This window comes from Microcebus murinus, chromosome 11 (assembly GCF_040939455.1).
Source record: "Microcebus murinus isolate Inina chromosome 11, M.murinus_Inina_mat1.0, whole genome shotgun sequence".
Classification (NCBI taxonomy): domain Eukaryota; kingdom Metazoa; phylum Chordata; class Mammalia; order Primates; family Cheirogaleidae; genus Microcebus; species Microcebus murinus.
Genome location: NC_134114.1, coordinates 51,012,527 through 51,084,615, shown reverse-complemented (window position 1 = coordinate 51,084,615; position 72,089 = coordinate 51,012,527). Strand labels below are relative to the sequence as shown.

At 43.8% G+C, this 72,089-nt stretch overlaps 2 long non-coding RNA genes across 2 annotated transcripts; one reads left to right on the top strand and one right to left on the bottom strand.

Moving 5' to 3' along the window:
- Nucleotides 1-24,064: 24,064 nt before the first annotated feature.
- Nucleotides 24,065-26,737, top strand: LOC142873795 (uncharacterized). Its single transcript, XR_012921770.1, has 3 exons — nt 24,065-24,310; nt 24,349-24,367; nt 26,687-26,737. It is a non-coding gene; the product is annotated as an uncharacterized LOC142873795 (long non-coding RNA).
- Nucleotides 26,738-47,386: 20,649 nt separating this feature from the next.
- LOC105881533 (uncharacterized) lies at nt 47,387-64,530 on the bottom strand. Its single transcript, XR_001158788.2, has 4 exons — nt 64,420-64,530; nt 54,966-55,075; nt 54,680-54,738; nt 47,387-53,806 (listed from the first exon to the last, which is right to left on the bottom strand). It is a non-coding gene; the product is annotated as an uncharacterized LOC105881533 (long non-coding RNA).
- Nucleotides 64,531-72,089: the final 7,559 nt, after the last annotated feature.

Here is a 72,089-nt window from a genome sequence, read left to right as displayed (position 1 = left end):
TACCTCAAACGATCCTCCCACCTTAGCCTCTCCGAGTGCTAGGATTACAGGTGTGAGCCACTGCTCCCAGCCTGTTAATTTATTTCTTTGTACTTTAAAAAACTTTTCTATGCACTCAAATGTTTATAGCAGCACAATTCACAATTGCAAAGTTGTGAAAACAACCCAAGTGCCCATCAGTTCATGAGTGGATTAATAAAATGTGGTATGTGTATACCATGGAGTACTATTCAGCTTTAAGAAACAATGGTGATATAGCACCTCTTGTATTTTCCTGGATAGAGCTGGAACCCATTCTACTAAGTGAAGTGTTTCAAGAATGGAAAAACAAGCACCACATGTACTCACCAGCAAATTGGTATTAACGGATCAACACCTAAGTGGACATATAGGAAAAACATTTATTGGGTGTTGGGCAGGTGGGAGGGGGGAGGAGGGGATGGGTGTATACAAACACAATGAGTGAGATGTGCAACATTTAGGGGATGGTCATGTTTGAAGCTCTGACTCGAGAGGGGAGGGGGAGCATGGGCAATATATATAACCTTAACATTTGTACCCCCATAATATGCTGAAATAAAAAAAATTCAAAAAAAACCTCTTCTAATTATTTTCAGTGAAAGCCATGTATTCATTTTACAATCAGAAAATAAATATATTTAAATTAAAAACCAAGGTCATAAAAAGACAGTGTTTCTTATTCCAGTGCTGCTGTAAACCCCTTGTAAAAGGGCTACCTCATCTCTCGCGCAGTCGCCTCTTGCAGCCCAGACAGGGGACCCGCAGATGGGGCCCACATGAAGCCCACAGGTGTCCTCTGGGTCCCACCCTCCCTTCCTTTGCGTTGTCCTCATTTCCCCCAGCGAACCAGCATCTCATCAGGGTGGCGATAACTGGTCTCCGGGTGAAGATTCTGACTCACCAAATTAAATTGCAATGAAATGCTTTTTAATATGTAATCTAGGATGATAAGTAAATAGTTATTTTCCCCCTGTGAGGGACATTACCTGCCATTCTAAAAATTAATCTTATTTAAGAGATGCTTAAAATAGGGAGCAATAGCATGGCGCTTCAGACCAAGCAGTTAACGAGTAATTTAATCTGTGTGAATTATGAATCTCAATTCCTCCAATGCTATTTTCCCTTAGAGCTATTAGTTACTCTCTTTTTTTTTCTCAGTTGCTACAGAGATTTACATTCTGGCTTTACAGAGTTCTCTCTGTAAAATGGAGAAAATGCTTTTGGCCACTTGGACTTAATATATACAACCAAAAACATTCTTCAGGTACAGTGCATGATGAGGCTGAGGATAGCATGGTGTGTGTGTGTGGGGGGTCTCCACAAAGTTTGGTAGGTGGGTGGGAAGGGCCTGCACAAAAGATGATCCCTACTCTTTTTGGAAGAAAAATGATGGCGTGCCAGGCACCATACCATTGTGAACCGCACCCATTCCCACTTCATTTTTAAACTTCACATGCTCACAGGAAGATAATTGGACATAGAATTGTGGCATGAGGTGAGAGATGCAGTGGGGAAAGCCACTTATCATGGATTTTATTCAAACCTTTCATGTATGTCTTTGAGGTTCTTCAGAAATATTAAATTGAAATCTACTTTTAAATGTCAGTGATCTTTATTCTACTCTGCAGTATGGTCTGTTCCCAAGGGTGATCTGTGGGGGGAACAGACTGTATATCCTTTGTTTGGCTCCAAGTCTTGTCCTGTGTTTGCACCTGTAACTGCCTCTGCATTGCCCCGCCCAAGCCCCAGGAACTTATGACATAAAGCAGGGGAAGCTCTTCCTGGAGTTGGCATAATTCAGCGGCTTATGCTGAATTATGGGCTATGCATATCATGGGACCAGCCTTGTAGCTTAAACAACTCCATCAGACGTCAGCAAAGTGTATTGATTCTGCTTAAGACAAACAACAAATTTGGATGCTTTGTCTTTCTTTCTGCAGGGAGCCTGACTTTTCAGCCACCTTCGATAACTCAAAATTTATACCCTCTCTCTTCAAAAATGGTCTGTGCTCCTAGCCCTCCTAACATAGCACCTACCAATTATACCATAGTGGCCTGTCAACAGGCCCAAGGGCCATGTCTGTCTTGTTCATTGTTGTGAGCCAGAGCCAGGTGCAGAGTTTGGCACAAAAAGTGCTCAATAAATGTTTGTTGAATAAATGAATGATGTCACATCTCCTAAGCAAGTCCCAGCAAACAAAGCTCATACTCTGCTCTCCTCAACTCTCCCTCCAGGTTGCCAGCAGCTCTGTGCTATGTTTATATATGATCTACTTGGAGGAGGAGGCCAGAGCCTGCCGCACTGAGCCATCCGCTCCTCATCACCCTGGGCTTGGTCTCCACATTTGCAAAAAGCACAGATCTTGTCACTTTTGCCCAGGCCTTGGAAACTTTGCATTGTAATTCCTAATGAAATGAAAACAAAAGTGAGGGTTTGGTAATGTGTAAGCAATATGCTAACCACATGCTAGTGACTCAACATTTACTAGACATGTACCCCAGGTGCTAGACATGTACCCCAGCACTGCCATCTAAGCTTCCTCTCATGGTTGTTCCTTTCCAGTGCCACTAAATGAGGATGGTGGTGCTGTCTTGGCTGGTAGAGAGCCCAAGAACCTTCACATCCTCCTCTTTGTTACTTCGCCCCATTTACTGCTGGGCTCCGCTATTATCACGTGTTGCTGAATTTTTGTTGCATCCTGGACATTGATGTCTCTCCTTTCATTCTTTTTACAGCCACAATTTTACTTTGAATACAATTTAAATGTGATGGCCACTCCAGTGGCCCTCATGGCAGCATAGTGGTGTATATGAATTACTAATTCCAACAACATCCTTTATTCCTATGAGTGTCCCTCAGGCACTTGGTCATGACTTGGGGTAGCTCACATATTATTAAATTAATACTTTGCCAGCCAAACACTTTTGGGTTGGATACTCTGTGTTTATAATTAATAACCAGTAGTGGCCTTTATTTAGTGCTAAGAAACACTTTCACTAATTATAAACAAGGCAATAAACTAATAGTATCAATAATACCCACTACGATACAGCACTTACTATTCTTACTATTTGCCAGAAACCATTCCAAGTATTGTACATATTAACTCATTTCTTTCTCATAACAATAGTATGTATAGATATTATTGTGATCATCTATGATGATGCCACTGCACTCTACCCAGGGTACTTATTCTCTCGTTAACCATCTCTGTCTCTTCCACCTTCTCAAACTTACCAATGAACATTAGTGATCACTAATATTTATGGAGCACTCTCTGTGTGTCAAGCAACGTGGCAAATACTTTACATGCAATATCTCATTTAATTCATGTCTCTGAAGATATGCAACTATAACTGTCCCTCATTTTGCAGAAGACGAAACTGAGCCTGGCAAGGTGAAGTCAGTTCCCCAAAGTCTCCTGGCTGCTAAATCGGCTGAGCCAGGATTCCAGCCCAGCCAGGTTGTGCAGCCCAATCCCTACGCCACACTCCCCTCCTCCCTCTGGGGGCTTTCTGAACCACACCTCAGCCCTGGCTGCGGCCCCTGCAGCTCCATGACAACCTGCTCTGAGCAACTTGCTCCTGTTCGTCTGATTTTTTTGTGGCCTGTTGGGGTCTTTTCCCCTTTGGATTCCCAGCCCCCATCCGTGTTTACCACACCTGGTCTGTGAGCTACTGGCAGGCGGGCCAACTATTTTATTTTTATTTCTTATTCCTCACTGGACAGCATAGACAGAGTATGCCCACCCCATGCTCTTGACTGACTTGGTCACTTGACCTGGCCACTTGCCATAGTCAAAGAGGGCCAGCTCTTTGGGGGTACACCTTCACTAGAGCACCGTGGCGCTTTCATTTGCCTTGTTAGTTTCCCTCCCTTAGCCCAAGGTCAGCCTTGCTGCCTGCACAGCTCCACCCACAGGGACCCTGCGTGGGGGGGCGGGGCTGGTCAAGGGCACTGGCCAGCACCCCACAGCCAAAGACTTTACTGACAGCGCCTAGTGTTCTACTCTCTAAGCTGCAGTCAAGACTGGAGCATTTAAACAAGACTTCTCTGGCAACAGCAGGATTTCCAGATCCTCTAAAACCAAGTTTCCCTTTAAGGAAATCATACGGCAGATACCCTAGGCCAGACGTATGGCTGAGTCTCAAGTACTTGCATGTGAATGAGTTTGATTTATTAATACTTCCACCGATGCTGCCATTGCTGTGCATGAAGCCGCACACATCTGCATGCGTGTATGTGTTTATATGCACAGCCAGCCTTCCATATCCATGGATTCCACCAACTGCAGATTGAAAATATTTGGGGAAAAAAAGTTACATGTGCACTGAATACGTACAGACTTTATTTTCTTGTCATTATTCCCTAAACATTACAATATAAGAACTATTTACATAGCATTTATATTGTATTAGGTATTACAAATAATCTAGAGATGGTTTAAAGTATACAGGAGGATGTGCGTAGGTTATATGCATTTTATATCAGGGACTTGAGCATCTGTGGATTTTGGGAACCACAAGAGGTCCTGGAGCAAATCCCCCATGGACACCGGGGCCTGACTGTGTAAGTCAAACTGCTTTTACACTGAACTTTTATTGCAGCTAAACTAATAAACTTGCCAAGTCTCATAGCCTTGTGTTTTCATTCTGGGACACACCCCATCATCTCCTTGTAAATCAGCCTTTCAATTGATCGATGGTTTAGATTCTCCTATATTGCTTGTTTAGGGATATGTTTCTGCTATATTTATAAAATACCTTCAGTCATCCTGGGCTATTCTTACTGAAAAACCATAAAAATAAAGCCACAGCACGCCCTCACGATGTCTATCTGATAAAGACGTTGCTGCTGCAGATTAAGTGAGGTGCATTAGCTGACATTCGGGCGCCTTGTCATCACACTGAGGACCCCGCCTGTCTGAGCATTCAGAAAGGAATCATTACCCCAGCACTGCCAACTTGGCTTATAAAAATAAATATTTCCCCAATAATATGGCAGGTTTATGAGCTGCATTTAATACTGCAATGAAAAAGTCTACCACTGTGTGTGTGTGTGAGTGTGTGTGTGTGTGTGTGTGTGTGTGTGTGTGTATGAGTGAGAGAGAGAGAAGGGAAAAGAGTTAAGGTTGCCATGGGAGCCCTTGGTGCTTCTGAACCTATATGATTATGAACAATAATTAGATGTAATGCTTTATGGTGGTAAGGCACCTCGTGGGCTCCTGATAATTGTAATGTGTTTGGCAATTAACTCACACTCCCTGAGACTCAGGTTGGTGTAATTAACCCCACGAGGAGAAGCAGCGCCAGAGAAGGGGAGTCACGTGGGGAGAGCCACCCTGCTTTGCAGAGGCACAGACAAAGGGAGGCCCTCCCAGCCCTTGCCCTGTGCCACCTGCTGGGACGGCCGGCAGGGTATGTGGGAGTGCTGAGAGTGCTGGGAGCGCGTGTCTGTGCAGGAGAGGTCGGGGGAGGGGGGGCAGAGACCTGGCATGGCCCTGGCACTGGGCCCCCCATGTTTCATTTCACTGGGCGTGGACACGCAGCCCCTGCAGAGCTGTGACGGTTAGTGAGGAAAGGGAAGTTGGAAATATGCTACTTAGCCGTCATCGGCTAAACCTTCATGAAATCAATACTTCTGTCCTTCTTCCCAAAGCTGCTGCAATCTGGGGTTGGTCCTTAGTCTGCTAGCTTTTCTAATTATTGTCCCATGACACGAACAACGAGCATGCTCTTAGGTACCTATAGAAAGCTGGGAAGGAGATGATATATTTAATGAAAAGTATAATTGAAATTATCTTTATATCTAGACAATAATATATATGCTATTGTATTATAATATAATGTTTTATATTTATTTATGTATGTATTTATATGTTATTTTATATGTTATATACGATGTATGTATAAAATTATAAGTAAACCCCTGAAATGAGTTGCTTGCATGCTTGGGCTCCCTCATGTCAATCAAAACCTAGATCTCCATTTTCTCCAAAGGAAAACAAAGAAAAATTCTTGAAGAAAATCTCAGAACATCCCTTTTTGTTTCAACTTCAATGCTCACAGACTAATTCAAACATTTCATTTTCTCGGTGGTAAACCAGTGTGGTCTCTATGCTGACTTTACCCCATTCCTCATACCTCTGCCCAAACGCCCCACCCAGCAGTGACAGGGCTTGGTAATGGATCACAGCATCAACTCGAACCCTGAGGGTGACAGACAGGTGGAGCTGGCCCTGAGGACCCCCTTCGTCAATGCTGTGCTGAGCGGGAAGACGGCATGACTGTGCTCCCACCGGGCAGCCATCCCATTAGTCCCTGGTGCCATTAGCGGGTACAGCTGCCCCAGCACCGAGACAGGGACGGAGCAGCAGGCTAGACGAGCCATGTCTTTGCTTTACTTCAAGGAAGAATCTGTGCAGCACAAGGCTGCTAGGATATTTTGAAAGTCTGTTTTGTGCCCGAAAAGCTAGTTTGCTATTAGTTCCACTACATTTGTGAGATTGTCACTTTACGTTTATTTGGAAGGCAGGTTAGAGTCCCATTTGGTGATTTTCTCTATGCGACAAAGAGACTCTCCAAAATTTCTATTGAAAAAACGAAAACAAATGCTGCCACGAATAAAATCTCTTGAGTCCTAGGAAATAGAAATGCTCGTGCCCTGGTCACATAGGTGTCTTAACGGACACTGCAGACTCAGGATGAGGAAGAGGAAGGGGTGCGAGATAAAAAATTACCCACTGGGTACAATGTACACCATTTCGGTGATGGGTACATTAAAAGCCTAGACTTCTCTACTATGGAATTTATCCATGTAACAATAATCCACTTATAACCCTAAATCCACTTAAATAAAAAAAAAAAATGAAAAAAACCAAACAAACAGAAATGCTCCGCACCATGCAAAGAAGGAACAGTCCCGCATTGTTTGCAAATAGCCCTGACAGGGACACAGGGGTGTAAGAGGGAGCTGGAGGGCCACATAGAAACTGGGTGTCGAACTAAGGCCCAGGGCAGAGGGGAGCTGGGTCTCTCACATCCAACCCCACAGCCCTCTGTACTGCTTGCAACCCTTACAAGCCTCCATTTGTTGGTGACAAGAGCAAATATTGGTTATGTATGATCCCCACTGCATTGGAGCAGCCTGGGGGGTCCACTGCTTGCTGAGCTAGTGGTGAGAGAGGAGATGGAGCTGTAGGAGCAGGGCCTGACCTAAACGCCCAGATCAGACAAGAAAAAAGAGAGCGGTCCTCCAGAAAGTGCTGAGTGGTACACAGGAGTGAGGGGAGGCTACGTGGGGAGGCACTGGAGAGAGATGTAGGGCACGTAGCTGAATGCTGAAGATTGGGACAAACAAGACCCTAATGAGAAGAGATCCTAATCTTATCCCTCCCTTTGAACCCCCCTCTCTCCACACACATCTTTCTTTCATGAAATTCTTTGTGCTGTGCAATATAGCATCCTTTCTGGCCAACTATAAATCATCAGTAAAGACTTCATTTCTCACTAATCCCTGTGAAGTGAGTTTTCTTTGTAAGGGACGTAAGAGAATCCTAAATCCTGCTTTGGGGGTGGCATGAGGGAAACTAGCCACATGCATCCTCTTTTGATTCCTGTAGTCATAAAAGGTGGCGAGTGTAATTGATGAGGTGGGGAAAGAGGATGGAAGGTTGGAGCCCTGACCCCACATTCCTTTGCACCCGCTTAGCAGCCCTGGGTGGGTCCTTCACATTCTCCAGTGCCCCCCCACCTCTCCTATCCCAAGGGAAGCAACCCAGGTGGCCATTGTTGGGGAAGTTCTCAGGCTTTGGGGGGACACCCCAGATCCACCAGGTGAGCTTAGACTGCCACACACCCAGGTGACGTTGGTCTCACCTGCTGCGGCTGATCTCCACGCTGCAGATAGCAGCTGTGCCTGTCCCTTCCAAGTTTACACACACTCATTAGGCCTGGGCTCAGGTGGGAGCAGAAAGTGGAAGACCTGTTTCAAGTGCAAGCAACAGTCATCCAGGCCATCTGGGAGCTGGGAGCAGAGGACAAAATGCTCTGAAATGCATCTCAGGGTGTGCAGAGGCAGGTGTCAAAGGAGGCGGCACCTCCTTCGTATTCTTAACACATCTTTGCAAGACTTGAGACCTTGCACATTTACCCATGGTGCTGATCAAAGGAAGTTGGTTTTTTTTTTTTTTTTTTTAAGAGATTAGAAAAGAAAAGCAAAGAAAAGCCAAGTGTTCAGGCATGCAGTCTTCCTAATTTACACGGCAGGCCCTGCGCGAGAGCAAAAGCACATCGGCATTTTGGGAAGCAGCTGTTCTCCCAGCAGCGGTCTCTTCTCAGGGAAGCTGCTGGCTTGATGCTCTCAGTTCCTGCAAATTCAGAGGCCTCTGACCACTTCAAACAAAGCGCAAGCTGAGGTCTGGGGCAAAGTAATCGCTCCCAAAGCCGACCGAATCGGCAGCTGGGGCCACAGAACCCGGAGCTGATGCCGCACGAAGGCTGCGGCGATTGAGGGTTCACGTGCGCCAGGCCTGTGCTCAATGCATGACCTGCATTTCCTCTTTTCATCCTCCCAACCGCTCCATGTGGCGGCAGCCCCACCTCGCCAAGGGGGAGACGTCACTGCCCACGCTCACCCAGAATCAGCGCAGAAACGGTTTGAAGACTGGTCTGTGCGAATTAAAGCCCATGTTCCGTGTCCCCCAGCAGCGCACCAGCCTGCCTTGTCCCAGCTCACCCTTCTTCTGCTGTCTGGACACTGCCACTGCCGACATCATGGGGGTTCAATTCAAGCTTGATAAGTATGACAATGCATTCTCTCTTTGATTGCTCCTCCTTCAGGAAACTGTCCCTAACCCTGGTTCCCTCGTCTGTGTTCATGACACACCCACGTCTCACCCCTATGGAGGGGCTCATATCGCAGTGCTTGTCATCACCTCCTTACACCTGCCTGTCCCGCAACACTGCGAGCTCCTTGGGGGTGGGAGGAAGCAGGCTGGCAGTAGAGAGGCAGAGGGGAAATTTGGTACTTGTCCCCAGCACCTGGCACAATGTCTGGCATATAATAAACATGTATTGGATGCGCGAGCTAAAACATTTCCTGAATAAAATACACAACGGAATAACAATGGAGTAGCTTTGTGCAATAGAGAGAGAAGCAGATGGAAAATCAGAAATGCTGCCCTCAAGTCCAGCTCGCTCACTTCTTAGCTGTGTGTTTTGGGACAAAGCACTAGCCTATCTGGGCTTCCGTTGCCTTGTCTACAAGCAAGGCAGTTGAGTTGGACTGAAGCTTCTGAAGGCCATGCCCAAAGCTGACGTTCTAGGAGTCCAGGTTAAGCTGGAGTCCACGCAACTCCTTCATGAAGTGACCTGCCCAGGCATGATGCTCCGTGCTGGGCAGGAATGCCCTTCCTCAGGCCCAGAGTTGGAGGACTTATTTCCTGGGCTGGCCAGCCCCACAGCCCTGCCTACAGCTTGGCCCCTTGGCTACTTCTCCGCCATGTACCAACATGCCTGCCACGTTGGCTTGGTCCTCACTCCAGGCTCTTTCTAATTCAGCTTCGCCTCTGACAACCCACGCATCCCTTCCGATGGTCCTCCAGATAATATCCCTCCTACTTGTCCCATCCCTGTGGGCAGGATCCACTGAAGAGCAGGGACACCTCTAATTGGAATGCCAGTCTCCACCTTAAAGGGATTCCCTAGACTCGGAGCATATCAGGAGACATTCACAAAGGGTTAATTTTTAATTTGCCATGGTGAGGTGCTATTAATGTAATGAACAGACTGGAGGACGTGCTGCAGTATAGGCATTACTAATTAAAGCCCTTCCAGTGCGCACGCTGTTAACTGGCACCGCCATTCCCTCCATCTAGTGGCCTTAATGAAAGAGTTGGAGAGCATGATGTGAGCTGGGTTGCGGGCCCTCCCTCCGCGGATACAGAGCGGGCTTCAGACAGAAGAGGGCCCTGCCTGCTTCCCCTCGCGTGTGACTCTCTCTGGGCCACAGGTATTTTGCACTGAGGTGGTAGCAGGGACACAGCAATTGAGTCAGTGATAATTCTAGAATTTTATTTTCTAAACCTGATGTACTTGGGAGGAAATGATTTAAATTTGTCTTTAAAATGAAAAAAAAAAAAAAAAAAGCCACTCTGAGGCGTCTTTGCAAAGGGCTCCGTACAGTGTTGCAGGAATAAGAGGAAGCTGTAGGACCCAGAAGACACAACCTGGGGACGAGGAGGCCTGGGCAGGGACGTCGCATCTCTGAGGGCCGACATGGGGCGCAGGGGGCCCGTGCCCCTCCAGGGGGCAGAGTGGGAGGGGGCCGGGGTCAGCAGATTTCGGCTCTGTGTGGGAGAGCGCCTTCCGACGGCTGGGCTCTGGGGTAGTGAGCTTCCTGTTCCTGCTGGCCACAGGACAGGGTTGTCCCAAACGGGCTTCAGTCAGACAGATAGACCCTGATCAGGTGAACATTAAGGTTCCCTGACACCTGGCCAGAGTGCTCAGCCTGTGAAAAAGGTCAATGCTGAGCTGACTAGAGGGTGGGGCCTGGGAGTCTACCTGGGGCCGGGCAGTCTTGTTATTTGTTTGCTTTCGTTTCATTCTTTCCACATCTTTGCTGTTGGTGGCAGTGATTTTGGTTGCCGGTTTTGACAGGAGTTCCCAACCTCCTCCCCTTGCGGTCTTCCTGTGCAGAGGTTGGGAGAGTTGAATTCTTGTTTTTCCAGCCTCCTTTGCAGGGAGAGGGGGCCATGTGATCGGATGTGGTCTGTGAACATAAACGGTGAGTCTCGGAAGACGGAGGAGGCTGGTGAGGCCCACAGCACTCAGGCCCCGGCGGGAAGCAGAGGGTACACTCCCCTCAGGCTAACTCAAGGAACTGGTTACAAAGGTGTGGACAGGGCATGGAGACTGCCAGGTAGTGCAGCACCTGGGGTTAGTAACACTGAGCTGCTCAGGGAAGAAGCAGTTACGAGACCAGCAAGGGGAGAGCTGTGTGGGGGCATCTACCCTTTTACCCCAGGCTCCTCCCACCAGCCAGCCACCCCTGCTGAATGAATGAAGTCCCCTCTTGACCTACCCCAACCAAAACCTGGTCAGCCTCCTGGGCAGAAAGTGGATAAGAGAAGAATGGAGAGAATACTTAGAGGGCAAATGAGGCCTGTCGTGCAAAAGGTCTAATTCCTCCTCGGATGTGATGCCTGGAAGTGCAGCAGCCATCTTGCAACCATGAGGTGACAGTTCTGAAGGGGACTACTAAGAGATGGTTCCCTGAGAAACAGACTTTCTCTTCACTCTGTCCTACTGCAGTGTTAAGGGGCTGATGGTGTCAGTTATTCGCCCCTGGTGGCAGGCAAACATGGAGCCAGGTGTCATAAACTTTAAAACTTCATATTTTCCTGCTGCGTCAACATGCTCACAAACAGGCTGTGAGCACCCCATCTAGGCAATCAGTGAAGCCCCCTTGAGCCTTTTCTTGTGTCCTCCACCCTGGTGCCCTAGTAAAGGCACCTGTCCACAGGTTCCCGCTCTCCCTCTGCTCCTTGCAGCCCTTGGCACTCCCCCCCTACGTGGCCCTGCCCAGTGGGCAGTGCCTCTGCCTCTCTGAGGCCTGGGAGTATGATGAAGTTTTTTTTCCTTCAACTTTTCTGTGTCCCCTCTCCTTGCGGCCACACCTGACTGGCCATCACCTACAATAATGCAAAACAAGCCAAATCCCCAGACAGCACAGAAAGGTCAGGAAAATAGTAAAACAAGTCTTGCAGGCAGGGCCAATGTTTGGATGTCTGCTCCGATGTCTGGTGTCCATGCTCTGTGGCTGCTCTATGGCTGCACTCCAGCCTGTTGGTAAGGAAGTCTCAGAGGACCTGGTGGGCTCTTCTCCCTGGTTGGGTGGAATCACTGACCATGGGACAGCCCTGTGGGGGCTGCAGGGTGGAGACCTGGCCCCTCCCGTGGGAGAACGCTGCCGGGTCTCTGGCTACACGCAGCCATCTGGTTATAGGTAATTGTGTCCTTGGCTCACAGGAACACAACTGTGTCCTTGATACATTGGCACCAATCAATCTACAGCTACATGATGTGTAAGAGAAAGTCCTGCCCTTAAGCGGCTAAAAATCTGGGGAGATAAAGAAGCATTCGTGCAGGGAAGAATTAGAGGACGTTTGAACATGAAACTTCATGGAACTAGCCATAAGTGCCACAGAAATCAAAGGTCGGTATTGGTCAGTAGGGGCAGGCAGACCTGAGTTAAAGTCCAGCCCTGCTGCATATTCTCTGTGTGACCTTGGCAGTTACTTAGTCTCTCTGAGCCTCACTTTCCTCATCTACAAAATATGAATAAGAATACTCAAATTTCCACGCTGTCATAAAGATTACAAATCATGCAAATAGATTGCTATATAGTGAAAACATTCCTATGTGTTTATTATATACCAGATACTGTTACATAGATTAACTCTATGAGGTAGGTACTATTATCCTCCCCAATGTATAAAGAGGGAAATTGAGTCATCGAGACTTTGAGAAACTTTCCCAAGGTCAGCAGCAGCTAGTAAATGACAGAGAATTTGAACCCAGGCAGACTGGCTAGAAGCAGGTGCCTTAGCCACTACACCACACTGGCTTATACAACAGGTGCTTAATAACCTGTCATCATTCCTACCATGACCATGAATGCTCCCATCACTAGCGTGAGCTACACTATCTGATGAAGTTTTCATCAAGAGGAGCATCTGGACTACAGGCCAGAGTAAGCTGTGTTAGTTATGAGGAAAGAAGGAGAGAGGACCTCCCTGGTGATGGATCAAAGGTGGGGGAGGCCTGGCCCCGAGAGGGACAGGGCAGACCTGCCTGGTTGAGGTGCAGCATGGGCTTGGGAGCAAGAAAAAAGGACCAGGTTGGAAGGGGCTGGGGCCAGACCTTGGAAGCGCCTGAAAGCTGTGCAGAAGAGTCTGCGGCCAATGACCACCGTGGGACGCCAGGCCAGTGGTTGGGCGGGCAGTGTGACCTATTGCAGTGGAAGCAATTTCGGAAAATGAGCTGAGTGGTGGAGAGCTCAGCCTTGGCAGGGAGGCCTGCAAGGACGACGCTGTTGACAGCGATGAGGTCTCAAGGGCTGGGACCACGAAATTGGAAAGGAATGGCAAATGTGAATGCCATTGTGAGGGTCGAACTCAGTGAAAGAGACAGAGGAGTAAAGGACAGGGAATGAGGAAGGAAACCTCAAAAGATGGCCCCAGCCCCAGATTGCCCAGGAACCCTTCCAAGGAGCAATTGCATCATTCCTCAGCTTTCCCTTTGTCGGGGTTTGATGTTGTCCGGCGCCAGGCAGCAAACGCGTGGTGGGCGTCTCAGGACCCTGCACTCCAGAAGCCTGAGGCCTTTGGCTTCAGTGGGGGGTTTTCCTTCCTTTGAAAAGCAAATAGAAAGAGCATGCTGCGGCTCTCTGAAGCCCTTCCAAGAGGCAGGCTGAAGATCCACAACAGAAATCACAAGTCTTGCTCTTTTGATATGACACACCCACCCACACATTTTTAACAGAAAAATATGGGGAAATCTTGTCCATTGGCATCCAAATAAGGTAAACAATGACTGAGAGTAGATGTCGCCCTGGCTCTTCATTTCTGCCCTTGGTGAGACACAAAATGGGCTGGAACATTCCCTACCCTCAGAACTCGGTCGCAGGGTCAATTGTTGCAAACTCAGAGCTCCTTTGCAGACCAGTTGTTGCAAACCCCTCTGTAGACTGCCTCTGTCAACCACGAGAGACATCAGCTTTGGGGTTTGGAGACTACTGGGAAGGTCGTATGATCCTACCTTTAGGCAGAGGGTGGAAGCAACACGGGAAATACCTGGCATTAAACAAAAGGCAAAAGGGAGCAAGTGAAGCCCTGTGTTGGGCCCAGCCGCCTGGTATCTTCTAACTCTCATTTCCCTATGCCCTAGCCCCACTGGGCAGGGCTCGCCTCCTGGGGTTGGGAGAGTCTGGGGGAAGCTCCTTAGAGCCTGGCAGCGGGTTCCATACAGAGCTGCCGGGGCCAGCAATGGCCATGGTGAGGGAATCTGCACCCACAGAGAGGCCCTGCCCCGCCAACAGAAACCCCAGTGGAGCAGGCCGTTTCCCTCTCAGCAGCCAAGCCCAACGCCCGGGCAAGGAAAGATTAGATTAGTCTGACAAGATTCGTTCTGTCAGAAAGCAAGTTTTATTTTTACCCTCGAGCCTGTGATCTTCTAGGTGTCTGCAAATTGGGGAATTATTTTTACCCAGGTGTAGAAATAGTTATCCCACTTTGGTTTCCTGCCTGTGCTTCCCACATGGTGTTGGCTCTGGCGGTCGGAGCCAGCTGACCTTTATAGAGACTGAGGGAGCTGGAATCTTTCCCGGGCCACTTTCGAGCTGTTTTAACCTGGGCACTTTTTGTTTTCCCCCTGTGGACTCCCATCTCCTTATCTGTCAAAAGCAGGGGGTCTAGATGGTCTCTGTGGTGTGAAAGAATAAAAAGGCAAATGTTTGCAAAATGCATCTATTTTAATGCAATCTGTTTTGTCTTTTCTCCTCCTCGCTTATAAAATGGGCAGCATCTTATTTCTACATCAAAGAACATTTGCCACATTATGGAATTTTATCATCTTCACCAAATGGAAGCAATGAATAACGGAGGGAAAAAATTAGACCGAGTACAAGAAACCGATCTGTGTGGTTTGCAGAGACTGAAATATCTGGCTGTTAGCTTCAAAGGCCCAGCTTTGCAGACACCCTGGCTCAGTTTTCTCCCCAACAACCAGCTGCTGTACCTCTCAGCCCCGTTGGCCTGTGCTGACCTCAGAAGGTCCATATCTCAGGATCTGCCTCCCCAGTGACTTGACACCTTTGGGGTTAAAAGCAAATGACTGAGCTTCAGAGGACATGAGGTGGTCTTGCCAGGCCTTCTGAGGGACACAAAGGGTTACAGGACAAGATTTCTGCGCTCCTGACCAGCACTGCATGAAATGGCAGCAGGATAAAAGAACTCACAGGAAGCACTGACTTTGTGGAACAATCACCAGCCCTCCAGGAGTTCAGAGGAGGGTGCCAGAAGGGCTGGAATGGGTGCACCCTGGAGAACACTAACACAGCTATGCTAACCAGCCCCAACACCCCAGGAGCCAAGGAAGAGCAAGTTACCTCCGTTAACGTCTGAGCTGCCAAGCTGGTTGGCCCCTAGTTCATTCCTGCCTTTCTTCCATTAAGAGTCACTAAGACTGTATAAGTATTGTCACAGAAAGTTCAGCATTTGTCTTTGAGACCACATCAGAAGAACAAGGACAAGTGGTTTGAGGAGAAGGAAAGAGGAGTTTATTAATTTACGGGTAAATGAGGAGGATGAAGACTACTGTCTAAAACTGGCATCATCCTATAATAATCAGAAATACAGAGCTTTTAAAGGGTGGGTTCTCAGTTTCAGGCCATTGTTGTTCAACTATAGTTGATGATCCTGATTGTCCCATCTCCATCTCATCTCTGCTGAAGACAATCCTGTGACCTCCACCCACGACCTCAGTAGACCAGGCCATCTCCTATAGCACAGAGAACAAAAGACATTCCCCTGCCCCTCCTGACTAATGGCCTGAGGCAGAGATGCAGGTCCTAGTTCTCCAAAAGGAGTGGGGGATGTTTTAAAAAGACATAAAACATTTTTGCCCCTTTTCTCAGCCATTTCCTCTGTTACATATTTCCCACTGTCAATATTTCCCTTCCATATCTATGGGAGGAGGGGTGACTACTCTGTTACAGAATACTTATTTCTGGCCTCTCATTTCCGTTTCATTGATCTATATGCCTATCCTTATGTGAGTACCATACTGTGTTCATCACTGTAGCTTTATAGTAGATTTTGAAATTGGTAAGTGAAAGTCCTCCAGTTTTGTTACTGTTTTTTCAAAATTATTTTGGCTATTCTGGGTCTTCTACTTTTCCATATAAATTCAGCTCATCACTTTCTGTAAGAAAAAAAGGGCTGGATTTTTACAGGAATTATAGATCAATTTGGGAAGAATTGCCACCTTAACAATATTGAGTTTCCTAATCCATGAGCATGGAATGTCTCTCTGCTTCTTTAGATCTCTAATTTCCCTTAGCAATGTATTATAATTTTCAGTGTGCAAGTCTTGTATACTTTTTTTGTTAGATTTATTCCTAATCATTTTATTCTTTTTAATGCTACTATGAATGGAATTGTTTTCTTAACTTTATTTTTGGAGTGTTTATTGCTCATATGTAGAAATAAAATTGATTTTTATATCTTGTGACATTGCTGAACTTGTTTATTAATTCTGATGGCTGTGTGGGTGTGTGTATATTCCTTAGGATTTTTATCTAATCATTCTTAAACACAGTCATACAAGTCTATGAGTTCAGTTTGCTAACTCACAATAGACTAGAAGATATAGATTAAGGAAATGAGTCCAAGAAACAGGTACATGGTATCCCTAAGAATTGACATATCTGTCTAGCAGTAAAGAAAACAGAAGGAAAAAACACAGGAAAGAAAGACACAAGAGCTCCAGAGGCTCAGTCTGGGACAATTCAAGGTAGGGGTGAGCAGGACCACACATCTCAAGAGCCACCAGAGATACCATGTCATTAGCAGCCCATGATAATTAGTCTCCCCCAAAGAAAAAAGTATTAGAGTAGGTTCAAGGGTTACTATTCAAGAAAAACAAAAATATGTGTCTGTCCAGCTAAAATAGCAACATTTTTAAAGTTTTGACATTTGATAAAATACATTTTTCTCTTCCAGAAAGTTCACTTGGATGCTCTCTGAGGTGTTGCTATCTTCTCTTCTCCTTGAATCCAGGGTCACCCTGGCTACCACCAGGGCAATCGGGCATTTTCCCAGTGGTTCCTGGGACACCCTGTATCTTGGAATCTTCTGAAGTTAATTTGCCTTAGAAAATCATCTCCTGCCTGCATTGAAGAGTTTGCTAAGTCTGGGTGGAGGTCTGCTGCTGCCTGTCTGTATTCTCCGGATAATAGCCTGAGAGCCAGGCCCGGGGAAACATTATGCAAAGGAAACGAATACTGTGGAATGGCCTCTTCAATCAGAGGAGAGGAAGGCCAGGCTGGAGCCATTGAAAGTAAGTTAAGTGCTCAGACACATAGCAGTGGCCCTGCCCCTGGGGCAACACAGCCTGTCCTCAAGGCTCTCCCTTGCAGCTGGCCTCCTATCCGCTCAGATGGACAGATGAGCAGGGCCCAGGGTGTGCAAGAAGCAAATGCAAACCAGGTCTTTGCAGAGCTCGCCAGAGTGCCTGGGAAACAACCCTGCGGTGGGGATAGGAGGAGGGCTGCTGTCCCGCGTCCCCCTGGGACACTTAAGCTGTGCGCCTGCAAGGAGCAGGTGGTAGTGGAAGAATCCCTCCTGTTTCCACTGGTGACAATCAGGGTATGAATAGGGTGCTACTTTCTGTCACTCTGTATTGCAGTCCTCTGAGTGGGAGGGAAATGGGAGGAAGAGAGCAAACATGAGCAACAATGATGCCACATCTTCGCTGATCCGGGTGTGACTGTCAGCTCCTGCTGATCCCAGGGTCCTGGGAAGATGCTCCCAGCTGAGTCCGACCCCTGTCTCCCCAGGCCCACTGTTACTCTGAATTCCCCTCCTCCTCCCCAGAAAATTCACCCTCCTCCAATCAGATTCCACCCCTGACATCTTTGTTATAAGTGTGTGGGGATGCGGGGAGAGAGGCTTTAGCTTCTCACAAGCATCCCTCCAGCAAACAGCAAGAGCAAATACCAGGTCGTGATTCCCAGCAACCAGTGTGGCTGTGACACCCGCACCGAGCCATTCTGGCTGCCTGGCTCCCCCCGTGGGCTGCTGAGCCAGGTTCGAGCAGACCAAACAATAGCTGACTCTGGACCTGCAGGGCTCTGGCGCCCAATCCAGGGGCCTGGGAGCTGCATGCTGCTTGGCCTCTTAGCAGGCAGGAGGTAAGTCCAGCAAGAGAGGAAAGCCTCTGTCTGGGCGCATGCCCTTCCGCCCTTCTCGCAGCTGTCAGCCTGGGCCCGGCAGCCACAGCAAGCCAGGCCCACATGCACACTCATCCCAGGGCGCTGGCCGAACATTGGCTTATTGGCAGCCTGCCTCCTAACCTCACACCAGCGGAGGGGAGGGCAGGTGGGGCGCTGGTGCCCGGGAGAAGAAGCGGGGACATCACAACCTGAAACAGATCTTCTAGATTCCCATCTGGAGGGCCCCAGAGAAAACCGGACGCTAAGAACAGTTAGGCCTGCCAATAAGAAACCAAGCTGGCAGGTAGACAGGCTTTCTGAGCTGTGAAATTATGATCACAGTCTTCGGGTTCAAGGAGCCCAGATGAGGGGCCTGGTGAAAGCACAGAATATTTACTCCATATGTTTGAGAGCGGCTGGTTAATCAGGGACCTGAGGCTGTGGGGCCAGGCCTGCTGGGGGCAGGGCAGAAGAAGCGCTAGCTTTGGGCATCTGTGGGAGAGCTAAATATGGGGACCTCAAACAGAAGCACAGCTTGTCCCCTGCAAGCAGCCAATCAGAGTTCTCCAAACAGCAGCTGTTTCAATAACAACGCGGGAACCCTTCCTGCTTCCAGCTTTGTAAAGAGCTGAGTTGTTCTACATGAGTGGGATCATCACCCTCCAAATGGCAAAACTTTTTTATTTTAATAACTTTAAATATCGCTCCTCAAAGCAACACCTATGGCTCTTATCACTAAAAAAAGGGGAAAGAAAGAAAAAGACAGATGATCGTGATTCCCCAAACTCGCTTACAAAACCAATGAGCATACACTGAGCTCCTCTTCTGTGCTCGGTACCAGAGTGGACATAAAAATGCCTCAGGCATGAACTCTGCTCTTGGAGAGCTTATGGGGTGGTAGAGAATATAAGCTGGGTACACAAACAACCACAAAACAAGATAGATAGTGGCGCCTTACGGGAGATCTCTTATAGGCAAGATCTGAGCCAATGCTATGGCCATACATGGGTGAGGATACATATATGTATTTCCTAGCTCTACCCTCTGACAGAGACTGGAAAAGGTGTCAGCCTTGAAGCCACAAGCTTACCCAGTGACCAGGCATTGGTTTCTAAATCTCTTTCTCCAGTAAAAGGATCCAAGGCTGTTTGAAGAAATGGCTGATTCTAGGATGGGGAAAAAATGTATGGGGGCATGTCAAATGGATATAGGAGCCAACCAGCAAAAGCTCTCAATAGCCAAAGCTAGAACAATTTGAGCCGCAAAATAAATAATGGATTTATAACCAAAAATATTGGATTATAACCAAAAGGGTAATATCCATGGGTCTACTCAAACATAAATGATTGAATAAGTAAATGGTAGAGAAGGGACAAATCTTTCTTGCAGAAGGATTCCAATGAATAAATGTAGAAGGAATAAGCAAAATAGAAAATCACCATTAAAACACAACAGTAGTAATCCCTTGATCCGTTGATACGTGATCAAATGAGTGCGTGAAATTTTAAGGGGGAAACATAGCTTCAAAGTATTTCTCCCCCAAATTTACTAATTATTGTAGAGGTTTTAACATATGGTCACAAATTCGTTGATACTCTGCCCTCCAGGAGGTGGTGCTTAACTCCCGTGCCTTGCGTGTGGGCTGGCCATAGAGAATCACTTCCAACAAATTGTTTGTGGAAGGAGAAATATAATAACTTTACAGTGGATAAACCTGGAAAATATCACATTCACAGACTGATCAAGGTTAACATCACCAGTGACAAGTCGTGTTGAAATCATGTGCCCACTGACATGATGAGAAGAGAAGGGCACTTCCTCTCTGTGGTATTCTTCCCCCAGATTCATAACCCTGGTCTATGAATGAGAACACATCAGATAAACCCAAACTGATGTACGTTCCATAACATATCTGACTCCTACTCTTCAAAAGTGTCAAGGGCATGGAAGTCAAAGAAAGACTGAGGAACAGTCATTGTTTGGAGAAGACTAACAAGATTATGATGACTAAATGTAATGTGATACCCTAGACTGGGACTGAAAAAGGGACAGAAAAAGGGCATAAATGGGAAAACTAGGGAAATCTGAATAAAGTCTAATTTAGTTAATATATCAATATTAATTACTTAATTTTGATTAACATACTATGGCTATGTAAGATATAGCATAAATGCAAGCTAGGTAATGATATACAAGAACTCTCTGCATAATCTTTGCAACAATTTTGTAAATCTAAAATTATTTCAAAATAAAAAATTTTTTAAAACTGCTCTGACTGGAGGCTTCTAGTTCTAGGCAAGATGAAATAAACATTTTGTGATTTTTGTCTCTCCTACTGATTACAACTAAGAACTCTGAACAAAATACAGAATGTACCTACCTGAAGACACTGAAATATAAAAACAAATTATAGTAGGTGGAATAGGAAGGCAAGTCTAAACTTCAAGAACTACTAATACAGCTGTGGTGAGTTTCCTGGTTTCTGTTTCCTTCCATTATTTGCCAGGTTAGACCCAAGGACAAGCTAAATCAAGAAAATATGCCACACAGGGAAGAGCACAACTCTAAGAAAAGCCTGTCTTTCTGGCCAGATGTCCCTGTGAGCTGGAGAGTGTACAGAGAGAACCCAGAGGGTTTTTCTCTTCTCTTTTTTCTCTCATGGCCCTGTCTGAAGGACAGTCCCTGCCCCATAATAGCACTATTGCCAATGTGGCAGTGCTACAGGATCTACAATTCTAAGAGAAAAATCCATCCCTCTAGAGACAGGAGCCAAGGAAAAGCACCCTAGCTGTGCGCAGTGCAGGGGGCTTTCCTATTATTTCTGTCTCACTTATCTTCCTGTCTCAATGGATACTATTTGTTAGGCAGGGACCAAATCTGCAGGTGGCAGATACAGGCCAGGAGGGCAATTCCTAGGGGCAGCAAAGCCAGAGGAGACTACAGGAAAAACCACACTAACAACTGTAAAGAGCAGCAACTTAAGGGTTTGCAGCACACACACACACCTGTGGAGCTGCAGCTGTGTTATAAGAACACCTGTCAATCATGTATGTCAATCACTTGGTAACATCCCACACTTCCCATAAGCCCGCCCCCTGACCAGGCCAATAAAAGGAAACTACCTTGGAGTCCTCAACGTCTTTCTGTACTCATGGAGACTGACCCGTTCCTCTCTGGAACCTACTCTCGCTTTGTGTAGCTCTCTTCTTTTCTGCAATAAAAGCTGTTTGTGTGGAATTGCTTCCTGTGTGTAGTCACTCTGTCACACTGGCCCTGCTTGTGAATTTTCCAAGCAAGGCACCAAAGAACCAGGACAACAGTCCACCAAGAGGGCAGACATGATACAATTCAGCAATAAGCCCCATCTTTCTAGGCAAAGAATCCCCAAAAGGAGACCCTGGAAGCTGGAAAGTATGAGAAAAGTCATGCAGAGGAGTGAGCAGGAATAGGCGGGTTCCCCCCATGTGTGTGCAAACCAACACAAGTCCTGGGCTCACAGCCAAGTGTGCATGTATGGAACACACCCCAAGAAACACAACAAAGGCTCTGAGAACTAAACACAGAAATCACTGCCCAAGTCCCAGACTATTCCTTAGTGAGTGGCATATGCAAGTGATAGCCCACAAAAGTATAGCTTTGAAACCTGCATGGACATTGATACCATCACTCACAGAAGGTGAAACAGAACTCACAGTCTAAACCTAATGGGGTAATTGTGTGGCAAAGCAAAACCTGTGTATTCTCCAGAAGAGAATCTCAGGGCCCAGAGATTCACAGCAAAATATAATAGGGCCCAGAGTCTCACAACATAATAAACAAACTGTCCTGGATATCATCCAAAATTATTCAACATACCAAGAACCAAAAAAGTCTGACCAATTCTCAAGGAAAGGGACAATCAGCAGATGTCTCCAAGATGATCCAAATAGTGGAATTATCAGATAAAAACCTCGAGACATCTATTATGATCATTCTCCATGAGGAAGAAGTTAACACTCTTGAAATGAATAAAAAGTTCTAAGAAGAGAAACAGAAACCAGTGGAATTTCAGAATAAGAAATATAATACCTGAAATTTAAAATTCAGCAGATAGACTCAAACAGTTGGAATCCATCTTCAAAAAAGGTAGAGAAAACAGAAAAAAAGAGTCTATTAACTTGGACAAATCAAAAACTATACAATCTGAATGACAGAGAGAAAGTAGGTTGAAAAATGAATAGACACTCAGGACCTGTGGGATAACATGAAAAGTTTAACGTGCGTGTAATTGGAGTCCCTAAAGGAGAGGAGAAAAGAAATTGGTGCATAAAAAAAACATATATGTTTGAAGAAATGATTATAGAAATTTCCCAAATTCAGTGAAAGACATAAACTTACAGGTACAAGCTCAGGGAACTTCAAACAGGATAAATCCAAATAAAACCATAGAAGCAAACTGTGAAATCTAAAGGCAGTGAAGAAATATCAAAAGCAGCTACAGAAGATGACATATTACACATAGAATAACAAAGTGATTGACTACAGATTTCTCATCAGCAGCCAGGGAGCCAGAAACAAAAGAACTATCAACCCAGTATGCTATATCCCATGAAAATATCCTTCAGGAATGAAGGAGAAATGAAGACATTCCCAGATAGAGGAAAACTAAGAGATTTCATTGCCAACAGACCTGTTTGAAAAGAAATGTTAGAGGAAGTTCTTCAGATTGGTGGGAAATGATCCCAGAGAGAAAATTAGAACTTATGAATGAAGGTAGAGCAACAAAAATGGTAAATACCTGTGTAAGTATAATACACTATTTTCTTTTCTTTAAAAATATGTATGACTGTTAAAAGCCAAAATTATAACATTGTTGGAAGGGGAAGCTTTCAATGCATGTAGATGTAATATAAATGGCAATTATAACACAAAGCAGGGAGGAGGATAAAGGAACATGTATTGCTGAAGGTTTCTACATTCTACTTGAAGTGATGAAATATTAAATTTAAATAGAATGTGAGAAGTTAGATATGTATATATAATCCCTAGAGCAACTACAGAAATAAATAAATACAAGGAGATACGGACATGAGCTGGGCTGCCTTTCCTTCCCCATCTGAGGCTATACACCCATGTCTGCTCACCCAGACTGTCCCTTGGGGCTCAACTGGGGGCCCCACCCACTGCCGCATTTCCTAATTCCCCCTATAGCTGTGGGGACAGAAGTGACTCACAGCTCAATCACATCCAGGTTGCCATAGAGCAAGGAAGAGTGTGAGGAAATTCAGGCCCTTTCAGTCCATCCTTCGATGTTGCCAATGGGGAGACTATAGGGAAAATTGCTCAAGACCCCACAGCAAGCCATCGTTACAGCAGTGGCCTGGAATCAGATCTCCCAAAACCACACAGCATCTTGAAACAGGAGCTCGGATCTCCTTACCCAACTCCTCTGCCCTGCCTGGGAGCAAATGTCTGGGTCCAACTATCCTCCAGGACTGTTAGTAACTGGTACATACATAGACTTCCTACATGCCAGGCCCTACTTTGAGTAATTCTATCTTTCTATCCATCCATCCATCCACACTAAACCCTCAGATTGCCCCAGTTAAGGTAGGTACTATAATTCTCTGTTTTACAGATGAAGAAAATAAAGCATTGAGAGGTTAAGAACCTTGCCCAACATCTAGCATGTGTTGGCCCTGGAATTTGAACCCAGGTCTGGCTCCAGCATCTGAGTTCCAACCACCACTGTCCTCCTGTCAGGAAGACCAGTCCAGAGCAGCTCTCTCTAATCTGACACAGTCCAGGCCTGGAGTCAATGTGGCCTGGGCTCCCCGGATTCATACCCCACGCTCCCAGGAGCGTTTCTACCCAGGTGGAATCTGCTGAAAAGTCGCGTGGAGGGCAGCTGCGGAGGAAGAAACCGCAGGGTAGCGGGTGGGAGGCCCCAGCGGCGCTGACAGGCAGGTACCAGGGTACCCCGAGGCGCAGGCGCAGTGTTGCTAGGCAACGTCCGCCGGCCCGCAGTGCTCTAGGCCCGGCGTTTCCTCCTGGGCGCCTCTGCTGTCTCAACAATGGCTGGCAAAGCCAGCCCTTCTTCCCTTCTAGCTTGCTGTCCCCGGAGTCACTGGGGCTCCCAATCGCACTGTGCAAGCAGTTTAGCGTTGCCCTAAGACTCCCGGTGGGGGCAGACGAGGAGCCCTCAGGCATGCTCAAGTCGGTGCAGCCCCCGCGACAGCCAGGCGTGGCGGGCCCTGGAGAGAGAGGCTTTAGCGGAGCATCAGCAGGCCGGTCCCCTGCTCTGCTCAGTCTGACGTGGGCTCGGGGCTAGCAGGTGGGCGCGGGGCTAGCAGGTGGGCGCGGGGCTAGCAGGTGGGCGCGGGGCTAGCAGTCCGCTGGTGCGGTGAAGAGAGCCCTCCTCGACTTGCCTCCCCCTCCTTTCCCCTTCCTCAGAGGCATTTCCTTCGCAGCCCCTTGTGTACAGGGATCAAAAAGCACAGTGCTTGCTGCTGCTGGGGAAGCATCGCAAACTTGCCCCTTGAACTTATGGAGGAGTCCAAAAGGAGATGAATTAATCACATATTCTCTATACGCCTTGTCTGGCGTAACTGTGATTCATTGGAGGTGAAAGGCTATTTTCACAGCCAACTATAAAGAGCCAAAAAAAATAAAATAAAATAAAATAAAATAAAATAAAATAAAATAAAATGAGATCATCATGACCCAGCCACGAGGGTCAGACACTACTACTCCCTCCTCCAGGAAAGCCATCAAACACTCGGGGGACAGGGGCATCTGTCTTCTCAGCCAGCCAGCCCACTCGTGTTGGCATGAGTCATGGTCCAGTCTCCGCCCACGGTGGCCTCCCTTGGCAACTTCCTCTCCCCGGTGACAAAATAGAGAGGCCCTTCCTTCCCACCACAATGCCCATTCATCTCACAGACCATTTAGCCACCTTTTAAAACATTGAATTGCACCACTTTCAGTAAACAGCCTTGCTGGGTGTTTTTTATGGGCCAGATTCTTGACGTTCATAACTTATGTAAGTGACAGCCAGCACCATACTAGAAACTATTCCTTAATAAGTTAATATCATTAGGAAACATGCCAATTATTATTATTATTATTTTGCACAGGAAAAACTAAGAAGGGAAGCCCAGAAAACATCTCCCATCTTAAGTGCATCTCGATGACAAATTGCTCAAATACCACTTTTCAGAGGCACTGGTGTTAGGCTGAGTCTTCACACCAACCAGACCTGAAGAGGCACTGTGAAACTCACAGCTGCTTTCTGTTGAAGACTAAAAGCATCCTTCAGCTACTCTGCAACATTTTCTCCCAGGCATTTTCAAAACTGGGACTCCAAACTGGGGTCACTGGAGAATACCCAGGAGGTATCAAGTCATTCCCACTGGTTTCTCTTGAGCTCACTCTAGAGTAGAACCCAGAGCTCTCCTTTAGGTCTTTCAAGGAAGAGGGAAGGCACATGGGTTGTGGAGGCAGAGGACAAGGAACACGAGGCTTTCAGAACTGTAAAATCTCCTACTCGATGCAAGAGTAAATTATACCTCTAACATATTGTCCCCTTTCCAGAAACCAGCAAGTGCCTGTCTGCCTGGGGTCCCAGGTTTGGACACCTGCCCCAGGAGAGATGGGGTCATTTTCACCAGTCTACCATGTAGAGTTCCCAGGGGGAGAGGGCCTGTAGCTCATTATTATTTCAACCTTCTGGTAAAACACAAGAAGGGCTAGTTTGCCTTGGTGGATAAAGTGTAGAGTTCTTTCTCACTTGGCCCCCTACTTACGCACCCCTCAAGAAGGTATCTTGTTGGATCTAATAGTCATGCGACTCTGAGTGGTCATACTGGGTAACTTCCACTGGGTTAAATAAAGGAGCTTCTGAATAACTACTGTTCTGAGGAAGAAGAGTGGGGAAGTTCTTTAACTTTTAATCTCAGTGGCATTCCTCCCCCTCCCACACATCCTTCCATCACATACAGACACACACATAGACACACACGTATGCATAATTATTGGTATAATAAATTGGTTTGCTTTCCTAACAAGGGCAAAAATCTTCCTCAATTTATCATCACACTCTGTCCTCTATCCTCACCTCACATTCTTTGAAACCATAAATGAGACATGGAGGATTGAATAAACTCAAGTGGGGGAAAAATATTTTATATGATGGTGTTCAGTACATGCTACCCTAAAATATGGCTGCAGGAGACCAGAATATGCTACCCTCAAGTATGCCTCTTTGGCACAAGGGTTATTTTGAGCTGTTATTTTTAGAAACTGCAGACACAGTAGTAGTTCTGAAAAGTTATCTTTTTGTAGGAGTAATTTACATCTACAAAGGCAATTCCCATTTGTAAGGGTGTCTCCCTCTCTGCACTAGGAAGAGAAAGATCACTAAATCACTAGAGACTTACTCAGTGGAGAAGGCATCCACTTCAATCTATGTAACAAACCTTACCCTTGCTTCATGGGGCTTTTCCTGGCCATCTCATCCCAACAGAGCCTTTTCTACACCCTCCTTTCTTTGTTTCAGAGAAATCGAGTATTTAAGTCTAAAGTCTAAGACAACTCTTTGAGGCCTACTCTAGAGATTTAGTCATTTCTCTGGGTTATTCCCCATATTGACAGGAGGTATACATGTTATTAAACATTTGTCTTTTGTTACAGGGAGTTCCCACCAAGAACTCATGAAGCAGGGAGGAGAGAATTATTTTTCCTTCCCTACATGAGTCTCTCAGACCTATGGCAGAAACCAAGGAAGAAGGAAAGGGAAAGAATAACACTGGACATGTGCTCTCCGGGAAACTTGTTTAAAAGCTTCAAAAAGCTTATCAGGCCCTGGAATTAAACGGTCCGCAAAAGAAATTGGTTGAATTGTGTCCCCAGATAAACCTTCAGGAGGTTCCTGAATCTCCATCTATCACACCCTCAACTGGTGGTAGCATTTGATCTTCTTCTCCAGATCACAGGAGATTTGTCAAGAAACCACACACATTCCCACTATGTCTGGTTTTCTTCTTTGTGTTGATAATGAGGCTTAGGAGGTGCTATGGGCAGAAGAAAATTCCTTTTCTGAAGATTAATAAAAATAATATTGTTCCAGTTACGATTGCTGCATAACAAGCCGTCTCAAAACTTAAAATGGCAACGATCATTTATTTTGCCCACAGATCTGCAATTTGGACAGGCTTCAGCGTGGCCAGCTCATTTATCTCCAGTCAGTGTCAGCTGGAGCAGCTTGTCTGGAACAGGAAGTTCTACTCCTAGGTGGCTCATTCACAGGGCTGGCAAGTTAGTGCTGTCAGTTCCTCTTCAAATAGGCCTCTCTGTGGGTGGCTTGGGCTTCCTCACAGAATGGAGGCTAGGTTTCAAGTGTGAGCACCCCAAGACAAGCAAGCAGAAACTGTATCATTTTTCATAATCTTGTCCCAAAAGTCACAAAATATTACTTCTCTCATAGACACATGTCCACCCACATCCAAAAAGAGATAACATAGACCCCACCTCTCGGTAGGAGGAGAGTCAGTCATGTTGTATGAAGAGCATATTGAATGGGAGATTCTGGGGCAGCCATTTTGGGGGAAATACAACCTGCCACAAACACTAGCTGTAACTAATCCATATCGAGTCCTTACTATGTTCTCGTCTCTAGGATGAAGTGTTTAATGTAGTTTCTCATTTTAGATCTTACCACAAGCCTATAAGGTAGATAGTTCCCACTTTACACATGAGGAAACTTGGGCTTGGAGGGACATGAAATAATTTATCAGTTTGAAAATGGCAGAGCTGGACTTTGAATCTAGATCCACTTGGGCCACGTGCCAGCGCTCACAACCACTGCACTAAGTGCCTCTCAGAACTGATGGATAGCCCTGATTTGGGACTTATAAGAGTGAAACAACTGAAAAAGAATGGAACTGGGCCTAGGAGACAAAGTTTAGCTCTAGCTCTGCTACTCGTAATAAAGGTGGCATTTATTACACACCATGTGCTGTGTCGAGCACTTTACATGCCTTCTCTCACATATTTCTTACAGTGATGCTGTCAGAGGGTTCCAGAGAATGGAGGCTCCAAGAGGTGAAGTAACTTGTCCAGGTCACACAGATGTCAAGTAACTGAACTGGGATTTAAAACTAGGTCTGTCTTGCTCCAAAACTCTTAATCACCTCAGTGCACTGCCTAGCCCCTTCACTCCCTGAGCTTCAAGCCGCTCGCCTGCCCAAAGGGAAGGACTATGATTTCTGAAGGTCCTTTTGCTTCCAGCAACTCCACTGGGTGTCCCTAGGCCCTGACATGGGCAGGAGGCCTCTGGTGTTAGATCTCCTTTAGGCATGGTTTCTCAGCCTCAGCACTGCTGATGTTTTGGGTTGCGTAAGTCTTTGTTGTGGGGCTGTCCTGTGCATCATAAAAATTTTAGCAGCAACCTTGGCCTCTACCCACTGGATGCTAATAGTGTCCCCTCCCCCCAGCTGTGACAACTGAAAATGTCTCCAGACATTGCCCAGTGTCCCGGGCAGGGAAGTCTTGCTCCACCCCTTGCCCTTTTCCTCCCCCGCTGAGAACTTCTGCCTTAGGTAATGCTCCAGCCAGCCAAGGATAAATCCTTACAGAGGTCCTGGTGGTAAGTGGGTCCTTCCTCAGAAGTCCCTGTCCTCTTACAGCTGGGCGGGGGAGTGGGGGTGTAGGGAGGGTCAAGGAGAGATTTGGATGGTGCAGCGAATTCGTTTTTTCCCCTCTTATTGAGCCATTCCTTTGCTTTGGATTCTCATCAACAACTCATTTGAGAGTCCCGCGCTAAATCTCTGCAGATTCTTGATGCTGTCCTTGTAGTGGGGAGATTCACTCGTGTGTAAGAGACCAAGATCTGTGTCTCCTTCTCTGGGAGCAGGAGTCCGGGGGGTTACCTTTCCTCCGCCATTTTCCTGCCTCTCTAACAATTCAGAAATTGGTGGCACTCAGATGCCAGCAAATAGCCAAATGACAGTTCGAAGCACATGGGAGTCAGGCTCTTTTTCCCTCCCCTTCTCCCTGCCTCTCCCTCCTTCCTCCTGCCCCCGACTCTGTTTTCTCTCTCTCTCTTCCTCCCTCCACCTTTCTCTTTTACCAGACACTGGCAGAGCAAAGGAGACCACTGTTGCCAGGAAATTGTTTGCATTCTTGGGCCTTGCTAGCAGGCCCTCCCTCTGTGTGGAGTCTGAGGTAAGCCAGCCACCCGTCTCCTAGCACCAGGCAGCCTGGCACCAAGGGTCCAAGCTGCAAATGGATCACTGTCTCCCATAGATATTTGAGCTCCCTGTGCATAGACTGACTCCTTTACAGATACTCCCTTCCCCAGCCCCTCAGGCTCTGGTCACAGAAGCTTTCCCACTGTCAACTCCAAGGACTTCAGGGGACATACCTGGAGCAATTCACAGGACACCAAGGCTGCCCCTCCCATGTGGTGTCCTGAGGACTTCTTCCCTCCAATGCACAGAGCACTAGAGTGTAAGGGGAATGCAAGAAATAACCCCCCTCCCCAGCAGCCCCAAGTCTCTAACCCCTGCTCCTGAGCCCTGCCGAGCACTTGGTGCCTCACAAGGCATCTGAGCACAACCATGGGTCAGAGGTATTGGTGTGCAGAGTCCAAATCTATGGCAGCTTCTGCCCTTGGGCTGCACGCCTACTCTTGTGAGAATGAAACTAATTCTCCTGCATGAGAGCCCATCAAAACATTTGCTGTGTTCTCGTGTCTCTCCTTTCTTCTCTCCCACAGGGTAAGTATCCCAGTTCCTCTGGAAATCAATCCTGTGATAGGATTTGTAGACACAATACTAGTCTTGTCATCCCTCTCCGGATATGTTTCCTTTTGCCAGTGTCTGTCCCAAAAGACATATATTCGGAATTCAATCCACACATTATCCACTTTTTACCATTCTCCTATTGTAATTGATACCAGAAGCCTGTATAATAAAAACCCTAAATATAGTATATTTCTGCAAGCTTCAGCTCATTCTGTGATGCGACTCTTCTCACATGATTACTGCACGGTTGTGTCATCATTTGGAACTTCTCCCCTTTTCCTTAACAAGTGAAGCCATTACTTCCCTTAATACTGACTCTACGTTTTTATCAGCACAGCTGATGATGACATTAGCTTCCTGGTAGCCATGTCACACCCATTACCCACAGTGAGCCTATAAAGTTAACAAAAACTTTAACATCATTTTCACATTAAGTCCTGTTCCTGTGGTCAGTGGTCATGGTACTACATATGTACGGTTGATTTTTTGAACTTAAAGATGATTTTACATTTGTCTCTGGTCACTGCTACCTTCTTAGCTATTTATATTTTTGAACCTCAATTTTGCTTTCCAACATATTTGTTCTCATCCCAACTCTGCATAGTCAGTATATTTGAAAATCCAGCCTTCTATGCCTTCATCAAGTTGTTAAAAAAAATACTGGCTAGGATGGCAGTGGTTTTTGAATTGTCTACTTATGAGATCTGTCCATAAAACAGTAGTCTTGGGCATGGTGGTCTAAGGCTGTGCATCCGTCTAAGCATGGTATTAGTGAGCCAGGTTTTGGATCCTGGATACAGGATAACCTGGGGAGCTTTGCTGGGAGCTTGATTGTTAGAGCACAGAGTGAGGATCAGGAGAGTTACTGTGGGATGAATCTAGCTGAGAAAGGGGCTGAGACATCAGAGTGCAGACTGGAGGGCCAGGGCGTGCTGTTTGAGAAGGTGGAGTGAGAACAGGGAATGAAGTCAGAGAGGCAGGAAACGGAGCACCCTGTGCAAACCAAGGAGAGAGGACAGAAGCCTCAGGCCTGGGATCTGAAGCCAGATGAAGTCTTTTTGTTTGTTTTGTTTTGTCTTGTTTTGTTTTGTTTCATTTTTGAGACAGAGTCTTGCTCTATCACCTGGGCTAGAGTGCAGTGGTATCTTCATAGCTCACAGCAACCTCAAACTCCTGTGTTCAAGCAATCCTTTTGCCTCAGCCTCATGAGTAGCTGGGATTACAGGCATGCTCCACCATGCCCAGCTAATTTTTCTATTTTTTGTAAAGATGGGGTCTTACTCTCTTGTCCAGGCTAGTGCTAGTATTACAGGTATGAGCCACCACGCCCAGCCCAGGTGAAGACTTGCTGACATGGCAACTTGTTCTGTGAAATACACAGAAAAGATGATGCGAGTCTGAGCGGGTGTGAAGGAGAGATGGGAAGGAAGAGAAGCCACCAGGTTGGGACCAGAGGCTGATCTAAATGGTTGGGTTCCTGAACAGGCTTCTTTCTAAGGGTGGGGTCCTCTTTCTTGAAGCGGCTTTCAGGGCAGATGCCAGATACAGGATCTGACACTGTTCAGCTTCATGTCTACAGTTTCCCTGAATCTATCTATGGCAGGCGTCCTCAAACTACGGCCCGCAGGCCACATGCGGCCCACCGAGGACATTTATCTGGCCCGTGGGGTGTTTTTGCCACTGCCTGTCCTGCTTAGCAGTTGACATGTCCCGGGCCCACAGTGCGCATGTGTGGAATGTGCACCACTGTCTCCAACGGCCCTCCAACGGTCTGAGCGACAGTGAACTGGCCCCCTGTTTAAAAAGTTTGAAGACCCCTGATACAGGGCAACATTAGGGGGAAAAACAAAAAGCAGTGGTTTTGACATAACATGTCTCCACAGAGCACATGCTGGCTCCTGGTGATCACCACTCTCTTTTCTAAGTTCTGCCAAATTGTCAGATTTGTCATCTTTTCCAGGATTTTGCAGAGGTTGAAGATCAGTGATTTCTAGAAACCAGCTTTAGGAAAAACCAGGAGATTTGCTTGTCTCCAGTCATCTGACACTCTTTCTCTAGAGGCTGTTTTAAAGATAACCAATCACAGGTTTACAACTCCACCGCCAATTTTGGGTGCTCTGTGATGTAATTCATCTGGTCTTAAAAGTTGCACTCACTTTGTGCAATTAGATCTTCTTTCCCACCCTGTCTCCCATCTTTGGATGATGTTTTCTCTAAGAAATGTTTGTTCTGCAAATGTTCAGCTTGGAGATCCTTCTCCCTGCTGGAGTAGGGAAGAAAAACAGGAAGTGAGCAGTGCTGCTCGTCCAGTTGTGTGCCAACATTACATCACCTGCTCCTGCCCTTTGTTTCTTTATTGTTTTTGATTCCTGTGGAGCTTCTTAAAAGCCCTTGGTTTTGCCCTCAGCATTTTCCATGAGCCTTGGCTTGTTCTGAGATTTCACTTTTTTGGCATGATTCCTTCAGGTTTGTGTCACTCTTTTGTGCTTGTCTTGACTATATGCCTGTATTTTTTCCAACAGAATGATAGTGTACCACTAATCTTTTATTTAGCCCTCTCTTCTATCCCTCCTAACTGAGGCATCTTCCCTCTTAAAGCCTCTGGCTATGAGATCTTACCTCTGCTCTTCTGACTTTAGTCCTGGGCCTTCATAAAGCTGACCATATACTAGCACAGCAGTTCTAGAGGCACAGAGAGCCAAAGAGCATGGCTTACAAAAGAAATCCCAAACACAAGAAGGTGTAAGATTAAAACAAAAGCAAAAAAAGGAAAATGAGAGTAATAAGGAAAATTAAGGCACTTACAAACTCAAATTTCCCTGTTCACCCGGGATGATTGTCAGAAAATGCTGATTCTTGGCCTCCTTTCAGATCTCCTGACCCTCTAGGATAGAAGCCAAAGCACTCATTTTAAAATTATTTTATCAGATGTTTTTTATGTATACCAAAGCTCCACGAGCACTTTGCTAGAAACCAGAGAAAGGAGAACAGAATGAGCTTTGATGGTTGAGAGAGATTGGAAAATCAAAGCCTACCCATTCCTCTGTACTTCTGCATCAGCATGAACGGAAACCTATTAATTCCAAAGGAATCTTTCAGCCTGAGTCAGAAGGGAGCTGAACCTCAGAAGAAACAATACCCTAACGCAAGTATTTAGGGAGAAAGTTCTAGAACTCACTTGTAGAACTAGAATTTCTTGTTGACATTAGAATAGTCATCCTTGCATTATTTGTCTTCTTAAATCATCCACATTTAGTAGGAAGACAACTCAGTACATAACACCCACTCTGTAATTGACATCAGGGCATCTGACAATGGAAACACAGGTTTTGGAGCCCAGTAGGCCTGCACTGGAGTTCTGTATCTTCCATTTAATATCCAAGTGACCTTATTCACCTTGGTTAACCATATGTGCAAAATGGGGATGTTAATACTAAACTTGATATTTGAGAAAAATCAAATGAATAAATAATATCTGTAAAGTACCTACTGCATATTAGTTATTCAACCCACATTCCTTTCTCTCCTTCCCCAAGAAAGATGCATGCCCAGATACTAAGCATTTTTCCCATTCCATGGACGTTCTTCAGGAAAACTCCACGTCCAACTTAGCACAATACAAAATTGCTAAAAACAGCCAAAAGCTCCATGACAAGAAGGACTGATTCTGTCTTAAGTGGAGTTCTAATTTAAGGCTTGACTTAAATTAATTATTTATTGCCTGTTCAAATAGATTGTTGCTTTGTCATAATTTCAGAAGGAGCTTTCCTAATAAATATCTAAAATTTAGAAACTTTCCTGTTTTGCAGGGTATCCTGGAATTCTCTTCATGAGAAAATACTTTTAGGATATGAAAGCTATGGGATTTTGGAATTTTTCTGTATATAAATTCCTTTCTTTTGAATTATATTTTAATTTTTGTAACTGCAGTGTGGATTATAGCAGGGTATCCTGGGAGTTCGTAGTCTTAATTATAGTTCTGTTTTTTAACTAGCGGCGCTGACCCATTGACAGTCGAGGGCTGTATCCACCTCACATCTAACCATGAGCAATACAGCATCTAGTTTGAATTGATAGGTCCCTGCCCCCAAGCTCTAGCAACTTTTAATACCACTCCTAACACTTGTTTCCATATTGCCAGAACTATTCCTAGACCTCTCACAGAGAGCTTTAGGGGACTCAATACGGAGTTTTGTGTCATCACATTTTTATATTTACGTAATGTATTTACTGTCTTCGTCGGTTAGGGCTGCTATAACAAATTATCATGGACTGAGTGATTTAAATAACACACATTTACTTCTCACAGTTATGAAGGCTGGGAAGTCCAAGATCAAGGGGCTAGCAGATCCAGTATCTGCTTCCTGCTTGGCAGATAGCTGACTTCTTATATCCTCACGTAGCAGAGCAAGAGGTAAGGCTGGGTGTGATGGTTCATGCCTGTAATCCTAGCACTCTTGGAGGTCTAGGTGGGAGGATTGCTTGAGGCCAGTTCAAGATCAGCCTGAGCAAGAGCAAGACCCCACCTCTACAAAAAATAGAAAAAGTAGCCAGGTGTGGTGGTGCACTCCTCTAGTCCCAGCTGCTCAGGAGACTGAGGCAGGAGGATCGCTTAAGCCCAGGAGTCTGAGGTTGCAGTGAACTGTGATGACACCACTGCACTCTAGTCCGAGAAACAGAACAAGATCCTGTCTCAGAAAACGAACAAACAAGGAGATAGCTAGCTCTCCGGCCTCTTCTCATAATGGCATTAATCCCATCCATGAGGACTCCACCCTCATAACCTATTACCTCCCAAAAGCCCCTCACCCAAATACCATCACATTAGGATTAGAGATTTCAAAACATGAATTTGGGGGCAGAAGGGGGGGGGGACAGAAACATTCAATCCATTGCACACTCCTTAGATGGTAAGCCCTTAGAACAGAAGCTGAGAACAGAGCGTGCTGCCAAGCCCTCCCATGTGAGAAAGGAGGCCTGGAGTGTAACTTTTTCAGCCTTTGTCCCTGGAGGCATAGTTAACGGTGTGACTCACACAGGAAGTGTCAAGGTGCTGTCCAAGGGTGAAACTTCTTTTCAGAATCCAAGCAAGAAGTAACAGTTTCTTTCAAAGTAGAAACTTAAAACTTCCTTCTTATCACATTTGCAGAAAGAGGGCAGCCAGAGAGTTCTGGTAAGCAAGTCATTTTCATTAATAGCCAACCATTTCTATTTGTAGGTGAAGGAAGCAACCAACATTTGGCCAGACAAAGTGGAAAGCAGAGCTATGCAGGGACAATAAAGAAGCACCTGAAGGAAGAAAGATTCTGGCACAAAGTGACCTAGGGACAGTAGCAACAGGGAGCCCACAGAAGAGGGTACAGACCGCCTTGGAGCAGAGACTCTTTCCCCAACCTCATTTGTTGAGGGTGACTGTTCTGTAGTGAACAAGAATTGGAGACTGATGTCAAAACCCACTGGATATTCTTTTTTAAATTTATTTATTTATTTATTTTGAGATAGAGTCTCACTCTGTTGCCTGGGCTAGAGTTCCTTGGGGTCAGCCTAGCTCACAGCAACCTCAAACTCCTGGGCTCAAGCGATCTTTCTGCCTCAGCCTCCAGAGTAGCTGGACTATAGGCGTGCACCACCATGCCCGGCTAATTTTTTCTATGTATATTTTTAGCTGTCCAGCTAATTTTTTTCTATTTTTTTAGTAGACAGGGTCTCGCTCTTGCTCAGGCTGGTCTCGAACTCCTGAACTCAAACGATCCGTGTGCCTGCCTCTCAGAATGCTAGGATTACAGACGTTAGCCACCGCGCTCGGCCCACTGGATATTCTTTACAGTTCTTGCAGTTAACTGTGTGTTCCAAATTGAATCTAATTTCCATTACTGATTTCACTTATTCTCAATGAAGCCTTTCTTCATTTTCATGAACCTTTTTGAGAATATTCAAGTGGAGGTACATGCCTGGGTGAACCCTGCTTGTTCCAGTTAAGGCTCTGATGTCAAGATTAGTAAAATCCAGGTAATCTGCCCTCATCCACCCTCAAAATCCTGTCTTGGTGAGGCTTCATTCCCAAGATTCCTGGGTCTTGGAAAATAAAGAGCAGATGCGCTCCATAACATCAATAGGCACTCCCAGACGTTGAGTTTGGTTAATTGACCCCTCAAGACACTTTCTATTTTAACTCTTTTACTTAAATCAGAAATTTTAAATAAAACGTGGGAAGCAAGAAAGAAGTTAGTTAAGGAAGGAGGCGATCAAGAAGGTACTAGGCATTTGGGTTCAGACTTTGTAACAAATAACAAAATGCATAACAGTACAGACACAGTAGAAGTTTATCTCAGTCCAAGATAGATGTTCCTTCTCAGCAGAGGTTGTCTTTCCTACATCCCCTAACTGTCCTTCAAGGTCTTGGGCTGACAGGGACTTGGTCATCTTCATCCTGTGGTTTCTAAGGTCACCACAATTATTTGCATCCCAGGGGAAAGAGCATGGAGGCAGGTTTCTGGAGATATCCATGGGCCGGGTGTGGAAATAACACAGATCACTTCTGTTCACACGCCATTGGCTACAACTTAGTCACGTGGTATCAGCTCAGTACGAGGGCGGCTAGAGATGTGTCCTCAGCTGTGTGCCCAGGAATTGAGGAAACAGGTTTTAGTCAATAGCAGACTGTGACTCAGAGTTCCATAAATGTATTGACCCCATAGCCTCTCATAAACACACACACACACACACATACACACACACACACACACCTTGGATTATTAATGCTTCATTTGCAGGACCATTACAGAAAATTAAGAAATGATTATGTTTATAATAACAAGAGGACGGTAAAAGCAACAATTATTGACTACTCGCTGTGCTCTGGTACCCGTGTTAAGCACACACACGCATTATCTTATTTAATTCTCATATCAACCCTGATCTTTCACACAAGGAAACTGAAGCTGAGAGAGGTTCGGCCTCACAGGCAGTCAGTAACAGAGCTGGGAGTGGAACCCAGGCCGTCTGACTGCAAAGTCCCTGCCCTTAACCACCTCATTACACAATCACCACCACATCGCAGAAGAACCAAAATATAAATCTCAATATGCTCCAAAGTTAAACCAGAGTTCGTCTATTTTCAACACCAGGAAAAGGAAGGAATGATCTTCAGATTTTGAAAATTCTCAAGTGAATGAACTTGAAATAGAAAAGCAGGAAAGCCTTCGGCCAAGTTTAGAAATCCTTCGAACTCCTTGGATTCTGCCATTGAAACCCAGCCTGAGCCTTTCTGCTTTATTTTTAGTTCTTACCAGTCTCCATTTCCTGGATCAGTGAAGCGGGTTTAAGCATCCTTATGAGGTTTTTGGACCTAAATGAGAATTTTTTAACTGAGTGAGAAAGAATGCAGCTACACCAGGGGGCAAGAATATCTAAAATAAGATCCCAACATTTAAGCCTTAAGAGGCCAAACCTCCCCAATCCTTGCTCCCCACCCCACCCCACCCCCCGCCCCGGCAAGTCTGAAATCCCCTCAGAAAGTCACTTGTTCAAGTCTGTTGTCCCTGAGCCTGGCACCTGAAGGCCCTGGGACTCCCTTAGCGCCCGTTCCCAGCCCAACACTGTCTGAAATCCTAACAAGGACAACTCAGACCCTTAAACTCTGCACATACTCCTGTAATCTTTGTGGTTTGATCTGGATTAACCACCTCGAATTCAACACCCTAAAGAGTCACTCAAGCTAAGATCAGGAGATGGAGGTAGAGATACACACCACAAACCCCAAATGAACTGGGTTAGTGAATTCTGCTCACCACTATCCACTGTTAACAGCTTTCATTACCTGTCAGCACTGGGTTTACATTCATCGTGTCATCATGGCCCTGGTCCTACTCCAAGGCCGTGTGCCCTCCTGCTACAGCATCTTGCCTATCTATGCAGGCCACTGGGGAAGAATCTTACAGGTGCTGCCTGTTTAGCTACCTGTGTTAACATGCATCATTCTATGTCTGGAGCTGTGAATGGAATATTTGCCTCCCATTATAACCACGAGAAGAGAAGAGGTAAAGGCAAACTTGCCCTGTCACCCTGTCATCCTTTTCTTCCATATAACTGTGTCCTCCTGAAGAGAAATAGAGTGAAGTGACAACATTACTGCAATATGGCAAACTGTTAATAAAGCCAGGCAGTAGGTACAAGGGTGGTCATGATATTTTTCTATATGATCATTTTGTGACAGTTTTAGTATTTTATAATAAATAGAAGACTAAAGGGAAATAAGCTCTACTGAGTTTTTTGTTTCTATTTCCAACTCTGTTACTCACCAATCATACCTGGGACAACCATCTAAAAAGTGACATTGGAGTTCTCTGACTGCACCAGCTACTGAATATGTGCCCAGTTACTTTCCCTTACCCTGTTTTATACCTGTCTTATGTTGTCCTGGGTGAGCTATCTGCCCTAACTCAACTTCTCAGTCTGTCCTGATGTAGCGCTAGCAATGATATCATCATTTTCCTATTAATAATTTCATAAGCTGTCTGACAAGGCAATACCTCAGTTACTGAGCTGGATTGACATTTCCCTTTTCCTGTGTTAAATTTTCTTCACGAATATCATTCACATCTTTCATTAGATTTATTCACAGATGATCTTTTTTGTGGAATTATAAATGATATCTTTGTAAAAGTGAAAATTCTGGCAAATAGAAATGGAATCGACTTTTGTATATAGATTTTGAGACTGCTGATCTTGCTAAACTCTCTTATTAATTATCATAATTTTTGTTTGACCATTTTTGGTGTATTTTCTATGTAGAAAATTGTGCTGTCCATAATGACAACCTTAAAGCATTTCATTCTTCTGTCTTATTGTACTGACCGGGACCTCTAGCACAATATTGCTTAGAAGGAATGGTATCACAACCGAGCTTCCATGTTTTCATCACTATTTTTTAAAAATCACGTGTATTGAGGTATAATTTACATACAGTAAAAGTTATCCTTTGTAGATGTACAGATCTTTGTGCAACTATAACCACAATCAAGATAAAGAATAGTTGCATCAGCCCCAAATTTTCGTCATGTCCCACTGTAATGAATCTACTTCCATTCCCAACCCTTGTTCCTGGCAATCACTGAACTGCTTTGTGTCCCTGTAATTTTGCCTAAATAAATACTCCATTGCTTTTTATAACTAAGTGATATTCTATTTTAAGGATATAACACAATATTTTTTTATCCATTCACCAGTTTACAGACATTTGGGTTGTTTCATATTTGGGGCAATTATGAAGAAATCTACCATAAGTATTCATGTACAAAATTTGTGGATGTATGTCTAAATTTATTTTGGGTGAATACCTAGGATTAAGATTACTAAATTACATAAAAGGTGTGTTTTAACTTTATAAGAAACTGCCAGGTTGTTTTCCAAAGTTGTTATACCAGCAAAATGGCATTTCCACCAGCAAGGTCTGACAGTTCCAGTTGTTTCAGATCTTTGCCAACATTTAGAACTCTCAGATTTTAAAAATTGTCCTCCGTTCTTGTAGGTACAATATATATAGTGATATTATCTTATAATTTCATTTTCATTTCCCTAATGATTAATGATGCTAAGCATCTGTTTTTGTACTTAGCTTCCATCCATATTTCTTCTTTTGTAAAGTAGCTATTCATATCTTTTGCCTATTTTTTACAATTAAGGTTTTTGTTTTCTTATTGAGTTTTCAGAGTTCTGTACATATTCTGTATACCAGTTCTTTGCAGATTAATGTTTTTCCAATATTTTCCCCCTAATCTGTGGGTTGTCTTTTCATTTTCTTAATAGTGTCTTTTAAAAAGCTGAAGTTTTCATTGTGATAAAGCTCATTTATTACCTTTGTCTTTCATGGTTTGTGCTTTTTTGGCTTCATTAAGAAATCTTGCCTCACCTAAGCTCACAAAGAGCTTCTCCTACATTTTCATCCAGGATTTTTAAAGTGTTAGGTTTTGTATTTCAGCGTGTGGCCTTTCAAGTTACATGATGCAAGTTATGGGTCAACATCCTTTTTGTTTATTTATTTGTTTATTTGCTTTACCAATTATTATATTATTATGATTCCACCCAGAGAACACATCTGAAACCAAATGTGTAGGGTTCTTTTTTACCGACAACAAATTCTCCAACTCTTCAGATACCTACTGCACATGCAATGAGACCTCAGCTCTGGCTGACACACTGATTACAGCTTCATGAGAGACCTTGTAGCACAGCCCCAATCAAGTCATGCCTGGACTCATGACCCACAGAAACTGTGACATAATAAAGGCATGTTGTTTAAGCTGCTGAGTTTGTGGTAATACCGTTACGTAGTGATAGATAACTAATGGTTTTTAGATCCAGAGATGAACAAGACTCCACCTTTGTTAGATCATCAGAGGAGGGGACTTGAAGAGTTTTAAAGAATTTTTTTGCCTGAGTTCTGCCCTCAGAGGTTCTGATTTGATTGGTCTGAGCTGGGGCCTGGATATTAGAACTTTTCAAAATTACTTAGATGATTCTGATGTGCAGCAAAGTTTATGAACCACCACAAAGGCAGTTTTTTCATATTTCCCTTCTTTTTCAAGTGTCACTTTTTTGATATTCTCAGATTATCTTCTACAAATCATCAATACTGACTCTTTGGCCTACCTGAGTATGCACAATCCTTTCTTGCCTCGTAGGTTCCCACTCTTTAGCACTCTGTTTCAGTCAAATAGCATCGACAGTCCCAGACGTTGACAATCCCAGGCTCCTGCTCATTGACCCAGGGGTACCCAGCTGGGGAGGTGTAGGATGGCAGTGTCTGTAAGGAGAGAAGGAAAGGTTGGAAATCTGGGATGAGGTATAGTCTTTTTGTCCCATGAATGACACATCCTGGCACTGTTTAAGATGTTGCAAGAAACCATCAAATATTCTAGAGTAACTAATAAAGTAAAAACCACCATCAGAAGGACCTACAGTGAATGCTGGCTCTGAAAATTCTGGAGAAAACTATGGTCTTGCTCCCTCCCTTGATAAATCACCACATAATGATTGTCACTTCCTTAGTGCCTGTATTTAAGGGCAGGTGTCTGTGCATGTCTGGGTGTGGTACACAAAAGTATCAAGTTATTTTTACGAGTTAAGATGGCTGGTGGCTGACTTGGTCTGAGTGATAAGCATTTTTTATATGTTTTTGCAATAAGTCACAGAGGACACTGGTCGGAAGTCTGTCCAGAGTGATATGGTTTTTATGTTAATGGTTGGGGCCTGGAAGCCCCCAAAACACAAGGGCATAATAACCTGACTTGGGAGAGAAAATCCCGCTCTGGCTGGAAGCCACGGGGACGGCTGACAAGGAACGCAGCTTGACCTTACATGTGTGCCACCAGCTTCCTGCTCTGCCCTGTGGCATCTTGCTCTGCTGACTGGCCAACCCAGAAGGCCAGTCTTGCTGCCATCTCCAAACACCGATGCTGACTGTGGATGATCACTGTCTCCTCTCTCCAGCTCTGGCTGCTGTACTGTGCTAGGGGTTAGGCATTGATTTACTGCTTGTTTGCTGTTAAAATTGGCCTACATAAAAAGGAAAGCAATTTAAACTGTACCTTGCTGTGTGAGTTTTTATCCCTTCTTAACTCTTTCCCTTGGACAAAAGAACCCTAAGATTGAGGCAGCAGTATAGCTCACCCCTACAGAGCTAAACTGCTCTGGGCCCTACCCCAAGCGCCATCTATCAGAGGCAGCAGAGCAAAGTGGTTGGGAACTTGCACTTTGACATTAAGAGAATAAAGTTTCCCAGCTCTGCCATTTACTAGCTTTAATGACTTGTGGGCAAGATGCTTCACCTCTCTAGGCTTTTGCTTTCTCGTCTGCTCAGCACAGTAGCTGATACATGTCAATTGCTCAATAAATAGGACTCATCATTGTTGCTATCTACACTTTTACACCCAGAGGTGTGATCTGTCCAGACATACTTTTACAAACTGGGTTATGGTCCATCCAAATGGGGAAATTATTTTCCCTGTTCCCATCCATTCCCTCAAAGAAGAGCTCAAGCGCAGGATAGTGACTTCACTCATACTCAGCTCCCCACCCATGTATTTCTGTAAATGGGAAAAAATCCCCATTTGTTGTTAACAAGTGCCTATTACATGCACAAAGCATAGTGCCAAATACTGAAGGAGACAAAAAGCATGTAAGACTTGTGAGCTTGGAAGTGGATCCTTCCCCATCCAAGCTTTCAGATGAGATCTCAGCTCTGGCTGACAACTGATCACTGTCTCATGAGAGACCTTGACACACAGCCCCCAATCAGACCATGTCTGGATTCCTGACCCATGGAAACTGTGAATTAATACATGTGTGTTGTTTAAGCCACTGAGTTTGTAGTAATGTTACTAGAGGCGCCTGCCTTTAATAGTTTACAATCTATTTGGGGAAGCACAACATGCCTACTACTTGTTAACCAACAGTAGGAAGTAGCATTTAACAAATGGTACAGAAACATGTTTAATCCCAAAGTGATTTATGGTTAATATACATGTAGAATTCTTACTGTTAAATGATAGTAAACTAGTAGACCCTAAAATATAGTATTGGGGGCTTACTGTGTGTGTTTACATTCGGATGCTAAGCCAGGCACAGTGGCTCACAGCTGTAATCCCAGCTACTCAGGAGGCTGAGGCAGGAGGATTGCCTGAGGCAAGGAGCCCAAGAATTCAAGACCAGCCTGAACAACATAGCTAGACCCCATCTATATAAAAGTAACAAACAAAATCAGATGCTAATTGTTAAAATTTTTTTAAATTTATAACAGGTAGGTATTATGCTATCTTTAGTCATCTATTAAACATATAAAAGAAATAGATACATAAAGTAAGATTTAAAAATCTTTACCTGTACAAATTTTACTATTATAATAGTATTAGCTTGGGTTACCCACAATCTAAACAAGAATACAGTTTTGATTCATGCTAACTCATAGCCACTTTTTTGACTACCTATAGCCTAAGTGGAGTCTGAGTCATGATCTACAGGGTTCACATTGAGCAAAGATGAGGGAAGAAGCCCTCTGATCCTAAGCAGCTTAGCCTTGATTTGGGCAAAGCAAAGTATAACTATAAAGGTTTTTCTGGCCTTCCATAATCCTCTGCTAACTATATTATGGAAATGATGGTAATTACTTCAAAGTCCCTGGTGAGTCCTGTGCTTTTGGTGCCGTTCATTGTCAATTCACTTCGGTCAACCAGCTGTCTCACGGACTTGCCTTTTGTACCAAACCTTTAATGAAACTGGCATTTGTGTCAATAAACTTTAAGCCCATCTTGCTGAGATAATTATCTAGGTCACTCAAATTTCAGCTACTTCAAATAATTACAGCCTTTTAGCCTCGAATATAAGGTGATGATTAAAGGAATAGGAATCGGGGTCCTCATGCCCAAGTCAATTAGATGAAAATGCTGGCAGGTCTCTGCTCAGGCCTCTGATTTGAATGCACGTGCCTCTGGGCTATGTCAGGGCTTTGCAGAGAGTAAGTCACTCATGAAATACACATTTGTTTGGCTGAACCATGATCTAATTTCCAGAAACCACAATTTTACCATATTAGCTGTTAAGGGGAAAAGCCACCTCATGAACACTATCCTAAGGACTGCTTTGTGGCACAATGGCACTGAGCATCAATGGCCAATCCTGGTCTACTTTTCTAAGAGGAACAAACAGCACAGCAAAAATCACTGAATAGATTTCAAAGCTATTCACATCTGGTGGCTAAAGATGAATTTTGTAGTCTTGCTAGATATTTTTCCATGGCCTAGTAAAACTTCAAGGAACTTACTGCCTTTGGCCTTTTGTCAATTCATGGTTCTTGTATGTGCAATGCAACAAACTCACTAATTATAAAAGACTCATGTACTCGTTTGGGTCAAAAGCTTGAAATATCTAGGAAAAAAAAAATCTTTGGAGGCCAGGAAATCATGACACTTAACTCCCTCTCCTTCCATGGACTAGAAAGACAAAGCCCTTTATTAATCAACCCCGCCCCCACCTCCATCTCCACCTGTCAACGTTTAAAACTGAAGACTAATGGCAGACAGGCTTCTCCTGCAGATCGTAATTGCCTTTCCAACAGAGAAGCTATCTCCAAAGCAACCAAGATATGAGCTATGAATTCAAGCTGTGACTCTCTATGTAAATTGCTTGCAGTGAAATTGAAATTTCCCAAAAGAAAGCTGCACTGATTCAGTCTATTAAATGCATTCCTATCTCAGATGCGGGATGTGCCCTAGTAGCTAGGAAACTGTCCGTACTTCGTACATTGTACATGGAGATAAGACCCAAGTGCTTTATAACCTGGTCTTAAATTTAAAAAAGAAATACTGCCATTATTGATAATATAATTCAATAATCATTATTCATTATCTAAAGCAGCCTGACTGTCCACAGCTGCCCACATTAGTCCCAAAGCGAAATAATGGTCTTTTATACACCTTCACCTCACATTAGATTTCTTTTTTCCCACATTAGCTTTGTCATGCTTTTGTGCAAAGAATTTTTGTTCTTTGGCATGCTGTGACTATTTAGTATTGGATGTTCCCATAAATTTTCCTGTTTTAATACTTTTTGCCATAAACCCCTCTACCACCAAAACAGGATCTAGGAGCAGATAATGTTCTATTGCACTAAGCAACATTATTGCTCAATTTTAATAAACAATCTGCCTAGACAACCCTGCCTAGGGGATGAGATCCGTGAACCCTTGGGGGGCACAATGGGGCGAGCGCTTGACGTAGACTTCGGATCCTGGAACCGCTAGCACTTCACCTGGCCCACACGCTCGTGGCTTTCCTAGCCCTGCCTCTCTTGAGCCCACTGTACTTTCCCCACCCATACCCTTATACACTCAATAACTTTGGGCTTCCTCAAACTCTGCACATGTAAATCAAAGCCTAGGGGAATAAATATAAGGGGCTCACTCTGTGGCAGTCCCCAACGTTCATTCTCCCCTTTTTCCACTACAATAGAAGCCTGATTTTTAGCAGGGCACATGACTGCCTGGAATTATGTCCCAGCTTCCATTATAATTAAGGATGACCTATGACTGCTTCAGGCCAGTGGGACATAAACAGAAGTCTATTGGCAAAGTTTGGGAAAATCCATTACAATTGAGCTGGCCTGGGCTCTTAGCCTCCTTTCTTTGTCCTCTCCTCCCCCTGCTGTATGGTAGGTAAGATGACTAGAGTTCCAGCTACACTCTTTTTTTTTTTTTTTAAGACAGAGTCTCATTCTGTTGCTGGGCTAGAGTGCCGTGGCATCAGCCTAGCTCACAGCAACCTCAAACTCCTGGGCTCAAGCAATCCTCCTGCCTCAGCCTCCCTAGTAGCTGGGACTACAGGCATGCATCACCATGCCCGGCTAATTTTTTCTATATATGTTTAGTTGTCCAATTAATTTCTTTCTAATTTTTTAGTAGTGACAGGGGTCTCGCTCTTGCTCAGGCTGGTCTCGAACTCCTGACCTTGAATGATCCACCTGCCTTGGCCTCCCAGAGTGCTAGGATTACAAGCATGAGCCACCGTGCCCGGCCCCAGCTATACTCTTGGTGTAAGAAGTTGAGGGCCATCCCAGGTATAGCAGAGAACTCTATGAAACAGCCATCATACTAGCCCTCGACTGTCTTCCTCCAGATTTTCATGTGAGAGAAAAACACACTTCTATCTTGCTGAAGCCACAATTACTTAGGTTATCTATTACTTGCAATGAAATTTAATCTTAATTATAGGCACTCTCTGATTTTCATCAACACCAAAAGCTGATTTTTATTGTATCTGTATTCAGATCATGGATTTTTTAAGCAACTGATAAGATCAGGTGCTAAACAAATGTTTGACAAACCAGTTAAAAGACTAACTCCATAAGTAAAAAAAAAAGGCTCATTTTATTCATTAAATGCCAAAAATATCAGAATTTTAACAAATGAAAAGTTAAAAGCATGTCTTATTTTTTTGTTAGCAATTTGTTATCAAACTCCGGAGTCTAGGCTCAGAAGTCTATGCACTGACTATCTGACTTTACTTTCTGGAACTCACTTTGCCCATCTGAAAAATGGGCCCCCTATCCCAGGGAGCTGGGAGATGAGGGGAGAACAGGGGAACAGGATAGCCAACTGGGTGAGCTTTTGTCCCTGGAGCTTCAAGCAGTTCCACCCAAGCAGTTCCACCTTTCGAATTCCGCATAAGGTTTTATTTTATAAAGGAGTTCCACTAAGGAAATGAGAATAATCTGTAGGATCCCTCCCAGTTCTGACTTTGTATGATTCGGAAGACTCCTACATGGCCAGAGTGGGGTAGGTGGTAGCCCTGCTGTGAGCTGTGAGCTGACCCAATTTGGGAGTGGCATTGTCCTAGACGTGTTGTCAAAGGCAAAGGCCGAGTTGTAAAGACAAAATCAGGATGGGAAGACATCAGATCCAGCATGAAGGTGATAGGATAGGGCTGTTTCTTCTGTTTGGTTCCATTAGGCATCAAACACAAGGACAAGTATAGGTTAAAGAATAGACATGTACTTGATAGATGCATATTAAATGTTATATATCAACAGTTATATATTGTGATTAAACGGAGCAGATGTAGCCCAGATGCTTCTCATCTCATTCATCCATGAAACATGGAACTAAAGGAAAGGAGTGGCCAGGCTGAGCGCCATCCCCTACAGGGAGCGCTGCTGGGGACAGGCGTGGCTGGAGATGTTCATGTCCCTGAAGCATCATGGTCTGGAACCCACCCGCCAGCTCCACCCCAGACGTGAAACAGACACAGTCCGGGAGCCAGGAGACCTTGTTCTAGTCTCAGCTCTGCCCCTTCAAGTCATTCCTTCTCTCTGAGTCTGTTTTCTCTTCTGGAAACGAGTGGGTTGGTCTAGTTCATCTTTAAAGTTCTTTAAAGTACTTTTAGTTCTGGGACTCAAGGGTTTAGCGTGCAAGATGGCAGCAGGTTGGGGTTGGAGGTTGGAATTCTTCTTCCCTCCTTGTGGTGTATCTCAGGATAGAGGAAACCTCCCCAGCGGGACACTTCTGGATTCTCTTCATTCCTCTACTCATATCGCACCTGTGGAGGTGACAACTTCTTGGATGGCAAATTTGGGGAGAATGGATAGGCATGTTCAATTCCATCTCTTTGCTTTGCACAGGGGCAAGCAGCTGGTCTCCGCTCCTGCTGGGCAGTGGACTTGTAGGGCCAAGGTGGGCAGGCTTGCAGTCTGGCCAAGTTTCCCCCAGGAAGTGCAGCTCACCTGTCAGAAGAGGAAAATGTCTACCTGGCCAAGCTGTCAGCCACAGTTAGAATGAACCATCTTCAAACTCCAGCATCTCCTAGCTTAAATGTTACCTCCTCGGGGAGGTGTCTTCAGCCATCTAGATCAGCAGTTCTCAACTCTGATGGCCCATTCCATTCCCAGAGGGCTTTGAAAAAAACAACAATACCAAGGCACCATCCCTCCCTCGGCAAATCAGAATCCCTGGGGTTGGCTACAGCAGGGATCAGGGTTGGAAACCACTGCCCCAGACAAAGCTCATCCCTTTACCCCCACCCCCAGCTCACCTCCCACTTGGATGCCGGTGAACAAATGCCACCATCTGGATGGCTGCCTTATCTGCTCAGACCCATGAGAGCAGGGGTCTCCTCTCCAGCTCTTCACACTCTGCAGCAACTCAGATAACATTTGGTGAGTAAAATCAAATAGTGACAACTTGGAATTTAGGACTTTTTCCCAAAAAAACCTCAAAATATTTTTACATTGAAAATTAAGGACAAGTATAAATGTTTGTATATGTGTGTTTCATAGTTGAAAAACATCTGTAAACAACTCATACAATTCTTACATAGATCCTATGAGATAGATACTATCACCTAGCTTTGATATCTTGGGCAAGCTAATAAAATTCAGACTCGGTTTTTTCATCTTTAAAATGGTAATAATAATACCTCCCTCTTAAGGTTGTTAAGAGAAATAAACCATAGTGAGGGGTCAAGAATGCTAACTATTATTATTATTATTGTTCTTTGCATGTTACATGAGATAAACTGAGGCTCAGATAGGTAAAGTAAGTTGCCTAGGATCCCACAGGGTTATGACTCAAACCAGCCTCTTCTGACTCCCAAGCTTGTATTCTTTCATATACCATGTTGAGAATATTCCTTCGAGATAGGGAGAGACAGGAAATTGCAGCCTAGTTTTTCCAGATGGGAAAATTCACGACTAAGAAAGGTGATTTGCAGGGAAAACAAGCAGACTGATGGATCAGCAAGATGCAGGGGGAGGAGCACTGGATTAGGCATTCGTGGATTGCTACTCTGTTCCAGCGTGGGCTAACCGTGGACCTTCATCGGGCCACAGTTTCTCTCTGTGCCTCAGTTTCTGCCCCTGTAGACTTGAGGAGCTGGAAAGGTGATCACTAGGTCTTCTCCAGCCCTGGCAGTGTATGAGCTACTCCCAGGGCTCCTCCCGAGCTTGTGCAGAGCAGCCCATTGTCTCCCGCAGCATCCACGTGAGCTCCAGGACAGGAGATAATAAATCATCCTCCTACCCAGAATGCCTTGCTCTCGGGGGAGCCAGGGAAGATGAGGCTGCCCTGGGGACTGCAAGCCCCGCACACGGCTCCCCTCAGCCAGGCTGCTGTGCACAGCCAGAGCTGGGGAGCCCTGGGGAGCCCCATTCCAGGAGGTGATGGTGTCACATTCTTCCTCAGGAGCATTTTACAAGGTGGCAGATAGATGCTAACAATTCTCTGGCTTCTCCTGAATGTGCCAATGTATCTCTCTGACTGGTTTTGCCAGTCACAGCACCCTTATTCCAGGAAAAGCAGCTCTGACCTTTCTCTAAGTCCAAGGACAAAAAGAAACTAGGCAGACAGCACATTAAAAACCAGGCAGAAAAAAAAAATCTCCACCAGTGTGGAGATTTTTTTCTTTGTGCTGTCCTTGGGGTGTTTTTTAAAATAGTGAATAGGTATTACTTTTCCAAAGAGAAAGCGCACACGATTTTTTTGTTTTTATTCAGGCAGAAGTTAACAGGGAGGTTAATTGCTTCATCTTCCTGCTGTTATCTTTTCTGCTGCCTTGAGAATCTAAATTGTGAACAAGGAAGAGTAGCCAGAAAAGGCCAGCAACTGTGGACAGGCAGGACACCGTTAGCTGACCCAGGCCGCGGAGAGCTCAGGCCTGAGCGCCAGAAGATGCTCGCTTAGAGGAGATGACTGGGACAGCCTGTCCTCTCACCTGAGGTCACCTGTAAGTCAGCACATGACAAACATTTCCCCTCCTCATCTGCTTGTGCCTGCATGGGACTGTCCATGGCCTGCCTCTGCCCCTCTGCTTTACCCATTCACACTTGTCATGAGTTGAGTGTTCAGGACAGGACATCCACCCTATGGTTTATGGCCAACCAGTGGTTCTAGCATTTTGCCCAGTAAATCATTATCTAATTCTTACAAATCCAGTGACAGATCTTCTAGGACCCAGAGCAGTGAGGAAGAATGGCTACCCTTTATAGAGTACTCTCAATAGGCCAGGATCTCCACATACCTTCAATCATCCATTCATTCTGCAAATGCCTATTGACTTCCTGCTGCAGGCCAGGCACTGTGCTCTGCTTGGTGCTAGAGATACAACATTGAGTAATATAGACAACCCCCTACCCTTGCAGGGTTAATAGACCTTATCACAGATCCTCTCAAGGAATCCGTGTGGTGGATATTATTATTCCCATTTTACAGATGAGAAAACTGAGGCTTAGAGAGATTAAATAACTTGTCTAAGGTTATACAGCCAGAAAGGAACAGAGCCAAGATTTGAACCCAGACCCTATTTTAACTCCAAAATCTGTGCACTTTCTACTGTACCACATCATTTCTTAGCAAACACAGGACAGTGGGTCCCTAGGCCCTGCATTTTGGGAGCTTTGCTCACTAAATTTAACATATTGGAAAGTATGTCTTAAATGTTTTTGTGCCTGGTGCCTAGCACAACATCTGTTGCATAACAGATGCCTAATAATTAGGTAAATGAGTTAATATATTAATTCACTGTGAGCCTCTGGATGCCTCACCTGCCTTTCCCATCTTCCTCTCTAGTCACCCCTCTCTCTCCTTCTCGACCAAACCTTTAGACTTGCCTGCACTCTCTACATCAGCTTCCACACGTGCCAGTCACTCCTCACCCCACCAGAAATGCTCCCCGCAAGACAGCCTGTAAATCCAGCGGGCACCTTTCCGTGCTCATCTTACTTGTCTTTTCAGTTACATGTGACTCTTTGAATTCCGTTGCCCTGGCTGCCAGGACTCCAGCTTTCCTCCTGCTCCTCAGGCTGTCCTCCTGGGTTCCCCTTCAGTTCCATTGCTCCTCGATAAACCCAGGTTCCGCAGGGGCCCAGCACAGGCTCTAAATTCTCCTCTCCACACTGTCCCTGGCCAACCACACTCACACTCGCCTCTCTCAAATCTCTGCCCAGGCCTCTTGCCCAACATTTAGACCGTGAACTTGAACTCAAGTCTCCCTCCCACAAAGCTGTCTTTCTTGTGTCATATACAAGAATCAGTGACCTTTATCACCCAGACATGGAAGCCTTCTCCTTTTCACTCACCTCTGCATCCATCCAACCCCAAACCCTGTCAATTCTATTCCTCAGTGATGGCTTCACCACTGCGTCCTACAATCCCTTCCACAGCCACCGACCGATCCCATTTCATTTAGTGAGTTGTCCTCCTTCAGTCCAGCCTCCATCCTGAGGCTGGAAGAAGCTTTCAATAACTGCAGGTCTGATTATCACTCTTCTGCTTTAAATTGTCCTAGTGGGTTTCCCTTGATTCCCACTCGTTACCATGGCTGATAGGACTGTCCATGATCCAGCACCTGCCCACCTTTCTGGCTTCCTTTCCTTCCACCCTCCGCCCCCATCCAGTGTGCTGTGCTCTGACTGTACTGAAACAGATTGCAGTTCCCGCACCGTGCCAAATTCTCCACCCTGGTACATCTTTGTACTGGCTGTTCCCTCTACTTGGAAAGCCTTCCCTGACCCCCTTATCCTTCAACTTTCAGTTCAGGTGTGATCTCCTATGGGAAGATTTCCCTCAACCTTCAACCCTAGATTTAGGGGGTGTCCTGGGGCTCCCGTGCTCCCCATGCATTCCTTTCTCGCAGCCTCTTGCACACTGTGCCGTAAGACTGTCTTGTTAGACTTTAAGGTCCTTAAGGGCATGGACTGTCTTCCTCATTTTTGTGCTTGCTGTCCCTCATACTGCCCCAGTATATGAAACTTGGTATATAGAAAATGCTGGGTGGTAGGATGGGTAGAAAGGAGTAGATGGATGGGTAGGTATGGATGAACATGTGGATGATCAAAACTGAGATAGATGTGGCATTAAAGAAGTTGTCTGTCCGCACCCCTCCCCCAGCTCCCCATCCTCAGGAATGGAAAGTGTAACCATGCAAAATGGCTCCAAAGCCCTGTGCTAAGCAAAGTTCCACAAGCTACCTGAGAAAATCACATGGCACAGATGGAGAAACAAAACAAATGGTGTTTAATAACCAGTCACAGTTTTTAAAAGGAATATGTCTAGGTTGGCATGAAAAGAAATTCAGAAAATGCTGGCTTTTATTTAAAGTCATATCCACATATACATTGTACTGGTCTGCAGAGAGCAGAGTTCTCACCCAACAAATGACCCAAGTGTTCCATCAGGTACAACTCATGCTACTCTGCACCAGGACACAGGATCCTGACAATGGGGAATCTTCTAAAAAAAAAAAAAATCTAAGGAAAAAACAAACCCATGATTAATTAGTGTGTTGGAAAAAGAAAAATGTTTCAAAATCATAACTGAGATCTGTACTAAAGGCCTGAAAATTGAGGAAACCACCAGTTGCAACCATTATAATATAAATGAGAGTACTAAGTCCCTACCGGGTAGGAGGTTCAGTGCCTCCCACCAGAACTCAGCACTCCCGTGACAGCCACCCACACACCTCCTTGTTCCTCTGACCCTGATGGCAACCCCAGGAGAAGGGCAGGACAGAGATTTTTATCCCGGGGAAACAGATAAGGGAAATGAGTGGAAGGTTAGGAGAGGGCCCCCAGCTCAGGGAACGCTGATGCCAAGTTCTCTTTCTCAGCACCAATTTTGGGCAATTTGTATGGAAGTTGCCAGAGGCAACCGCCGAAGAATATCTGCAGGAAATAGAGTCTGCCATTTTCTCTGTCTGATAAAGATGTCCCCACTTGAGAGCTGCCTTCCTTTTCTCATCTTCTCCTTTGTTTTCTTTCTCTCATTTCCACTCTCCTCACTCACGACACTCCAGCTACTCTGGCAAATTTTGTTTCTAGCACACAGGAAGGTGAATCTTAGTTCAAGGCTCTTGTGTCTGCTGTTTCCTATGCCTGGAAGGCTTTCTATGAGGAACTCTGCCTAACCTTCCGTGTCCCTGTTCAGATGGTAGTTCCCTAGAGACGCCTTCCTTGTACACATTTGCTAAGTCGCCTGACAACCTCCCCCACCAGCCAACTCTCTTCTGTCCCATCACCCTATGTTGTTTCTGCAGGATAGGCCCTGCCTCTGGAAGGATCAGTGAGGCTTCGTGCAAATTTAACGTGGCCCCTATAACTCAGATATTGTCATCTGCAACTGGATTTTCTCTTAGAAAGGATTTTGTGTTCTGAAAGTGTTCACCTTTTTATGTCCTAGACAATGATGCCTCTCTCTCTGCCATGAGTCCCGACAGTGCTGACATCCTTCTCTGTCCTTAGATAAATAAACGCTGTTTGATTTATCCAAGCATGGTCAGAGCCAGGTCTTTCAAGTAACACAATCGTACTGCTGACGTTTGAGTACAGTGGTTGAGCAACGTATCATTATGCTGAGGCTATTAACAGCTGTCCCTCAATATTTGTTCTCTTCTTCCTTCATTTAAAAAACATTTATTTTTTTAGCTAGGTACACGTTATTCAGTATAAAGACTATATTTCCCAGACTGCTTTGCTTCTAAGATGGTCATATGACCAAGTACTGGCCAAGGGGATGTGAAATAAGTGATGTGTGAAACTTTCAGGTCATTTCCTTAAAAGGAAGGGGAGTGGCCTCCATTTCCTCTTTCCCCTTCCCACTTGCATAAATGTAAACTAGAGGAGATGATGATCCATCTTTAACCTTATGGATGACCACAGATCTATTAATAGTAGTAGCAGATCAGCTATTACTAGGTCTGTGGTCACCCACAAGGTGCTAATTCAGCCCCAGACTGCTCACTCCCAGATTGTAGTACGAGAAAGAAATGAAATTCTCTCTTGCTTAAGTCATTGCTATTTGGGTCTCTCTGCTATAGCAGCCAACCTGTAATCTAACCAACAGAATCTGAAATTATCATATTTATTTATTTATTGTATATTGTTCTCTATGGCCTCTAGAAAACAAATTCTAAGAGGGCAGAAACCTTTACTATTAACCACCACTGTATCCCTGGAACTTGGAACAGTGCCTGGTAGATAATAAGGACACATTAAACAATAAGTAATAATTAGACAATAAATAAATATTTGCTACATGAGTGAATAAATGAAAGTATAAATGAGTCATTTCTTTTCTTGTTTTTAATTTTAAGAAATTCTGTTTTTCTTTTTCTTTTTTCATTTAACCACAACCAAAGCTTATGAGTCATTTGTTTTCATTGGCTGACTTTATGCACAGCTTTTGCTTTTCCTATGCCTTTCTGGCTCTTTCTTTTAGTTCATCTGCCCTGTGATAACAGACTGCCCAGGACTGGAGGGGTTGCATCTCTTCCCGCATATGCCGCTGACCTTAATGTGGAAAGTGAAGTTTTCTAGCTCAGAGGTCTTAACTTTTCCTTAGTGCTTTATATACCCAAATAAGTTTGGAAAGGCCTTTTGACACGAGGTCACACTTCAAAGAAACCCACCTGAGATATCCGCTAGCATCTGCTCCCTCCCTGGGTTACCATCGCGGTGCTCAGTCTCTTCCCTTTCATGATGAAATATCAATACATGAAAAACAGGGGGTTATCAACTATGCAATCTGCTAGATTTTTCTCTTTATTTCCTAGGTGTCCTGGAGTAACTTGAGGGCTGTCTTGGGGTGACTTGAGGCTGAGTCTGAAAACACATCAGGCTTGGTCCAATAGAGCAGCAAGGTCCAATAGAAATATAAAGTGGGCCACAAATGCAAGCCATATGTATAATGATTTTAAATTGTATAACCATATATTATTACCAAATGAGTAACCATATCTCATTTTAAAAGTGAAATTAATTTTAATAATATACTTAACTTACATTCAAAATATCATTTTTGTATGTAATCAGTATAAAAATTAACAAAATATTTTACATTCTTTTTCTCTACTAAGTCTTTGAAATCCCATATGTACTTTACACTTACAGCACATCTCAATTCAGAATAACCACATTTCAAGTGTTTATAAGTTCAAGTGCTTACTAGCTACATATAAGTTCAAAATGCTAACTCGCCACAAGTAAGTTCAAGTGCTTAAGTGAGCTGTAAGTTCATGTGCTTACTAGCCACATGTGGCTAGTGACTATCACATTGGACAGCATAGGTCTAGCGGAAAAGGCGTTAAATAAGACTGCATTCAAGTTCTGTCCTAAGCCAATTCCCAAGGTACTCCGATCTTCAGTTTCTTCACTAATTACACCTGCTTCATAATGTTTTAGGGAGGAATTATAGAGCTACTATAAGTGAAAATGTTAAGTATAGGACAATATGTTTTTTGTAAAAAATAAAAGCAGGTTCTAGCACACTGTTTCTCTGCTACTCTTCTCCATTAATATCAGAGTTATTCGGCAAGATAAGGCAAGAAGGAGGAAAAGAACTCACCTTCTTGGTCAATGGATAAATCCTATTTGACTCCTTCTCAGACCTAAGGAGGAATTTGGCTGGGGGGACCAAATAAATAAATAAATAAATCATTATTATTTCATTATTTATTATAATGTAATAATACTAGAAATAAAGTTCACAATAAATGTAATATGCTTGAACCATCCTGAAAAATCCCAACCCCCGTCCCATTCCATGGAAAAATTGTCTTTCATGAAAATGATCCCTGGTGCCAAAAAGGTTGGGGACTGCTGCATAGTGACAGCTACATTGTATTACAAACCATTAAACAGTGAATCTGGCTCATCTCCTCTGGGCTCCCAGTGGTGTTGACCATGACACCGGCTGTCCTCACACTGTGCTCAGGTGAAGAGGGAAGATGTCAGGCACCGACTTGAGAAAAGGATGAGAAAAACATAGAATCACTTTTGTTATATAAGGAAACATAACAATGTAGCATATACACAAACATTTTCTGATTTGGATACCATATTTCATTGGTGTATACCAGGTTATTTTTAATATTGTTATATTAGTTATCTATTGCTGCATAACAAGTTATTCTAAAACTTGGCAGCTTAAAGCAATAAACATTTCTTATTACCCCATAGGTTCTGTAGGTTAGAAATACAGAAGTGGTTTAGCTGGGGTGTTCTGCCTCAAGGTTTCTTATAATACTGCTGTCAAAATGTCAGACAGACTGTGGTCATCTGAAGGCTTTACAGGGGCTGGAAGATCCACTTCCAAGATGATTCACTCATGTGGCTATTGACAGGAGGCCTCAGTTTCTCACCATGTGGAGCTCTTCATAGAGCAGGTTGACTGTCCTCATCACTTCCCCGCCCCAGGCTTCTCCTAGAATGAGCAATCCAGGAGAGCAAGGCAGAAGCCACGGTGTCTTTTATGACCTAGGCTCAGAAGTCACACTCCACCATTTCTGCAACATCCTCAGCCCTGTCCAACATGGGAGGGAACTACACAAAGGTATGAATGCCAGGATTCTGCAGGACCGTCTTGGAGGCCAACTGCCACAATTGTCAACCAATGATAGTTGGAAATAAGGGCTCTCATTTATTTTTTTTCCGGATGATTAATCCTAGAAAAGAGTTTCTAGTATGTTTCTAACACACACACATACCATCTTATTATTATTGGTCATTTGTATCATGACTTACACTGAATTTAGATCTTATGTGATAAGAAGAGGGCTCAGTCTGTCACCCCTTTTCAAGGCTCCTTCCTTGGACCCTAGAAATTGCTTGTATTTTTCCCTTAGGCTCCTGTTCATCCCCAGCCCTTCCCCTCCCCCATCAGTTCATGGGCCTCAGACACTGAAGAAGCCTCGGCCACAGAGCTCGCCCAGGCCACCACACAAGGAAGATTATGTGATTTGGTTTGCAGCACGTTAGGTTTGAGATTATGGAGAATTGTCGAAGTGGAGTTGACCAGGAAGCACATAGAGACACACAGCACTGCCCTCCTGCTGAAACAAAAGAACTGAAATCAAAAGCATAAACAGAATAGTCTCTGTTCTTTCAAACTCTATGAATGGATGTGCTCTCTTAAGGAGGGAGGAACAAGACTGAAAAACCAAAGGAATCAGAGAGCTCAGAAAAGGAGTGGCTAGATATTTCCAAATATCATCAGCTTTCCAAAACTAACTCTTACATCCCTAGAGCCAAATATATATATATATATGTGTATATATATATATATACACACACACACACACACACATATATATATATATATATATATATATATATATATATATATATATATTTCTTTTCCCCCCCAGAACTTGGAAGTCCCCTTCTCTTTCCATTCATTTCCATTTTCTTTAAAAAGTCACCAAATCCTGCCATTCCTCTTTTGAAGGCTCTCTGACATCAGTTCTCTCCTGTCACTTGCCATAGTCTGGAGACCCTTGGGACGCCAATCCCTCCCCCACCTCACACAGGCTGCAACAGCAGACCAGCTGTGCTCCTCAAATTAGTCATATAATTAGGATACTTGGTGGGTCTGTCCCCTCTGCCATCTCTGGCCACCCTGGTACCAGCCCGAGGTTTTCTCCAGGGCCCTTCCCTACAGGATCCCGGCTGGCTTTCTTCCCAGTGACCTCTAGATCACTGGCCTTGCTCCCCTGGCCACAAAGAACCTTTCCCTCTTGCTCTGCTTCTCCAAAAACTGATAAACTGGGAATGTACCTCTTGCCTGCCTTGAGCCTGGCTCAGCCCTGCCTGTAAATGACTTGGCTGGGCACTGCCCAGGCCGGGACATAGGACTTAGACATCTGCTGCCATGACCACCATAATGCTTCCCTCTAAATGGGATTCAGCCATTGTCCTCTGCTTGTCCCAACTGCACCCTTAAAATGCAAATACTCCTGCCATTATTTGTAGTGTGATTCAGCAGGTCTTGGATTCAGCAGGACCTGGGCATCGACATGCTCAAGCGGCACCCACACAGATTGTGGAGCACACTCTGAACAACACTGTTCTCAAACCACAGTGTGACCTTGTTTCTCTAATGCTTTCCTCCTGTGGTGGCTGAGTCTGCTGCAGAGATCCTGGGGCACCGAGCGATGGCAGCTCTGCCCCTGCACACACACTCGCACGCTCAGCCACATGCGCGCACACGGGAACACAGGCACACGCACATGAACAGCTGCTGGGCGGTGTCGTCGTTCCGCCTGGTCAGACCCCAGACCACCAGCCTGCCTCTTAGGCCCCCAAACCTTCAAAAATACCAGGTAGGTCACAGCCCTGTCCTCCCACAGACAAAAACATAGTTCAGAGACAGTCATCAAATTCCTGCCTGAGGATACGTGTCCCTGGGCTGATTCAATAAACACAGTTTAATTAAATTAAAGGAGGATCAGAACCTGCCTAAACCCTGCTGGCAGCCAGAGGCGTCTCTTATGAATCTTTCATTTTCATAAATGAATGATGGTTCACCTGCTTAGGGGTTTGCTCTGAAGGAAGAAACGGCTCCCTCTGGTCAGAGGAAAGCATTTATGGGGTATTTTTATTTAGGGGACCAGTAGGCTTTGGAAGCTTTTTGTGCTTTTGAGGGGGGAAGTAAGCATCGTACTCTGTCTCTGAGCACAGGATGAGTAGGACTGAGGCTGCTTTCCTAACGCCTGAGGGTTGTGAGAGCCCCAGGGTGGCTGACCAGACATGGGAGAGAGAGACAGAGAGGACAGAAACAGAGAGACAGAGACAGAGAAGGAGGTGGAGAGAGAGACAGGCATACAGGGAGACAGAGAGACAGAAACAGGACAGAGACAGACACACAGACAAGAAAGACACAAACTAAGACACAGACAGAGAGAGACACAAGGCACTAGTAAAACCGAAAACTCAGCCGCAGTTGAGAGTATTACAAACATGTTTAGGAAATTCCGAGACGCAGACTTTGAATGGTCTTGGTTGGTGCCAGGAGTCAGCAAGGAGAAAAAAAAAAAAAAAAAGCACCTGTTCTCGATAATTTTCTCAGGGGAGGAGCGGAAGAGATAAAGAAAAAGCAACTGTGTAAACCTTATGGAACAAGTAGAATTTCTCTGCTCAGCAGAGCAAAGCCCTCGTCTGCCCCCACAAGGCCTGCCTCGGGGCCGTGGGAAAGATCCGCTAGGTATGGCAGTGGGCCAGCGAGGCCCAGGGCGCTCCCTGAGAACCTGGTTCGTGGTTGTTGTGTTATTCACCTGTGCTGGACAGGAGGCGATGGAGGAACAGCACAGACACCACTGCCCTAGGGGGACCTCTCAAATGGTGAGCCTCATGCCTGCCCCCGACCTGTGCCTTTTCTAAAAATTAGCCTGGGAGTGGCACTGTGTGAAACAGCCCAGTCTCTAGTGGGCCAGAGCCCATCACACAGTTGGGGCGGGGGCAGTCTCTCCTGTCTCTTCCTCTCCCTCCAGGGACTTGCCTCTTCAGCCCTATTGGTCTCTTCCAGCAGGCTGGCAAGGGAAGGACAGAGATGAAATGCACATTTTGCAAGTTCCACTGGAAAGTCTTTGGGGAAGGAAGTTGAAACTAATGTGCATGCTGTGGCTTCCATTAGCCCAGAAATGTGAGAGGGGGCTGTGCAATCTATCACTGTCCTCTGTGCATGCTGGTGACACTGCTGACGATGGCATTTTCTGACTTCAAACTTACCCTCATCAGCAGGACTTTAGCTCCGATTTTTTCCAGAACTGATGGCTTATATCACCTTCCAGACTCTTCAAGCCTCACCATGGCTGCCCACTTAGCTCATCTCTCATCTCCCCCTACCACAACAGCTGGGTAGACTTTGCTGTCCCTATAACCCTATAACCCCACTCACCTGTTCCCTCTCCCAAGCCCCAACCTGAGCCTTATCCCAGCCTGGAATATTTCCCCATTCGCGTTCTGACAAGTAGCAGAGGTCCTTTTTGACATTCTGATCAAGCCTTCCCTACACAGTGAAGCCTTCCAGACTGCCTCTCCAGCTCCATTCACTCTGGCCCCCTCAGAGACCCCAGGTTGTGAATATGCACCATTGCATATTGAGAATATGCAAATGAGAATATGCACCATAAACCGAGGGGCCTGCCACCAGTTCCAGGGAACGTCATCATGTGCCATGGCTTTGAGCACATTAAAGAGTCATTTAAAACACAAAGGACGTAGGGCTTCTAGTTCAAAGTGACAGATGCAGTTCTTGGGTTTATCCCCTCTCTCTACAAAGAATCGGGAGACTTAAGATTTCAAAATCTTTCTGTAACACACAAAGCAGATGGAGGAATGTCAAATAGGAAGTGCAGAAGAGGCTGCCAAGGAGGTAAAGAAAATGGAGGGTGGGCGTGAGAATGAGAGTGGAGACAGGGCCACTCCCGGAAAGCCTGTGTGTAGAATAATCCCCTGATATTTCCCTTCGGCACCCCTGCTTGCAAAACCTTGTGCAGCTAGCTGTTTACATCCAAGCCCACAGGAATAAAAAGCCTAAAATAAAGCTGAAATTTTGTCTCCTCAAAAAATGCAAATGGACTTTCTGAGGAGAATCGGGGCCTCTAGTGTGGGGTTACTGTTTGCCACAGTAAACCCTTCTCAACCCGACATTCAGAGACCCTTCTAAGGAACAGGTGGCTGACTCCACTCACTGTAAAAGCAAGTCCCCTACTACCGTCAACCAGACTCACCCCTCAACATAGGGCCTTTCCGGCGCCTTTCCGTTGTCTCATTCTTAAACATCCAAGATCACCTGACTGTTGGGAAGAGCTCGAAACATGAAATGGAAAGACTAAGGGAAATAAAAGATAAAATGACCTTGGAGGGAAAATAAAGAATAGAAAAGAATTAAAGTGAAAAAACTCTAAGATAGATTTCCAGAGAGTTATGAAAAGATGTTATATATACAAATGTAGAAGATAGACCATGAGAGAAAAAGAAAAATTTTTAGAAAGTAAGACTATGAGTGCTAAAAGTTTTTAAAATTAATTTTAAAAGTTGAAAGATTAAATTCCTGAAAATATGCCAGAATATATTAATAGAACATTAAGATAAAGAGACAAAACCAAAAAATGTGAAAGAGAAGAGGCACATAGGAGAAATCCCAGTAATAAGATCACTGGAAAGAAGGAATAGAGGACTTGAAAGCATGGAGATAACCAGTGAGATACGATCATTTCCAGAGGTGAAGAAGGATACAGTGTTCTGGTTGAAAGGTCTCCCTCAAGTTTCAGAACATTTTAAAACACCCTCTGTTTAATCACATTTTTGTGACATTTTAAAACACAAAAGACAAAAATAAAATCACAAATGCATCCAGAGAATAGAGGTTCTTGGTTGAAAAAAAAGAAAAATAAATCTATGGGTGGAAGAGCTAGAGCTGTAGAAAAATGCTTAAAAAAAAAAAAACAACAGGCACAAACAAAGGGAGGCCAAGAAACAAGAATAGAGTCAAGGCCATGCCACAGGAAAAGCCTGGCTACAGTAGAGCTGGCTTTATTGCTGGGCAGTGCATACCACTTCTAAGATCACCACCATTCTACCACCATTGAACTCTGAATACTTCCCCCACAAAATATCAATGAAATGAAAGGTTGGCTTTTTGAAAAGATAAACAAAATTGACATATCTTTAACCAGACTAAGAAAAAAAAAGAAGACCAAAATAAATAAAATCAGAGATGAAAAGAGATACAACTGATACTGCAGAAAGGCAAAGGATCATTAGATACTACTATGGGCAATTATATGCCAATAAATTGGAAAATCTACAAAAAATGGATAAAATCCTAGACACATACAAGCTACCAATATTGAACCAGGAAGAAATACAAAACCAGAATAAATGAATAACAATTTTCAAGATAGAAGCAGTAATAAAAAGTCTACCATCAAAGAAAAGCCTAGGACACAATGGCTTCCCTGCTAAATTCTACCAAACATCCAAAAAACTAATACCAAATCAAAATGGAGTACAGAAAAAGCTAAAACTTGAAATTATGAAACTACTAAAAGAAAACATTGAGGAAATGCTTTAGTACATAGGTCTGGGCAAAGATTTCTTGCGTAATAACCCAAAGTACAGGCAGCCAAAGCAAAACTGGACAAAAAGGATCAAATCAAGCTTAAAAAGCTTCTGCACAGCAAAGGAAACAATCAACAAAGTGAAGCGACACCCCTCAGAATGAGAGAAAGTATTTACAAATTACTCATCTGACAAGGGATTAATAGCTAAAATAGACACGGAGCTCAAACAACTCAATAGGAAAAAATCAAATAATATAATTTAAAATGGGCAAAAGATCTGAGTAGATATTTCTCAAAAGAAGACATACAAATAGCCAACAGGTATATGAAAAAATGCTCAACATCATTAGTCATCAGAGAAATACAAATCAAAACTACAATGAGACATCACCTCACCCCAGTTTAAATGCCTTTTATCAAAAAGATAAGCAATAATGAATGCTGGGGAGGATGTGTGCATTGTTGGTGAGAATGTAAATTAGTGCAACCCCTATGGATAACAGTATGGAGGTTCCTCAAAAACTAAAAATAGAGCTATTATACTATATGACCCAGCAATCCCACTGCTAGGTATATGCCCAAAGAAAGGAAACCAGTATATCAAAAATATAGCTACTCTCTCATGTTTATTACAGCAGTATTCACAATAGAGAGGATTTGGAATCAACCTAAGTATCCATCAACAGATGAATAAAGAAAATGTGGTACATATACACAATGGACCCTAAAAAAAGAATGAAATCCTGTCATTTGCAACAACATGGATGGAACTAGAGAACATTATGTTAAATGAAATAAGCCAAGCCCAGAAAGACAAATCTTGCATATCGTCTCTCACATGTAGGAGCTAAACATTAAAACAATTGATCTCATAGAGACAGAGAGTAGCATGATGGTTACCAGAGGCTGGGAAGGGTAGCAGGGAGGAGAGATAAAGTGGGAATGGCTAATCAGTACAAAAATACAGTTAAATAATTAGATAGAATGAACAATATTTGATAGCATAAAAAATGACTTGAGTCAACAATAAGTTAGGGTATACATTAAAATAACTAAAAGAGTGGAATTGGAATGTTCCTAATACAAAGAAATGATAAATGCTTGAGGGAATAGATGCCCCAATTACCCTGATTTTATTAAGACACATTGCATGCTTCTATCAAAACATCACATGTATCCTATAAATATATACAACTATTATGTACTCATAATAATTAAAAATAAAACATTTTTAAAAAATAAAGAATAACTTGCCCTGGTAAACTATTTGGTTACCCTGAAGTCAGGATGAAGTAGGAAAAAAAAAGATAAATTTAAAAAAACAAAAGAAATGAAAAAGAATTCAAAACAACCAACCTGTCACATGGTTCCTGGTTGACCCTCTCTGGGCACCATTTGTAGTTTCAGGATTGTGTTGTAAAATTGGACACTGAGACATGGCAGCCTTCATGACTGAAACATGCTTCTGCTTATCTGATTATCAAGATCTTTCTTTGTAGCAAGGAGTCTTTGGTGAGCAGCCTCATGGAACACAAATATTCTCACACTTTACTCATTCTGAGAAGCAATTCATATAGCTCTTCTCCAAACCTCCTGCTCTCCTGTCCTCCAGTTTTGCTCCTTTTAGACCTCTAATCATGGGCCAGACTACTATCTACTGCCCATAAAGCAGTGTACGCTCCTCCCCCAGGACCTTCTCTTTCCATGCAAATGCATGGTGAGAGGTGCCATTCAAAACTGCCCACTGTGAGGATTTATTGTCCCTGAGATCCTTCAGGGTGACCCCAAGTGAAGCTTCTACATCAGTCTATTTCTATCTGATGCCAGAGCATTGAGCCCAGTTTGATTTATGTTCAATTTTCAATACTCACTAAACATCTTTATCCCCTCCTGCAGCCACAATACCCAGAACAAGATTTCTACCATTTTTCAGTTTCAGGTCTAGTCCCCAAGCATTGGGAACAAGATGCACTTTTATAGATACAAATATATTTGCAGAGACTTAGAGAGAGACCTTAGTGTTCATCTGGTCTAGCCATGCCTTGATGACTCTTTCCTTCTCGGCTACTCACAGCTCTCAGTTAAGGTTCATACAGTGAGCACCCATGAGGCTGCTGACTGGCTGAACTTGGTATCTTGAATAGGTGTATCTTTGATACCCCAGATGTTTGAGGTCCTAGAGGTTCCAGGCATTTATTATATTATTTAAAAATAAGTACATTATAGCACATTGGGTTTTCCAAGAAGCGTATTTTGAGATGAATATTAGTAGACAGAAGCCTTACTAGGGAAAACTCTTAGAATGAACACTTTTGGAAGGGAAGAGGAAGATGCAGGATTGGGCCAAAGGAGAATATGGACTGTGGTACAAAATCAGTAAAGGCTTTAGGGACCCTAATGGGAAGCCTGACACTGCGATGGCCTTGCAGAGGTGTCTGCAACTGGAGCAAAGGGAGCCCAGCCTTCACACACCAAATTTTCACTAGAAATACTTGATCTGTATTTAGATTTCATAAAACCTAAAGTTTAAAAATTTGATTCACGTACCTATGTTATTCCAAACATACTTAAAAGTTTCCCAATAACTAAATTGCATATCAGTTTTTAAATTTAAATTAAGTAAAATTAAATAAAATTAATAGTTCATTTCCTCAGTCATATTAGCCCCACTTCGAGTTCTCGATAGCCTCATGTGGTGAGTGGCTGCTGCCATATTGAACAATGCAGGCCTAAAATACTATAAAAATCCCACACCGTGCATGTATTCTTTGTGCTAAAAAGCATATGGTTTTAGTCCCCAAGTGCCTTGTCTTAATCCACTCAGGTTGCTATTCACAAAAATATCTTACACTGGGTTATTTATAAAAAATAGAAATTTATTGCTCACAATTCTGGAGACTGGGAAGTCTCAGATGCCAGCAGAGTTGATGTCTGGTAAGCCCATTCATCATAGATGGCACCGTCTGGCTGTGGCTTCACATGGTGGAAGAGGCAAACCAGCTCCCTCATGCCTTTTTTTTTTTTTTAATAAGAGCACTAATTCCATTCATGAGGGTAGAGTCCTCTTGACCTAATCACCTCCCCAAAGCCCCACCTCTTAATACCACCACAATGGGGATTAGATTTGAACATGTGAATTTTGGGGAGACATAAACATTCAGACTATGCCATGCCTTGATGCCCACATCTGTAAATTAGAGCCATTAATATAGAGCACATATACAGGTCATTACCGACTCACCAACAGCTGACTTAGGAAGACAAGTGCTTGCTGGTGCCCACTTCTGCCACAAAGCTTTTAGAGAGTCTGTGTGTTCAGAGATGAAGAGAAGAGAAGAAACTGAAGGGCAAGGACAGGTTATAGGAGCTGACCATAGTATATTCTGAGCAAACCTTATGACAGATTCAAGACAGGCAAGACTGGTTTGTCTACAGGGTTTTGCCATGACCAAAAATCTTAACCGCTAGTTTCAAAAGGTCAGAATGTTCACTTCACCTTTTTTAATTTTCATGGTACTCATACTTTTGCCAATTAGAGAGTCTCTGCTTCTTTTTTAAAAATTCAAACATCCAAATAATATAATATTATTAGTCCTTCATATCTTAGAGATTGTTTGATCAGATAGTTTTGCTCCTAATACCTCACTGAGATCAACAGTGAATTCAAGACCTTTCATAAACGAAAGGAAGATGATCATTTATGGGCATAAGATACCTCCAGGGGGTGAGCAAGTCTGGATGTGGCACCTGGTCGGAGGGAGCTCAGAGCAACCTGGGAGCACCTGGGAGCCCAGAGAGCAGTGACAGGGCATCAGGAAGTGGAAGGGGCAGAAATGGGAGAGGCTGGCAGGGAAATGTCTCTGAGCGCCGTCCTGCAGCAGGAACACGTTTTTCCTCCTTCGCCTCCTTGCTATCTTCCTCCTCCCACTTCTCCTTTTTCCTCCTTGACCTTCTCTTTCCCCCCATCCTCTCCCTCCTCCACCTTCTCCTTAATCTCTCCTCCTTTCTCATCTCTGCCTCCTCTCTGCCTTCCTCCCCCTCCTTACCCCGCTCACCTCCACTAAGGGCTTGCTGCTCCCAGTTGCAAGGATCAGCCTAGGATTTGGCGCAGCGCAGATCTCGGCTACATACTGAGTTACATTTCCTTCTTTGGACTATCCTGGGAACCTACCACTGTGTATGGTGCTATTTTTGTAAGCAAATGAGTTCCCAATTCCAAGCCGCTACTCGCGTAGCTGGCAGCCCCCAGCATGTAGGCTCTATACACAGTGCCCATAGTAAAGCTCGATGACCATTAGTTTCCTAGAAATAAATAAAGGTGTCGAAGTTCTTTGATGTAAGTATACTCCTTCACAAAGAAACTAACCAAATTCATTCCGGTATGTGTAGCGACCAGGTTTAATCCAGACTGTGATTAGAACATTCATCCCTCAACTCAGAAGCCACCTTTGATATAACAACAACACAAATCTTCCCAATAGCTGAAGACCATGTGTTAAACAAACTTGAAGAAATATTTTCAGCAGTAAATGCCAGCTTTTCCCATCGAAGACTGTCAAAACGATGAGTTCTGAAACTTGATCTAAATTCAGTTTCACTTTTATAAATGAAAGGTTATTTTTCTGTTACTGACACATGAAAGTACACAAATGTCACGTTCAAATTGAACCACATTGTCTGGTTGAATTTCCAAATTAGTTAAGAAATGTCTACATGTAATGTGTGTAAAATGCTGGTTTAGTGGTTTCTTTCCTTTTGTCTACACGAAATGAAAATCGCTCTTTTCTTTTTGGGGGATAAATGCTTCGGTTTGTGTTTGTTGTTACTACATATTACATAAACAAAAACATTTTAATAGCATTAAAAGAAAAGGAAAATTTGCTCACAATTTTGCCACCTCTGCAAGTCAAAATGTTTTTATTTCTTTAACTTTATAATGGAAATATCCATCTAGATATGGGCAAGGCTGTCGCACACACACTGATGTCATGAACAATTTAATTATGCAAATAGGTCCTCCTCAAATATGAACAGGTGTATTATCATTCTTACAGGTTTATGGCTGAGGAAATAAGTAATGTAGTTAGTGTGTAGTCAGAGCACAGTTCTCCACAAATTCAGGCTCGGTCCAGCCTCCTACCCCTCAAGCAAGCTGAGGTCTCAGCAAGCTCTTCCTCTAGTTCCCTACCAACTGCTGCTTCCAGATGGCAGTCACACACCTGAACCAAGGAGAGTCACTCAAGCTTTGGAGCAGGGGCTTCCTGGCTATTAGCAGTGCAATTCTCTTTGGAAACTTAAATGTGGCAGAGAAAAGCTGTCATGACCTGGGAAGTACTAGAAAGGACTCTGCCAATCAAAGTAAAAGAACATCTGCCTTAGCCCAACTGGGCTCTACTTTCCACGCTTGGAGTGGATTTGCAGAGCCTCATATTACATATGAGGCTGCACATATTTACAGTGCTGTCCCTTGAGCCAATTAGTAGCAATGAGCTCCCTCCAGCATGAGTGATGTTAACAGGGGGTGAAAAGAAGGGAGACCACAGAGCCCAACACAGTCATACACGCACATGTTAGGTGCTTCGCAAATGATTGCTGCTTGATCTACTTGCAGAATCATACACAATTAATAAGCTCAATAAATTATGTCAAGTAAAGACATCCCAGCAGCCACAATTGAAATCAAGAAACAGAACACTGTCAACAACTCAGAAATCTCCCTAGAGCCCTCTTCTTCTCCCCAAAGGTAAACACTATTCTAATTTCTAAAACCATAGTTTATTCAGTTTTGTAGCCATCACACCTTACACATGAGAGACAACAAATATTTATTCTAACACCATAATTTAGATTTGCCTAGTTTTAAACTTTATTTAAATGGAATTGTACAACATGTATGTTTGTGAGATTATCCATGTGGAAGCATAGAGTTGTAGTTAATTCATCTTTTACGCCTGTATTCAATTGCATGCATCTATCATGGTACATACATACATCTTATCTTCTGTTGAAAGACATTTGGGTTGTTGCCAGCTTTGAGCTATTATTTAATACAAACAATGCAGCAATGAATATCCTCTTGCCTGTCTTTTGGTATACATACATATGCATTTCTGCTGGGTATATATCTAGAAGTGAGTTGCTAGATCCTAGGGCATATGTATATTTAAATTTATTAGAAATTGCCGAAGTTTTCCAAAGTAAGAGTATCAATTTGCATTCCCACCAAGGGTGTATGAGAGTTCCAGTGGTTCTATATCCTCAACCACACTTGGTATTATCAGCCTTATTAATGTCAGTCTTTCTGACAAATGTGAAGGGGTATTTTATTGTGATTGTAGTTTAAACATCCCTGACCACTGAAATGACTTGAGCGGCTCTTCATATGGTTAGTGGATATTGAATATCCTCATTTGTGAAGCTTCTTTTCAGGTCTTGGTTCCATTGTTTTTATTTGATTGTCTAATTTATTGATCTTTGTTTTATAGTTAGTGCATTTTGTGTTCTGTTTATCTTTGTGTACCTAAGATCAGTACCCTGTTGGATAGAAGTGGTAATAGTAGCACACTTGTCTCATTTCCAGTTCTGGAAGGAAAATATTCACCATTAAGTGTGATGTTTTCTGTAAGTTATCATACATACTCTTTGTTTGATTAAATATATTCTCTTCCTTTTGTAGTATACTAAGAAGTTTATTATTATTAATGGACATTAAATTATATCAGATTATTTTTTATGGCTTTAAAATAATTGTACAACTTTTCTCCATTATTTTATTAATAGCATGAATTACACTGATTGATTGTCAAAGGCAAAATCAGCATAGCATTAAGAGAGTATCGTCATGATATATCATCCTTTTTATGTTAATATACCACCAGATTTAATTTTCTAACATTAGGATTTTTAATCCTAGGCTATTTGCATTTATTTTTATGAGAGAGATTGATCTGTAATTGAAAAATTATATTTTTTGTAAAGAATTTGTCAGATTTGGGTGTGATGAAATGAGTTGGAAAGTTTTTCTTCTTTCTATTCTCTAGAAAAGTTTGAGTAAGAGTGGGGTTAATTTTTCTTCCAGCCATCTGGTCCTGAAGTTTTCTATATGAGAAATTTTTTTATGAATTCAATTTCTTTTATAGCTATAGGACTCTTCAGGTTTTTTATTTCTTCTTTATCACTTTTGGTAAGTGGGTTTTTTCTAGAAATGTATCATTTTCAACCAAGTTGTCAAATTTATTGGCATAAAATAGTTCATTATACCTTTTTATTATCTTTTACATATCTGTAATATTTGTTTTGTCCTTTTTCTATTCCTGATATTGCAACATTGTGCCTTCTCTCTTTGTGATTAGTCTTGCCAAGGTTTTATCAATTTTATTAATCTTTTAAGGAACTAATTTTTGGATTTGTTGAACTTCTCTCAGACATTATTTTCTATGTCTTTCACTTCTGTGAACTTTTGTATATCCTTCCTTCTGCATTCCTTGGGTTTAATTTGCTATTATTTTCCTACTTATTAAGATGGACTGAAATGACTGATATTCAACCTTTTGTCTTTCCAAATATATATTTACATTTAATGCTATAAATTTCTCCCCACTCATGATGTTAGTCGCATCACATGTTTCAATATGTCATACTTTAATTATCATTCAAGTAAAAATCATTTCTTATTTCCATTGCTAATGTCTTCTTTAACCCTTGGGTTATTTAGAAGTGTATTGCTTAATCTCTATTTAGGAATTTTCTAGTCACCTTTTTGTTATTGGTTTCTAGCTAACTTTCACTGTAGTCAGAGAACATACTTTATATTACTTCAGTCCTTTGAAGTTTATTGAGACTTGATTTATTGCCCACCATATAATCAATTTTGGCAAATGTTTCATGCATGCTTGAAAAGAATATGCATTCTGCAGTTGTGAGTGCCAAGTTCTACTCATGACAATCAAGTCAAGTTTGTCAATCATGCTGCTTACTAAATTGTGTGCTTGCTCTATCAGTTACTGAGAGAGACGTGTTAAAATTGCCCACTATAACTGCAGATTGATAAATTTAACTGTATAAATTTTTTTAAACCTCTGCATTACAAAAGTAAACCATACCATAATAATAACAAATTTTAAAAAGACAAATGACAAATTGGGAAACATAATTATGACAAATCATACACACAGAATAATCTTTGTAATATATGGAAAGCTCCAGAAATGGATAAGAAAAAGGCCAATAACCCATTAGAAAAATGGGCAAATGTTATAAACAGACAATTCAAAGTACATGCAAATTATTCTTAAATATATTTTTAAATGCTCTATTTCACTCATAATAAGAAGCATGCAAATTAAAAGTACCATACGATACCATTCTTCACCATAAAATTGGCAACAATTCAAAATTTGATAGCATACTCTGTTGCCAAGGCTGTGGGAAACAGGCACTGTCATACCTTGCTGGTGGGAGTATAAATTTATACAACCCATATGGAGATTAACTTAGCAATCAATCGCTATCAAAATTACAAACGTATGTGCTCATAGATGCGGCAACTACACTTTGGGGAATTTACCCCACAGATACATTTGCATATCTACAAATAGGCATGTATACCATTTATTTATTGCAACATTGCAGTCAACAGTGAAAGATTGGATAGAATCTGCATATTCCTCATTAGGGGACTAGTTAAATAAATTCAATGGAGTGTTTTTTAACTGTAAAATAAATAAGAAAGCACTTTATATATTGATATGGAAAGCTTTCAAGATATATTAAGCGAAAAAAGCATGGTACAGAATGATGTGTATAGCATGCTAACATTTATATCACAAATGAAGGAAAACAATATATTTGGTATTGTTATTTATATTTATTATCAAAATATCTGGAAGGGCAAATAAAAGACTAAAAGCAGTGATTAATTGGCTATTGAGGCCTAGGGACTGAGAACATGAATGACCAATGAAGGAAGGACATTTTCTTTCACTGTAAGCCTTTTCATACTTTTTATGTTTTACCATATGAATATATTATTATTCCAAAAAATAATTTTTTAATTATTACAATTAAATTTAAATTATTTTAAAAAATAATTCAAAGCAAAGAACCATTCTAACAATACTATCAAATACAATTTAATGCCACTCATGGCTTAAAGGTACCACAACTCTAGCAAGGCCCTCTGTGCCATTACTAGGTCCATTGGTTAGGATGGTTTTGACTGTAACTGGTAGGAGATTTGAACGATGAGGACAATTTATTATCCCAATTAACAAAACATCTAAAGTCAGGCTGTCCCAGGGCTAGAATTGTCTCAGCAATTTCAGGCATCACATAGAGACCTGACCATGAGCAGCCAGAATGAACAATGCCCATGTCCTCCTGTGCCTTGCCCGGAAGCTCGCTGTAGTCTTCCTCTCAGGTCAGTTATGTATAACATACATGTTCACACCTGAGCTGCAACAAAGATTGAGATGAAATAGCAACAACAATAATCATTAACATTTATTTAGTCCTTTGTATGTACCCAGTAGCGTCATAAGCACTTTACATACATTAATTCATTTACACTTCAAAGCTACCTGTTAGGGAGGTAGTATTATTATACTCATTTTACAGATAAGGAAACCGAGGCACAGGAAAGTTTAATAACTTGCCGAAGATCACTAAAGTTAGTAAGTGTGGATCTGAGACACATACTTTGGCAATCTGACCCCAAAAGTCAGTGATCCCAACTATTCCCAACAAGTATATTACCTGAAAATAAATCTTGAACGTCTATAGCAGGAGGTTGAGTCTATGAGCAATGAAGAGAGGGGAAGAATGGGTATTGGATACATCCAGCAGAGTTTCTCCCTAGGGACAAATTGCCCAAATTGCAGCCCTTGACTGGCAAGCACGACCCCATCAGTGATAGACACAGGCCATGGGTGAACACCTCCCTGTGTTATCTCTAGACCTGTGTCTCCGGTCATCAGGCAAGAGAAAGACACCCCCCCCCTTCCCGGCAATGACTAGGATCTTTCTAGAAGCAACAGCAGCAGCAGCTCCACCTAGAGATATTTCCAAACTGACAGTCACCAGGGCTATCGGGATAATACAAGGAGCTCTGAGGAATAGTCCTGCGTCCTCCCAGGGGCAAGATGGCAGCAGGAGCCTAGGGTCCCCGTGGAAGCCTCCTCCTGGGTGCTTTCACGGGCTGCCACACCTCCACGGCTCAACTGCTGCCCGAGTTTCGGTGCGTCTTTCTACCCAGGCAGAAGTGGCGCTAGAGACCATCCACCCAGCATTTCACTTGAATCAGCAGAGGCACACACTGGGAGTCACGTGGAGTTTTGGTTTGTGAGAAAACTGGCCATGCCTGGGTTTCACAGACAAATCCTTCAACCCGTCTGCACCGCTGCTGATAAGATTATCACCGGGCACTTTCCGGTCTCAGAGTCTTCCACCCTCTCCATGCTTCACTCACCCCTTGAAGGCTCCCTACAGCTAAATAAGTCTAAAACAGTCAAGACAAAGATCTGTTATTTTAAATAAAAACTTCCATCCTCTAGGACTTCATAGCAGCTAACTCTGCCCTCATGTGCTAAAAATACTGGGATGTTTTTTCCCACTGTCGTTAATCCAGTAGTTTTTTTCCTCCCATATATTTGTCTTTTCATAGAGTCAGAGATGCAGTGAGTCAGTTTCCTCACCTCCCAGGCACACCGCCCGGGGAAGGGGGTGGATATATTCTTAGCCCAGAGAGCACTTTGCTCTGTCTTATGTAAACCGCCGGGAGGTAGATGTCTCTAGACTGTGACAAAGAGGAGACCAGAGTGAGGAGAGTTGGCAACAGAATGAAGACCCTGAACAATGAGCCCGATCTCCCTGCGGAACACGCTTGCTGCCTGCAGATCTGAAATAGAGCCATGG